Raw genomic sequence first — 72,089 nt, forward strand, 5'->3', positions numbered from 1 at the left:
AGATCTGCATAGGGTTCCCCGGGAGTCTCCAGCTGAATTCTGATCAGCGCATATGTGTGAAGAAATTACCCAAGCCAGGGAAAAGTACCACCAGAAAAGAATGGGTGGAACAACCCCAGAGTTCACAGAGGGATGGAAATAGTTCATTTTCTCGCCTACCAGAGGTGAGAAAAACCTCAAAATATACAGGGTATTGGGTAGATCTCTCAGCTCGTTATTACCTCAGTCATCAAGAAATTTTACCCTGGACTATAGACTGTTCTGGTTACATGTAATAATGCTAGAAAGCAAGCCTCAAAAGGATAAAACTGTTTCCAAGTAAATTAACTGCATCCCAGCACATAGCTCAAAATTGCTTAAAGGAATTATTACTATTATAAAAACCAGAACCCAACATGTAAAATTCACAATGTCTGGCATCTAATAAAAAACTATTAGGCAGGGGTGCCTGGGTGACTCAGTCGCTTAAGCATCCAACTCTTGATTTCTGCTCAGGTCATGATCTCATGATGAGCCCCCCTTCAGGCTCCACGCTCAGCAAGGAGTTTGCTTGAGATTCTCTCTCTCCCTCTCCCTCTGTCCCTCCCCATCTCTAAAATAAATAAATAAATAAATCTTAAAAAAAAACTATTAGGCATGCACAGAAACAAAAAATGCAACCAATAATGAGGATAAAAATCGATCAATAGAAACAGATCCAGAAATAACACAGGTGATATAGTAAACAGATGTGAACATTAAAATAGCATGTATTCTGTGTGTTGAAAAAAATAGAGGAAAGAGTGAGCATGTTAACAGGAGACATAAAGTTATTTTTTAAAGACTTTATTTATTTGAGAGAGAGAGCAGGAGTGGGGAGGACGGGGAGAAGCAGACTCCCCATCGAGCAGGGAGCCTGATGCGGGGATTGTTCCCAGGACCCTAGGGTCATGACCTGAGCTGAAGGCAGACATTTAACTGGCTGAGCCACCCAGGTGCCCCTAAAGTTATTTTTTAAAGAGACTCAAATTGAACTGCTAGAGATCAAAAATACATGGTCTGAGATGAAAATTACATTGTAGAGATTAACAGGTTAGACATCTCAGATTAGACATTTCAGAAGAAAAGATTAGTGAACTTGAAACCATAATGAGATTAAAAAAAAAAAAAACTTCCTATGAAGCACACATAAGAAAAAAAGAAGCTTTGTTAAAAATGAATGGAGCAATAACGAGCTGTAGGACAACATCTAGTTGCTTAATATACATATTATTGTAGTTGCCAAAGGGAGGTGGACAGAAAAAATATTTTTAGAAATAATAGCTGAAAATTTTCCAAATTTAATGAGAACCATAAATCCACACCCAAGAATCTCAATGAATCCCAAGCACAAGAAACATAAAGAAAACTACACTGAGTTACATTGTAATCAAAATGTTTAAAAGCTGTAAAAAAGAGAAAATCTTAAAAGATGACAGAGGGAAAAAAAGAGACTCATTATGTAACATGGAACAAAGATAAAATATAACAGCACATTTCTCTTCAGAAACAATGGGAACAAGAAAACAGTGGAGCAACATCATTAATGTAGTGAAAGAAAAGAATTGTCAAACTAAAATTGAAAACGGACAAAATAATTTTCAATAATGAAGACCTTTTTTTAGAGATAAAAATTCTCAAAGAATTCATCAGCAAATATGCAGGATTAAAAAAAAAAGGTTTTAGGGGCACCTGGGTGGCTTAGTCAGTTAAGTGTCTGACTCTTGATTTTGGCTCAGGTCATGATCTCAGGGTTGTAGATCAAGCCCCACGTCAGGCTCCACACCAAGCATGGGGCCTGCTTAAGATTCTCTCTCCCTCTCCCTCTGCTGCTCCCCCCACTCACCCTCTCTCTCCAAAAAAAAAAGGTTTTAAAAGTCCTTCAGAAACAGCATCAGAAATGATAAATATGTGTATAAATATAAACCACCTATTTTTAAATTTTAAAAATAACTTTAAAAATGGACAGTTTAAGGCAAAAATAATATTATACTGGGAGGGTTATAACATAAGTAAAAGCAAAATATATGCCAACAAATGCAAAAGAAAAGGCTGGAAGAAATAAAATGGAATTATACAGTTGTAAAATTCTTATACTCTATTCAAAGTGGTATATATTACTTGAGTATATGATGATAAATTGTAGGTATATACTATAAACCCTGAATTGACTACCAAAAAGTAAAAGTATAGAAAATAAGCCAAAAATCAACAAAGGAGATAAAATGGAATAAAAACTACTACATTAATCTAAAAGCATAAAAAGAAGATACTGGGAATGAAGAACAGATGGGACAAATAGAAAACAAATAATAATATGGAATATGTAAACCCAGACCAATAATCATATTAAATATAAAGGATCTAAATGACTCCATTAAAAGACAATGATTGTGAGGTTAAATAAAAGAGCAGGACTCAATTATATACTGCCTGAAAGAAACCCAATTTGATGTGAGGATACTAATAGGTTAAAAGTAAAACGACAGGCCACTCATGGGATTCCACTTCCAGAATGGCAACACAAGGAGCCCTGTGGACTAGTAAAAAATGTCATTTTATAATCAAAACATTTAATAGTCTCCAGAAATTGCCCTAGGGGGATACAACAAAGAAGGAAACATTTATTCAAGAAAATCTATTAAATCTCACAGTGAGAGTCTGTGGCACTTGAGCCATGACCCATTCCATCCTCCAGCCCCCAACTTAGCTAGATAGAAGGTCCACTTTGGGAGGATGTGGCCAAAAAAATGGAGCTCCCTCTCCATTCAGCTCCCAATCAAGGGATACAGTATCTCACTGGAGGGGGCATTTCTCATCCACTCTCACTCCCATTGCAGAGGCCAAATTCCTAGTGAAAGTGTCTGACATGTCTGGTGTTCCCTTCCTCCATCCAGCCCCCGCTCATAGGGTGGAAACCTTACCCCAGGCACAGCAGGCCAAAAATACTAGAGCCTCTAGAGCCTTTGCCCCAGCTCACTCATGAGAAGAGGTTTCAGTTGGGAAAAGCAGAAGTTACCACCCTCCCCCAGTGCCTGGAGCAGTGGCTCAGAGATTTTGCCCAAGGAGAGAGGCAGTTCATAAGGGAGAACTCCAAGTTGTCCTCAAAGGAACTGATTTTATTTGAAACAGAAATTGTAGAAGTTCAAACTTAAGTATACTCTCAAAAATAATGGCGATCCTCTGGTAAGCAATTAAGAGAAGGCTGGTATCTCTATGAGAGCAACAAGCTAAACTGACTAGAGGCTTTAGCCAGGACAGTCAGGGTGGGCCCTAAATCCAATGACAGGTGTCCTTATAAAAGAAAGGTGGAGGGAGATTTGAGACAAGGAGAGGGAGGCAATGTGAAGACAGAGGCAGAGATTGGAGTAATGCATCTATAAGCCATGGAATGCCAAGGATTGCTGGAAGCCACCGGAAGCCGGTGAAGAGAGGCATGGAACAGATTATTCTTCAGAGTCTCTACAAGGAACCAACCCTGCCTATTCCTTGATTTCAGACTTCTGCCCTCCAGAATGTGAAATAAATTTCTATTGTTTTAAGCTATCAAGTTTGTGGTAATTTATTATGGCAGCCTTAGGAAACTAATACAACCATATTGTGGGCCATAAAACAAATCTCCATAAACTTAAAAGATTGAAATCATACAAAGTATTTTCTCTCAACACAATGGAATTTAACTGGAGATAAATTTTTAAAAGGTATTTGGGAAATATGCAAATATTTTGAAGCAAAAAAACACTTCTAAATATTGTGTCAAGGAAGAAATAAAAAGGGGCAATAGAAAAAATTCTTCAGCTTTATTGAGGTATGACTGACAAATGGAATTGTGGGCAGATGGGTGGGGGGAATGGGTGAAATGGGTGGTGGGGATTAAGTGCAGACTTATTGTGATGAGCCCTAACTCATGTATAGAATGGTGGAATCATTATATTGTACACCCAAAACTATTATAACACTGTATGTTAATTATACTTGAATTAAAAAATAAACAAAATTTTAAAAAGAAAAAGAAAAGAAAAAAATAAAGTGTACAACATGATGATTTGATGTAAGTTTGCATTGTGAAGGTATTCCCACCATCATGTCCATTGCCTCACATATTAACCTGTGGTTTTTTTTGTGGGTTTTTTTGTTTTGTTTTGTTTTGTTTTGTTTTGTTTTGGTGAGAACACTTAAGTTTCACTCTCTTAGCAAATTTCAATTATATAACACAGTATTATCAACTATAGTAGTCACTTTGTTATATATTATATCCTCAGACCTTATTCATCTTATAACTGAAAGTTTTTACCCTTTTACCAGCCTCTCCCTATTTTCCCCCTGCCCCTCAGCCCCTGGCAACCACCAATCTACTTTCTATATCCATAACTTCAACTTTTTTGTATAGATTCCACATATAAGTGATATCATGCATAATGCCCTTCAAGGTCATCCATGCTATTGCAAATGGCAAGATTTCCTTCTTTTTTTTAAAGTAGTTTTCTTTTTTAAAAAAATATTTATTCATCCATTTTTAGAGAGGGGAAGAGGGGCAGAGGGAGAGAAAATCTCAAGCAGACTCCGTGTTGAGCACAGAGCCCAACGTGGGGCTCGATCCCACTGCCCCAGATCACGACCTGAGCAGAAACCAAGGGTGGGACACTCAACCGACTGCACCACCCAGGCGCCCCAAGATTTTTTTCTTTCTTTTTTTTTTTTTAAAGATTTTATTTATTTATTTGAGAGAGAGAATGAGATAGAGAGCATGAGAGGGGGGAGGGTCAGAGAGAGAAGCAGACTCCCTGCTGAGCAGGGAGCCTGACGTGGGACTCGATCCCGGGACTCCAGGATCATGACCCGAGCCGAAGGCAGTTGCTTAACCAACTGAGCCACCCAGGCGCCCTGATTTTTTTCTTTTTTAAGGCTGAATAATATTCTTTTGTGTGTGTGTATATATAAGTTATATAGGCATACATATGCACATATATATAACTTTCATGTATTTGTATGTGTATATATGTATATGTATAATATATATACATATATAACACACACACACAAACTACATTTCGTTTATCCATTCATCTGTTGATGGACACAGGTTGTTTCCATGCTTTGTCTATTGTGAATAATGCTGCAGTGAACATGGGAGTACAAATATCTTTTTGAGATAGTGGTTTCATTTCCTTTTGGTATATACCCAGAAGTGGGATTGCTGGGTCATATGGTATTTCTATTTTTCATTTCTTGAGAAACCTCCATACTGTTTTCCATAGTGGTTGCACCAGTTTACATTCCCACCAAGAGTGCACAAGGGTTCCTCTTTCTCCACATCCTCACCAACATGTGTCATCCCTTGTCTTTTTTAATAACAGACATCCTAAGATGTGTGAGATGATATCTTATTGTGATTTTGATTTGCATTTCCCTGATAATTAGTGATGTTGAGCATCTTCAAAAAACCTACAGCTAATATCATACTCTATGGAGGAAGACTGAATGCTTTCTCTTTAAGATCAGCAATAAGGCAAGAATGTCTGACCCCACTTCTATTCAACATTGTAGTGGAGGTTCTAGCCCTTGCAGTATGGTAAGAAAAAGAAATAAAAAGTATCCAGATTGTAAAGAAAGAAGTAAAGCTGTCCTTTTTTCATATTACCATACTGTCTATAGAAAATCCTAAAAAATCTACAAAACAAAAACAAAAAACCTCTACCAAATGAGTTTAGCAAGGTTGCAGGATAAAAGCTCAATGTTCAAAATAAACTACATGTCTATATACTAGCAAGTAACAATCGGAATTTGAAATAAAAATACCATTTATGATAGCATTACAATATATAAAATACTTAGAGATAAATTTGACAAAAAAATGTGCAAGGCCTATGCACCAAAAATTACAAAACATTACTAAGAGCAATTAAAGAAGTTCTAGATAAATGGAAAGATATCCTATGTTCACAGACTGGGAGACCCAATATTACTAAGAGGCATAAATTGACAAGCCAATTCTAAAATTCAAATGAAAATGGAAAGGATCTAGAATAGCCAAAAAAAATTCTTTAAGGAACAAAGTTAGAAGACTTACACTACCTGATTTCAAGCTACAGTAATCAAGACAATGTGGTATTGGTGTAAAGATCAGTGAAAAAGAAGTCAAGAAATAGGCCCATATATATATAGTTAATTAATTTTCCACAAAAGTATGTGATTCAATGAGGGTAAGAATAATATTTTCAATAAATGGTGCTGGAACAATTGGGCAGCCATATGCAAAAAAATGAACTTTGACAGTTATCTCACAACATATACAAAAATTAATGCAACATGGATCATATAACTTAATGTCAAACCAAAAACTACAAAAATTTATTAAAGAAAACATAGAAGGAAATCTTAGTCACCTTTGGTTTGGCAAATATTTCCTAACTAGGACTCAAAAAGCATGGGTATAAAATAAGCATTGATAACTTGGACTTCATCAAAACTAGAAATTTTTTCTTCAAAAAGAAATTAAGAAATTCAAAATAAAAAAAAAGAAAGAAAAGAAATTCAAAAGCAAGCACAGACTGGGAGAAAAATTTTTGCAAAGTATATATGTAATAAAGTACCTGTATCCAGAATATGTAAAGAACTCTGAAAACTCAATAATAAGAAATCAAACAACCTAATTTTTTAAATGGGCAAAAGATCTGAATAGACACTTCTCTAAAGAAAATATACAGATGACAAACATGCACGTGAAAAAAAATGTTCATCATCATTAGTCATGAGGGAAATGCAAATCAGCAAATCAAAGCCATGATTAAGTACTAATACACACTTATTAAAATGACTAAAATTTGAAAGCTGACGTTAGCAAGTTTTGGCAAGGAATGAAGGAACTGGAAGTCTCATACACTGCTGATGGGAATGAAATGCTACAACCACTTTGGAAAACAGTTTAACTGTTTCTCACAAAATGAAACACACATCTACTATACAATCCAGCCTACTCATTCTTATGTATTTACCCAGGAGAAATGAAAGCATATGTCCATACAAAGCTGTGTGCACAAATCTTCATAACAGCTTTATTTGTAATAGACAAAAACTGGAAACAACCAAAATGTCCATCAACATGCGAATGGCTAAAGAAATTGTGGTATATAAATACAATGAAATACTACTCAGCACGAAAAGGAATGAACTATTGACACATGCAACCTCAAGGATGAATCTCAAACTAATTATGCTGAGTGAAAGAAGGCAGGCAAAAAAGAAGAAAACATATTGTATGATTCCGTTTATATGGAATCTAGGAAATGAGAATGGATAGGTTAGTAGCCTTCAGGATGGATTGGATGTGGGGTGTGAAAGAGAGAGGAGTGAAGAAGAACTCTAAGAATGTGGCCTGAGCAACCAGAAGGATTGGGATTGCCAACAAGATAAGAAAGTCTGCGAGAGGAGCTGGTTTTAGGGGTAAGGTTAGGAGATCATTGTTGGTTGTGTTGAGTTTGAGAATGCCTATTAAACATTCAAGTGGAGTTGTTGAGTGGAAAGTTGGATATGAGAGTCTAGAGATCAAGAGAGAACTGGTCTGAACAAACTCTGGAAGCCTGACTCCAGGACTTTCACTCTTAACCACCAATATGTCTCCTAGCCTCCTGCTCTTCCGCCTCTAATCCATCATTCCTGCCACGGCTGGGGGTACCCTTCTAAACTGCAAAATAGTCCATATGATGCCCCTGCTTTAAAAATTAAGGGAAAAAATGGGGGCGCCTGGGTGGCTCAGTCGGTTAAGCGTCTGCCTTCAGCTCGGGTCCTGATCTCAGGGTCTTGGGATGTAGCCCCGCATGGGGATCCTTGCTCAGGTCGGAGTCTGCTTCTCCCTCTCCCTCTGCCCTTCCCCCCCTGCTCGTGCTCACTCTCTCTCTCTCAAATAAATAAATAAAATATTTTTAAAAATAAAAATAAATAAATATAAAGGAAAAAATGAACAAAGAGGAGAGAAAACAATCTTTCAATAGCGTTCCAATCCCCTAAGGGATAGAGTCTCATCTTTATCCTAGCACCCTAGGACTTTTGTGACACATCCTTTGCCTTACCAACCTACCCTGCAACCTCAGTTCTCCCCTCCACCTCTAAATGCAGCTCCCTCTGACTCAGCCTTCCCAAAATGCTACCAGTTCCCAGATCTTCACCATGCTCTCCCTCTGCCTGGAAGCTCCCTGTCTCTTTCTTTCTCTGTCTCTCTCCCTGTATCTTTTTATTTATTTATTTATTTAACATATAATGTATTATTTGTTTCAGGGGTACAGGTCTGATGTTCATCAGTCTTACACAATTCACAGCACTCACCATAGCACATACCCTTCCCAATGTCCATCACCAAGACATCCCATCCCTCCCACCCCCTCCATTCCAGCAACCCTCAGTTTGTTTCCTGAGATTAAGAGTCTCTTATTGTTTGTCTCCCTCTCTGGTTTCATCTTGTTTCATTTTTCCCTCCCTTGCCCTATGGTCCTCTGTCTTGTTTCTCAAATTCCTCATATCAGTGAGATCATATGATACTTGTCTTTCTCTGATTGACTTATTGTGCTTAGCGTAATACCTCTAATTCCATCCACGTCATTGCAAATGGCAAGACTTCGGGTTTTTTGATGGCTGCATAATATTCCATTGTATATATCTTCTTAGAGATATCCTATCTTCTCATCCTTCAAAACTTACCTCCAGGGGCGCCTGGGTGGCTCAGTTGGTTAAGCGACTGCCTTCGGCTCAGGTCATGATCCTGGAGTCCCTGGATCGAGTCCCGCATCGGGCTCCCTGCTCGGCAGGGAGTCTGCTTCTCCCTCTGACCCTCCCGACCCTCCCCCCTCTCATGTGCTCTCTCTCTCTCAGTCTCTCTCTCTCTCAAACAAATAAATAAAATCTTTAAAAAAAAAAAAAACTTACCTCCAACATCTCAAAGTCCATTTATCCATAACTCCACATATATAACCCTCATGGAGAGCTTGTTCTGCAACTCTGCCTCATTTGTCTGTCTCACCTATGGTGCTGTGATCTGCAGGTTATTTTTTCTTTCTTTTACAAGCCATGTATATACAACTCAAGTTCCCAGCAATGCCAGTGAAGCCGCTTTTTAAATTGTGGTATATTTATACAATGGGATGCTATTCAGCAATAAGAATTAACTATCTTCAGACAACAGAGTGGATAAATCTCACAAACATAATTAAGTAAAAGAAACACGTACTCAACAATGAATCATGGAACACTACATCAAAAACTAATGATGTAATGTATGGTGATTAACGTAACATAATAAAATAAAATTTTAAAAAAAGAAGCACATTATCTATTAGCTTTCCACTTATATAAAGAGCAAAAGTAAACCATGGTCTTAGAAGTCAGAGTAGTGGCTGGGAGGGGACACAGGTGGGGCTTCTAAGGTGCTGGTCATGATCTGTTTCTTGACTTGTGTATACTGGTTTTGTGAAAACTCATCAAGTTGTCAATAATTTTTGTGCACTTTTGTGTGTGTGTGTTATCCTTGAATAAAGGCAAAACTAAACTAAGGTGGTTGACCATAAAGAAAAGCAAAGAAATTATATGTCAGTTATAGTTCAGTAAAAAAAGAAAGAAAAAAGAAAAGCAAGGAAGTAAATACCATAACATTCAGGATGAGAGAGAGGGAGCCATGATTGACAAAAGTCACCCAGAGGACTTTTAGGGTGCTGACAATGTCTATTTCTTAACCTGTGTGGTGGTTATATATTTATTCTTTTAAAATGAATGTATGTTCACTCGTATGTGAAATATAAGAAACAGTGCAAGTAAGGGAGGGAAAACTGAATGGGAAGTCATCAGAGAGGGAGAAAAACCATGAGAGACTCTTAACCATGAGAAACAAACTGAGGGTTACTGGAGGGGAGGTGGGGGGGTGGGGTAATTGGGTGATGGGCATTAAGGAGGGCACGTGATGTGATGAACACTGGGTGTTATATGCAACTGATAAATTATTGAACACTACATCTGAAACTAAGTATGTACTATATGTTGGCTAATTGCATTTAAATAAAAATAAATAAATAAAATGAATGTATGTTTTATGTACTTTTCTGCATTATAGTTTACCACTAAAATGTTTTTGTAAGTATATACATTTTCAGGATTTATTTGTAAAGCAAATAGTGCAAAAAAAAGCAAAGTGCAAGACAGGATCTATAGTATGCTAAATTTTGTGTAAGAAGTAGAAATGAAAAACACATATTGTTTGTTTGTCAAAAAGAAACACAGTAAGGGTAAACCAGAAACTAGTGGGATTTATTACCCACAGGGGATGAGTGGGAATGGGTTGAAAAGGATTGGAGGATGGGAATGTTGTACAGAGGATGGGAATTATTCCCACTTCTTTGGTTATATTTTTTTGTATAGTTTTGACTTTTAAAATCATGTTAATGTTTTACACAATCAACCAATCAACAATGATGGGGGAAAAACAAAATGGAATACGAACAGAAACAAATGAGCCTAATTCAAATGAATAACATAACTACACTGAAGGGGAAAAACAGAAAGAACTGTAAACAAATATTAAGCCCTTGTTAGTAGCTTTATTTTTCACAGTGGTGTGGGTTGGCAGTTCTGAAAGTACTGAATGTGTATACGTTAGAATGTGTATACAATAGAACCGTACAAGTAAGTATATTGTGGATAATGAGAACCAGGTTTCTCACTGTTAGAGAAGGGAGTTAGAAATATAGAAAGGGAGAAGGCTAGAATGAACCTTGAGGTTTGAGATTGGAATTGGAGTACCAGGATGAACTCATGATTTTTAAGATGATAACAGAGATTGGATAGATAGATAGATAGATAGATAGATTTTTAATATATATATGAATATATATATAATTCATATATATATATGAATTCCTATACTAGCTCTGTCCACTGAAATGGTCTAGAAGCAATGAGTACACCTAATACCCATATCTTGGTATCTCTAACAAAAGGAACCAAGGCTGAATTCTTGGAGAAGTGGCTGATTCCAGAGCTAGTACAGGAGAAGTACAAGATGAGCCTGGAACATCTTGCTGTTCCAGAAAATAAGGAAGTGTTCAAGGAATGATGGGCATATCAAAAGGACACAAAAGCAAGCATGAAAAGACTCTCCTTGTCAAATTCTGGGACAATTTGGGCATCAAAATAAATAATGAATGTTGCCATTTATAACCCATTGAAAAAAATGAAAATCCACAAATCCATATGACAAAACTAAATAAATGAACAAAGAAATAAGTAAAGGAGAAGAGAAAGCTCTTCCTTATTGTAGAATGTGAACTAATAAATGTAGAAGGAATAATGGAATTAGAAAATCACCATTTGGGGGCACCTGGTGGCTTAGTCGGTTAAGCGTCTGCCTTCAGCTCAGGTCATGATCCTGGGGTCCTGGGATGGAGCCTCGCATGGCAGCGGGCTCCCTGCTTAGCGGTGAACATGCTTCTCCCTCTCCTCCCTGCTCATGCTCTCCCTAGCTATCTCTGTGTGTGTGTGTGTGTCTCTCAAATAAATAAATAAAATCAATTAAAAAAAAAGAAAAGAAAACCACCATTTGGGAACCACCATCGGAATTATTATTTCAGTCAAGTGTAGCGGGATTGGGTGAGAGTGAGGGCAAACAATGGCTTGTTATTCCATACACTTCTGTATTGTTCAAGCATCTCACAATGTGCATGTTCTCATGCATAACTTGTGGAATTAAAAATATGTTTATTCTTCTGACATGCTGAGGGACAAGTGTTTGTCACTGTCAGTGCTTACTGCAAGATAGTAAGAGATAAACAAGTCACACTGAGGGGCACCCAGGAGCACCGTGTCCTGTGAGACAGAGATAACAGCAGCAGCCTTAATGAACTGTAATACTGAAAAATACACTACAACATGGTGATAAGTGGGATTGCTCCTGCCTGAGTTGCTCAGCCCAGTGCTGGAAATATAATAACCACTCAATAGACGCTTGTAGAAGGTGAAAACAGTATATCCAGTCTGCTACCTTTGCGTAAGAACACAGGGAATGCAAAGTGTAAGTATTATATATATATATTCCAGATCTGGGGCAGGAAATGCCCAATATGAGTTCCAGACATCTTTTCATACTAGAAACCAAGAAAACTATCAAAAACTACTAGTGTCACATCAAAAAAGCACAGAAGCAAACTAGAAGGGGTTCCCACCAGCCAAATGAGGGATAATTTGAACATCAAACAGAATGATTACAAGGGATGGAAACACACTAAATATATATTTTTAAAAACGCATAAGTTCAGAGTGACACTAAAAACAAGAAGAAGCAAAAAACAAAGAAATAGTCCAAACAAAAACCTCATTTGAACCACTGGAACCATAAAGCATCAGTTACTCTAAAATTGGCATTTGTAATGACAGAATTACACCTTTATCTTGTCTTAACTGTATTCTGGGTAACACAATAGCCCAAGTTGATGAAGGAAAGTTTTTACTTACGTAAGAATGTAGAAAATTGATAGAATTTTAGAAAAGTTTTCAAAAAATTACTGATTCAGGCAACAATCATCAACAGCTGAGATCATTAGATAAATGGTTGATGGGGAAATTTTCCACGGAGGGATCAGGCTATTACCACCTTAACCCACTGATGAACCTTAACATCATTAAAAGTAGGACCACCAGATATTGTATGCCTCCTGGTGTGATGAAATAGGAATCTCACAGCATCACCTATGAAGTGTTCTTGCAAGAATAATAATGATAATATAAAACCTGAGTGCAATAGAGCCCTCAGGGCTAACTTCTATCTCCAGGAAAAATGGAGAGTAAAGAACATGGTCAATGACACCCCCAGGAAACAAACAGACAAAATCAGAAGATGAGTCCTTCTATAGCACAACTGCAACAAGTCAAGAGCATGACACAAAAAAAGCAGGAAGAGAGGACTGCTCTAGATTAAGGGACCCTCAAGAGACACATCAGACAGTGCAGTATATTCTGATTAGAACAAGCCCACTGTAAAAAGACATTTAATTATGAAGACAATTTGGTGACTGTGGACTTGCTTATTACTAGACATTAACAAGGAATTGTTGCTATGCTTAAGTGTAATAAAGGCATAGGGGTTTTAAAATTATGTCCCTCTTTAGAAATGCATACTGAAGTATATAGGAATGTGATGTGATGCCTGGGATTTGCTTTGAAATACTTCAAAAAAAAAAGAAAGAAAAAAATGGAAAAGATGGAACAAATATGACAGAATCTTATTGTCCAATCTTCCTGGTGTGTGTGTGTGTGTGTGTGTTCATGCTATTCTCTTCTTTGTATGTTTGAAATGTTCATAAAAAACTAAAGTTTGTTGAGAGAATGAATGAGAGCCCTGACTAAGAAAAATTGTAGAATAAATTGGAAAGAAGCATTTTTATTCAAGCCTGGGGTAAAAGCCTTGTTTAGATTCAGTAACTAGGACAGTTAAACATGGGTGAGAAATGTACCAAACCATTCCCAGCTGTTTAGAGACCAAGTAGAACATTCCTTATGATAGGAAGGTGTTTTATCTTCTTTAAAATAAAAGAATCATTAATGCTAGGGGCTTCTGGATACCATTACTATTCTATTTCTTGAACTGAGCCGTGGTTACATGGGTGTTCACTTTCTATTTGTTAATCTGCATGCATAAATGTTATGTACATTTCTATCTGTATATTACATCTCACACTTCAAACTGTTAAACTTTTTAAAGATTAACTGAGTGGTAAAACATGGCACTCTTTCTCCCAATTCAATACTGACTGGATCCATCAAGCAGAACACAGCAGCCCCACTAAGATGTTTTTGCCCACCTGGTGGTGGAGTACTGTCATTTCTGAGAAAGGAACAAGAGGGAAAAAAAGAACATTTAAAATCCTCTAAAAATGTGCTTCTGTCGCCACCTGCTCAGGGGGTAGACAGAGGGGCACAAGCAGAAGGAAAGCAAGGTTCTCCCATTCCTAGAATGTTGGAGTGGACTCAAGATGGGAGACTGTGGCTATAAGTGTATGACTCAGTTTCCCCTGTCTATTCCCACTGTGGCCCTGCCTGTTGGTTCCTATGTGCTTATCTCATAGAGACAGGCCTTTTTGGAGAACCCTTTCTTCCCCCTGCCAAGGGAAGAAGGCTGCTTCAGGGTGAAGGATAGGGTGGGGGGCTTGAATTCAGCTGGTCTCTCCTATGCTCCTTTGTAAGCCCTTCCTTCCTCATTGTTGTTCCTCACCATCTCCAGTGGCCTCACCAGAACAATCCTTTCTGTGAGGGCTTTAGAAGGACATGGGTCAGAGGCTAACCGAGGGAAAACCAAGATGGCAAGAGTCAAGGTCAGGATCTCTGTCTTCAAGAGAAAGTCTGAGATCCTCAGCCTGGCATTCAGGGCCTGGCCCATGCCAGAGTAACATCCCTCACCCAGGCCACAGCAAATTGCTTTCACCGTGCTCCAAGCACATCTTGCCTTCTGGGACCCCCAAACTTTTGCACAGGACGTTCCACTTACCTAGGCCACCCCTTTTTTTTATTTAATTAAGATGTGCATGGTACTAATTATATGTCTTGACGCTAGTATAACCACTTTACAAATATTACCTCATCTGTCCTCACAACCCTATACTGTAAGCACTATTATGACCCCATTTAACAGATAAGGAACTTGAGGTGCAAGGAGGGTGAGGGGCATGGATTCAAACCCAAGCAGCCTGGAGCCAGAGTAAATGCTCTTAGCCACTACACTATATTGCCTCTTAAACTTCTTCCAACTCACTTTCACTTCTTCCACACTCATCTTGGGTATCAACACCTCTCCCCACACTGCCCTGACATCCTTGAGCGCCCACAGCTCCCAGTTCCCACCTTTACCGCCCATTGGGATGAAACAATCTGCTTATTTTACTCCCTCATTTTAAAAAACTTTCTTGATTGAAGTATAACACACATAAAGAAAGGTACAAGGAGGCATAAATGCACAGCTCTCAATGAACTGTTACTAAGTAACCACCCATGTAATCAGCACGGAAGTCAAGAAACACAACGTTCCTAGCACTCCGGAAGTCTCCTTAGGCCTCCTACTCAGGCCTTAAAGGCAATCACGAATCTGACTTCTATCACCATAGATTAGTTTCACCTGTTTCAGAACTTTACGTGAAATCATACAGTGGGTGCTCTTCTGTGTGTGGTGTATTCCGCTCAGCTTAATGTTTGTAGAATTCATCCATATTATATGTATGTGTGGGGCATTTCTCCTCATCGATGTGTAGTATTTGTGTGAATATACCACAGTATATTTCTCATGTTTCTGTTGTTGGCATTTGAGTCGTTTCCAGTTTGGACTATTACAAATAGTGCTTTTATGAGCATTATTGCATATGTCTTTGGTAAACATATATAAGCATTTCTGTTGGGCATATACCTAGAAGGATTGCTGGGTTATGGGGTGTGCATATGGTCACCTTTAGTTGATATTGCTAAGGAGTTTCCGAAGTGATTATATCAATTTATACTCTCATCAACATTTTATGAGGATTTCGGTCAACTCCATATTCTCAGCAACATTCAGTACTGTCTTTTTCTTTTTAGTCATTTTAGTGTGTTGATTTATTTCATGTTTTCTTAACTAATGAAGTTGTATGTTCATATCTTCCTTTCTAATCCTTATGTCTTTTATTTATTTTTCTTGCTTTAGTGCACTAGCCAGGACTCCATACAATTTGAATAAAAGTAGTTATTGTGGACCTCTTTACAGAAAGCATTCAGCATCTCTCATCAGGTATGATATTTGCTATAGGCTTTTTTGTAGATAACATGTATTAGATTAAGGAATTTCCCTTACATTCTTAGTAAACTTTGTCATGATGCTTTTTTGCATATATTGAAGTGATCGTACAATTTTTCTTCAATTTCCTGGAAGAATTTGTACAAAATTAGAAAATTAGTGAGTTTCTTTAAGAATCTTGTAGAATTCACCATTGACAGTCTCTGAATCTGGAGGACTATGGAAAGCTTTTTAATTATAAATTCAATTATTGGGGCGCCTGTGTGGCTCAGTCGTTAAGTGTCTGCCCTCGGCTCAGGTCATGGTCCCAGGGTCCTGGGATCGAGCCCCGCATCAGACTCCCTGCTCCGCAGGAAGCCTGCTTCTCCCTTTCCCACTCACCCTACTTGTGTTCCCTCTCTCGCTGTGCCTCTTTCTGTCAAATAAATAAATAAAATCTTTTAAAAAATAAAATAAATTCAATTATTTAATAGTTAGGGATTATTTTTACTTAAATTGTTTTCTTGTGTGAGTTTTAGTGTATTGTATTTTTCCAGGAATTTTCCCACTTAGCAAAATATTCAAATTTGCTCATATAAAGTTCTTCATAATACTGTCTTATATTTTAATGTATCCATGACCCATATCGTACTTCCTCCTTTTGTTCCTGTTACTAGTTATATGCCTTCTATATACTTTTTTCTGGATCAGTTTTAGTGGTTTATCATTTTTCTAGTTTTTTAAAAGAACCAACTTTTAGGGGCGCCTGGGTGGCTCAGTCATTAAGCGTCTGCTTTCAGCTCGGGTCATGATCCCGGGGTCCTGGGATCGAGCTCCGTTAAGCATCTGCCTTCAGCTCAGGTCATGATCCCGGGGTCCTGGGATTAATCCCCACATCGGGCTCCCTGCTCAGTGGGGAGCCTGCTTCTCCCTCTCCCTGCCGCCCCCCCCCACTCATGCTCTCTCTCTGTCAAATAAATAAAATCTTAAAAAAAAAGGAACCAACTTTTAGCTTTGTTGATCCTCTCTGTAATAGTTCTTCTTCTATTTTGTTGATTTCTTTTTTTTTTTAAGATTTTATTTATTTGTCAGAGAGAGAGAGAGAGAGGACAAGCAGGGGGAGCAGCAGGCAGAGAGAGAAACAGGTCCCCCACTATGCCAGGATCCTGACCACGTGGGACTCCATCCCAGGACCCTGGGACCATGACCAGAGCCAAAGGCAGACATCTAACCAACTGAGCCGCCCAGGCTTCCCATGTCGATTTCTACTCTTATCTGTTATTTCTCTCCTTCTACTTTCTTTAAGTTTAATTTGCTTTTTCTAACTTTTTGAGATGGATTTGCCACCTTTTGAAAAATAATATATAATTTAAGGCTATACATTTCTAAGCATGGCCTTAGCAGCTCCCCACAGGATTTCAAATATAATATTGTCTTTATCAGTCAGTTCAAAATATTTGCTAATTTCCACTGTGAATTTATCTTTGACTCATGGTTTTTTCTCCCTCTCCAAAGCATGGTGTCCAAACTTCCGTAAGCATAAAAATAACCACCTGAGGGCCTTATCAAAATACAGGTTTTGGAGCCTCATCTCAAACCTCCTAGATTGGTATTTCTGGGAAGTAGGTCTGGGGATCCACATTTCACAAGCTCTGCAGGGGATTCGGATGCAGGTGGGCTGCAGGACCACGGATTGGTAGCACAGCAAGAGTTTCCTAAGGGCAGAAAGCAAGTCTGATTCACCAGTATCTCCAGTGCCCACCACTGGGCTTAGCAAGAAGCCATGTTTAAGAGTGAGCCAATGGGTGAGAGAAGGAAACAACAAAAAAAAGAAAATTGTTTCTATGGAGAGACTTGGAGTTTTCGAATGCTATGAATTAGCGAACCACTACGGCATCATTTGGTCCCAATTTAATACATTCAGGACAGAAATATGTTTTTCCCTTGTCTTCAAATCTCTGCCTACTAAGCTTTCTCCTCACCTGTCCCATTCCGCTGTCCTGGAACATGGCCTTAGGTATCAGTATGTGCCTGTCTACTGGCACAGAGAAAGTAGGGGTGGCCCGGGACGTGTCCTGAGAGGGGCTGTTCAGGGCTGAGCAGCGTTCCCTGCCCCTCTCCTGCCATCAGCCCGCAGGCCTTGGTGGGAAAATGCCCGCAGAACCCATTCTAAAAGAGGTTATCTATCCTACCTCGCGGAGCTCTAAGCATCCCTCCCATCCCAAAGCTTTTGAGAAACTTCCGCAGGACCTTTCCGCCCCGACCCGACCCCGGCCCCCTATCCTTGCCTCCTCCGCACTTGTAAGCCCAGGTGAGTTGCTCTCTCAGCAGCCCCTTGGCCACCTCTCCCCACCTCCCCGCGTGCCTCCCTCAAGCATCTCAGAAAGGCCGGAGTCTGACTTCCCCAGCCAGCTATTGTCCTGGCAGCACGGCCGCCACGCCAGCATCCCCACCCAGTCGACCAGCCCGCGAGCCCGCGGCTCCCCAGCCCCGCCAGCCCCCACCCCGCCCCGCCCCGCCCCGCCCCAGGGAGGACCCGGCTGGCGGCTGGGAGTCTCCCTGCCTGCTCAGCCTCCCTCCTTCCCTCCTTCTCCCTCCCTGCCTGCCTTCCTCCCCCGCCCGCCCCTGAGGCAGGGACCGTGCAAATCGAGGAGAGGGGGGGACAGACAGGCCGGGTGGGGTCCAGCTTAAAGCCCTGGGCTCCCCACTGATACCCCGTCCAGGCTGGGGATCCCCAACATCTTGGGACCTGGATTTGTGTGAGCTGGGGTGGTTCCCAGGCCAGGAGCGTGCCTCCGGCAGGCCCACTGTGCCCCCGTTTTGCATCAGGACCCCCCCCACCTCGGATGCTCTGAGCCACCCTCCTCAACCCGGATCTAAAACCCGGGACACAGCTATCAGGCCAGCCTCTCTCTCCACCCCACCCCCTCTTTCTGGCGTCCATCCCCTCCCCAACACCACCTCTGCTGCTGCCTCTGGCTGTGGACCTGCACCTCTTCCCCATCCCCGCCAGGCCTGGGGAGCGGGGTGAGCCTGGATGAGAGCCCCCCAACCTGGGGCTCTCCCAGGCCATGGCCAGAGTGCTCCCAGAGAGGAGCCCTGGCCCCTGAGCATCTGCTAGAGGCTTGGCAGAGGCCCCGCGGGGACCGTGTCTTCTGAGGACAAAAGGCGGCGGCCAGCAGGCAGACGGGGCGGGGGGAGGGGGGACCGGCAGCCAGGCGGGCAGACGGATAGTAGGGGCCAGAGCTGGCCCCCCTCCCAGCTTGGCGGTGGCATGAAGATGGGGGTGGGAGTGTGTAGTGGGGGAAGCACCTGCCTGGACCCTCAACTGCCAGCTAGCTGGGCACCCCAAGGCTGTGTGCTGCCCACTTGGTGTTCCCCAACGCCCCCAGCCCTGCCCGGTGCACCCCTCCGGTGCTTGCTTCCCCTGATGTCTGCGTTTTAGACCAGCCCGACTGCTGTATCCACGGCAACAGAAGCAGGAGTGTCACTGGCCGCCAGATCACTGAGGGTCCCACAATGTGGCCTGGGCTGTGATTTATCCTGGGTGAGACAGCTTGAGCCCCCTCCCGGGATTCCAAGACAGCCCTGCTAAGAGAGCCCAGGTAAGTAGTCAGCATCCCTCCACCCAGGATGGGGGGGCTGAGATTTCTCTTCTGTCTCCCCACACAAATTTCAGAGTCTCCATCACTGCCATGCTCTGTCTCTCTCTGACTCGGTTAGTGTGTCCCCAACCCCCCATCCCCACTCCATCACAAGGACTACTTGGGCACCCAAGCCTGGAGAGTCCTCTAGCCATCTCCATCTTCCTCAATCCCAAATGTCCCATGAGAAAGGGAACTACCACCTGTTTCCCCACTCCCCACACAGGGTCTGTTTTTATCATTATGGTCGCGTTGGGGCATGAGGCTGTGTTAATATTCCCTTGTGTGCTAGCAATGGAAGGCATGCCTGGGAGCCCGGCAGTGGCTCTCGCGCCTGCACCCTGGGCAGGCTCAGCCTCCTGCAGCTGGCTTCTCCCCCTCTCCCTCCTCCTCCACTCTCCTCCAGGTTCCTTGGCCTGCATGCAGGGTATGTGTGTCTCTGTCTGTGTGTGAGAGCAGGCAGGTGGGTAGACATGACGGAGAAGCGGATCCCAGCCCAGACCACCCCCCACTCTTTCTTTCCTTCTTCCCTCCCTCTCTGCTTCCCTTCCTTTCTACTTTCCCCTGTCTCTCCCCACAGGTAGCACAGACTTTTGCTCCCTCCCCACTGAGGATATTGCTGTGATTCCCCGGGGGGAGGAAGCCGCTGTAGGGAAAGTGGGGTGGAGGTGGCAAGCATTTCCAGGCCCTGGGCTGGAACCAGGACCTGGGGGCCAGGACCATGCCACACAACCTGCAGGGGCCACAGGGTGGGCCCCAGCCTCCATCCAAGGCTCTCTATCTGTTTCACATGCCCATGTTGTGACTGGGACCCTCAGATCTTATGGCCTTGTGCCCAGTGGCCAGTGAGCCCTATGTCTGGAAGGGCAGGAAAGCCCGATACATGGAGAACGTGGATTCTCCTGGGATGCTTCCCCCAACTACTAGCTCTGCAACTTGAGTGAGAGTGTGCCACTTATTGAACCTCAGTTTTCCCATCGGTCGAAGAGACCGAAGAGACCGGTAACCCTTCCATCATGGGCGTGTGTGGTGACTAAATGAGTTGGTGCGTGCAAGTAAAGGATGTGCATAGTAGTGGCCCTGAGACAGTATCAGCAAAGCTCATGGTCGATATTGCTGATTATTCATGATTAATATTGTTATTGATTATTTGGAGGAGGGACTGGCCCCTCTTCTCCAGGGTATGCAAATGGGGGTTGGGGAGTGGAGGGGAGGCAGGAACAGCTCAGTGTTGTCACTCTCCCTTTGTAGGGAGTGATAAGTGGTGGCTATGGGCAGAACCTCCCACCCCCACTCCACTCCAGTCTCCTTTCCTTGTACTTGCCCCTGTGCACACGCGCGTGTGTGTGCTCACTCACACACACACACACACACACACACAGGCTTGAGCTCCCTTGAGCTAGCAGAGGCCTGGCTTGCAGCCTGCAGCATTCCTGGCCCTGGTGATGTAGGCGTCTCCCTGTTGAGGGGAGACTTGGCAAGAGTTGGGCCTGTGGTCAGTGGTTGGCAGTGCCTGGAGACAAGGCTGAAGCTTCTGAGATCGCAGGGCTTCGGGTAGAGCTGGGGTGTGGCCCATGCAGCAGTCAGACCCATGGGGGGACGGGTCCCAGGGATTTGCTAACCTAGAGCCTGGACTGGGGGGGACAGTGGGGTCTGCTGGCTGGTTTCTGGGTGTGGAGATGTGGTGGAACATTGAGTGAGGGGTGGGTGGCTGGAGGAGGGTCCTTAAGGCCAGGGGAGGAGGAGGAGGAGGGGAGAGTCTGAGACCCAGAAGACCCCGTGGTGAGGGTTGGAAGGGGTAGGGCTTTGGGGTATAGAGTAGACTTTTCTGAAGAAGCATTTGGTGTGGAAGGGAGAGGACCCAGGCTGTGGTTTGGAGGCACCTGGACCTGAGAGTGGGTATATATGTGTAACTGTGAGCATGTGCAGTCTGTGAGCATATGTGTCTGTCCGTGGGAATTATGGATGTATATGAGTCTGTGTGTGAACCAGACCACACGATGGTGTGTGCAAGTGTGTGAGTGTCTGGATAGGCTTGTGTGTGTACAGGGGAGTGGGTATGACTTTGCATGTCTGTCTGGGTGAGCAAATGGGCATGTTTGATTCTGAGGCTGGGTCAGATTTTGTTTCTGTGAGCCAACAGGCCTGTTGAATGTCTAGTTGTATATGTGTGTGGTATCAGTTTGTCTCTGAGTGTCCATGTCTGGTTGTATGCATATGAGTATGAGGGTTTCAGAGTGCCTGGGTATGCATGCCCAATTAGATGAATGTCTAGCCTTATCTGTGTACATTTGTGTGTGTCTATATGTGCACATGAGTGTAGGTATATCTAAATGGTGTGTTTGTGAGTGTGAGGGCGTGTGTGTGTGTGTCCATGCATGTATGGGAGGGTCTGTGTGTGTCAGTATGCTTCTGTGTGGGCATGTCTGGCGTGTATGTGTCTGAGTAGGTCCGTGTGTTGATGTCCATGTGGATTCTCCAGCATTTTCAGTTGTGTGTATGTCTGTGTGTGTGTTTGAGTACATAGGTCTGTAGACAGACCTATGGGTTCACTCTGGTTAGGGAAGTGTTAGTGTAGATGATCACCCTCATATAAAGAGAACTAATTGTGTATGGGGGGGAGTGTGTGAATACATGTTTTGTGCATGAAAACATATTTTGTGTGCCATTGTGTGCACATTTGATTCTGTGTATGGTTATGGCTCTGGGGGGGGTCTATGCCTCTGTATACATGCACAAAAGGCTGTGTGCATAGGTGAAAGAATGCATTTGGGTACATGTCTGATTGTGTTTGTGGGTACACTCTTACGTGTGAGTGCAAGTCTGGTTGTATGCACGAATAACTAGATTTCGTAATACCTGGTGCACATACCTCAATATGTATTTTGTCTGAATTTCTGAGTACAAGTGTGAATGTGTGAGTGTGGATAAGCCTGTGAGTGATCATGACTGTACGTGTGTGTATATGCTAGTATGTGTGAACATCTGGCTGTGTGTGCATTTGAGTGAACATGTCTTTATATTTGCCCATGTGTTCATATACATCTAAGTGTGTGTGTGTGTGTGTGAGAATATGCCTGTGTGTGCCTGTCTGAATGGACAGGTGTGTGAATGTACCAGTCTGTGTAGTTCTAATTATTTGTATATGTGTGTTTGTATTTATTCTGGAACATACATCGTAGAACAGTGTAAGTGGCTGAATTTGCATGCCATACATATGTTTGTGTGTGTATGTCTTTGCATGTGTATGCGCTAAGTGTTATCACTTCTTGTGCAGATGTATAAGTATGTGACTGTTCTTCCATGTGTGCATGTGTGTGAACATAGCTTTGTGTCCAAATCTATCTGAGAATTTAAATATAAATGAATCTTCATTTGTTTGCATGGCTTCTCATATGGGTGTGTGAACATGTGTTGAACACACATGGTGTGCATTATGATTGTGTGAGTGTGTTTTGTAAGTACATTTGTGTCTCCATGTCTGGTTGTGTGCATATAGGAATGAATGATATACACAGCTGTGTGCATGTGAATGTGCTCATGGGTGTCCACTCCCAGTTGTATGTATATGTCTGTGTGTATTACAACGTCTGTATATGAATACATCATCTCGTTGACAAGCAGGTCAATGGGTGTTTATGTACATGAGTACACCCACACGTGAGTGTGTGTGCAAATGCTTATGTGGTCACATCTGGGTATGTGTGTGTATACATTTGGGAGCTCACCTCTGTATGTCCTGTTTGTTCGTTGTCTCATGGGGTGTGATGTTGAGTCTGCCTGTCCGTGGACATGTGGAAGTATGCCTGTGTGTACACCTGTGTTTGTGAGTGAATGTGGGTCGTTCGTAGGCGTTATGTCACGTGAATGTGTGCGATGCATGTACGTCTATGTTTGAGAGTAAATGGATGTGCAGGCGTGGGACCAAGTGCAGCGTGAGTGTGCACTGCTGTGAGTTTGCCTATGCGTACGGGTGAGTGTAGGTATTTGTGCATGTGCCGGTCTGATGGTCTGTATGTGAGAGGGAGAGACATTTGGCCTTGGGCCTATGCAGATAGGTCTAATCCCCGAGGGAGTGATAAAGGAGGGTACTTACGAGTCTGTGTGATGCTGTGTGCACAGCCCAGCATGTACTGATGTGCATGTCTAAGACTCAGTGGCACCCTGCTAGACCATAGCCGGCTCTGGGTAGATACCCTACAGGATGGCGAGCTCTAACACTTGAGCAATCCATGACCCTCTTCTGGGGCCTCCCTGGCCTCAACCATGTGCTGGGCTTTTGCGGGGCGGTGGGGGGAGGGTGTCTCAGGATAATTCTTGTCATCACTCACTCTCAAGAAGTAGGAACCAATCATGGCTGATGTCTTCCTAGGGAAGGGGGCCTGTGACCTTTTAGAAATGGATTTCTTGAAACCCAAAGACCTCGCTTCCCATCCCCCCACCCTTGAAGGCCCAGGACAAAATGGCATTATATGTGTCTAAGGTTGGCAAATGGTTTTCACGGAGAGCACCCAAACTATGCCATCCAGGCAGAAATCTAGATGTCAATGTATATGTATAAGTAAAGGTGTATCTGGGTAGAGTATGGTGTGTGTGTGTGTGTGTGTGTGTGGAGAAGGTGGTATATTTGGTAAGAGAATGAGGGTGGGGAGAGAGAGAGAGGGAAGGGATCTGAGTTGTATGCATGTAAGAGAGAGTCTGGGTAAGATATGTATGTGAGACATTTGGCTATATTTGGGAGGGGTGAGTGTGAGTGTGGGTGCATGTAAATGGTGCATTTGTGAGGTCCTGTGAGAACATCAGCCTATTTGAGTGGAGGATAGTATGAGAGTTTGGGTATGGCTGGGTGGGAATGTGTGAAACTATGTGTTTTTGAGGAATATGTGGGTATGGGTGTATCTGGATGGTGCAAGAGAGAGTGGGGGTCTGGATGATGTATGTGTTTTATAGTGTAGATGTATCTGTGTTGTGTTAGGAGAGAGCATGGGTGTTTCTGGGTAGAGCGTGTACATGAGGGAGTATGGGTGTGATGGGGTGGGAGCATTTAAGTATGGGTATATCTGGATGGTGTCTGGGTGGGTGAGCATATAAGTCTATTAGGCAGTGGAAATGTGTGATGGAATATATCTAGATGGGGTGTGTGTGTAAGAGAGAATCTGGGCACATCTGGGTGATGATGGGGATGTGTGTGAGTGTACATATAATTGGGGTATCTATGGATGGTGTGTGGGAGTGTATGTGGATGAGATGTGTGTGTAGTGTGTGTGAGAGAGTGTGGGTGTATCTGCATTAGGTGTGTGGAGCGTGGGTATTCTGGATGATGGTGTTTAAGAGAGGGGGATCTGGATTGTGTGTATGTATAAAAGAGAGTGCAGGTGTTTCTAAGTGTGGTGGGCATGTGACAGCATAGATGTTATCTGGTGGGAGGAATGTGTAGGTGTAGCTGGATGGTTGTAAGTGTTTGGATTTAACTGGGTTGGGGGATGTGAGCAGGTATATCTGGATGTCATGTGTGTGAGGTGTGGATATATCTGGATGGTGTGTGAGACAGAGTGTAGTGGTACATGTGGGCTGGGTGTGAGACAGTGTGTGGGTATAGTTTGGGTAGAGTGTGTTTGGATATGAGTGTATCTAAATGGTGGGTGGGTGAAAGCACAGGTGTATTTGGGTGGTGGAATGTGTAGTAAGGTATATCTGGGTGGTGTATTGTAAGAGCTTTGGTTGTGTATCTGGGTGTGTATGTACTTGGATATGTGTGTGAGGGTGTTTATAACCGGATGGGGTGTGTGAGAGAGTTTGGGGGACATATCTGGGTGGAAAGTGTGTGTTTGGAGTGTGAGTGCATCTGAGTGGTGTGGAGGGGATGAGAGCATGGATGTATCTGGGCAGTGGAGTGTTTGGGGAAGGATAAATTGATGGTATGTGTGAGACTTGGATATATCTGGGTGGGATGTGTTTGTGTGAATGCAGATGTATTTAGATGGTAGTAGAGTGTATCTAGTTGATGTGTGTGTGTATCTCAATGGTCCATTTGGGATGAATCTGGATGGTGTATATGTTTCAGAGGGTGGATGTATCTGGGTTGGGCTGTGTGAGTGGGACTGTGTTTGGGGTGTGTGTGTGAGAGAGAGAAAGAGAGAGAGAAAAATATGGGTGTATATGGATGGGATTTGTGTGTGAACAGGTGTCTCTGGATAATGTGTAGGTATCTGTGTGTGTGAACGTACTTGGTTGGGAATTTGTGAGTGTGAGTATCCGGGTTGGCTGTGTGTAAGTGTAGTGTCTTTGAATGGTGTGTGTGTCATTGCGGGTGTGTGTCTTGATACCATGTGTGAAAGAGACTGTAGGTGTGCCTGGGTCAAATATGAGGGCTCTAGGTTAGGGGTGTCTATGGGTTTGAGTATATCTGAATGTTGCATATGAGAGTGTGGGTGTACTGAGTTGGGAGTTCGCATAAGTGTGGCTGTAGCTGGGTGGAGTGGCTGTGAATGTAGGTGTATTTGAAGTGTGTGTGTGTGTGTGTGTATGAGGATGGGATGTGTGTGAGAGTGTGGCTGTATCAGTATTGGGTATGTGTGTGAAAGTGGGTGTGTCTGAATGGTGTGTGTAAGAAAGAGAATGTGCACCTATCTGGGTTGGGGTGTGAGTGTGGGTGTATCTAAGTAAGAACTGTGGGCATCTCTCTGGCTGGTGTGTGAGAGACAGATAGGGTATATCTGGGTGGTGTGTGAAAGAGAGTATATAGGTCCATCTGTGTGGGGTGTGTGAGTGTATCTGGGTGAGGGTGTGTGCATGTGAGCATATCTACATAGTGTGTATGAGAGTGTTTGGGTGTGGGAACGAATCTGAGATTGTGGGTGTATCTGCACGTGAGTGTGGATTTATCCAGACGGTTCGCAGGTGGTGTATCTGGGTGTTTTGTGTGTTTGATAGTGTGGGTGTGTCTGGGTGGGGTGTGTGATTGTGGGTGTGTGTAGGAATGTGTATATCTTTCCTAGGGCATATATGCCTCTGCTAGAGTGCCCGTAAATGTGAGCACATCCATGTTTGTGTATGTGCTGAGCAAATCCATGTTTGTGTAGCCACACATGGGTGTGGCTATCGGTACGTGGCTTGTGTGTGCATGTGTTTGTGCTAGAGTGGTGTGAATCTGTATGTGTGTGTGAGATGAGTGTGTTTCTCCATGTGAGTAAGTTCAGCGGGCAAGGTCTCCGGAGCCAGGCTCTGGCTTTGCATCCTAGTTCTGCCATTTATTAGCTGTGGGGCTTTGGGCAGGTCACCTAATCTCAGTTAAGCCCCCGTTTCTTCTTTGTAAAGTAAGGGTAATAAGACTATCTCATAGGGTGAAGATCAGATGAGTTAATATTTGGAAAGTGCTTAGGACAGTGCCTGGCACATAATAAGTCCTCTGTGCCATATCAGACGTTACCTAGTACAACAATTATTGACATGCCTGGTGTGTAAGTAACAGTATGTGTCCATCTGCAAATGCAACAGAGTCGTTTCTATGTGCATATTTGCCCCATTATCTGTATCCGTGTGTATGTGTAAGAAAGTGAGCTGATTCTGTGTGTATGTGAGTGTTTTTGTACATAAAACTAGCTTTATACTTATATGTGTCCCAGTGTGTATATAAAACCCTGAGTGTATGAGAAAGGAAGTATGTGTCTAGGAGGTCAATGGAGGGGTTTGGCCACGCGTGTGTATTTCCCAGTGTACATCTGGGTGTATGAATGCACACATCTGTATCTGTGGTGATGTGTGTCCCCGTGAGTGCAGATGTTACCTGTGTTGCTGGTACGCTGCATATATGAGCGTGTGTGCATGTGTGCACGCACACACACCAGTATGTTTTTATCAGAAGATGTAAACAGGTTTGTAGTAGTCAGGATGTAGATGTGTACACGTCAATCCCTGTTGAGTCTATACATGTAGGAAGGTTAATATCCAGGTTTATATATGATGATGATGTGTGTGTATAAAGGATTTGTGTCCATATGGCCTTGTACTAGGATCTTTGTATTTGTGTTGTAGAAATGAATGCATAGGTGTGAATGGGTATGTGCATCTGAGGGTTTGTGTCTGTGTTTATAAGCCTTGGTGGCCATATGGTTATGTATGCGTGAGTCTGCGTTGCTCTGTCTATGCGTGCCTGCCTCTGTGTGCATGGCAGTGAACCTGAGCGATAAGCCAGTATGTGTGAGCATGTCTGTACTGTGTGTATAATGTGTGTGTACCAAGGCAAGGTTCGTATAAGGTAGTGGATCTTATTTATTTTTTATTTAAATTCAATTAATTAACATATAATGTATTATTGGTTTCAGAGGTAGAGGTCAGTGGTTCATCATTCTTATATAATACCCAGTGCTCATTACATCCCGTGCCCTCCTTAATGTCCATCACCAGTTACCCCATCCCCTCAGCAACCCTCTAGCAACCCTCAGTTTGTTTCCTATGATTAAGAGTCTCTTATGGTTTGTCTCCCTCTCTGCTTTCGTCTTATTTTTTCCTCTCTTCCCCTATGATCCTCTGTTTTGTTTCTTAAATTCCACATATGAGTGAGATCATATGATAATTGTCTTTCTCTGACTGACTTATTTTACTTAGCATAATACCCTCTAGTTCCATCCATGTTGTCGCAAATGGCAAGATTTCATTTTTTTGATGACTGAGTAGTATTCCATAAAATAGTGGATTATAATCTCTTAATGTAAGAGCCTGGGGTCGGGGAGGATCTATAGGATGTGAATCGGACTTACCCTGTGTGTGAATGTCAGTTCTTATGTCTATGCATGCATGATTGTGTCTGAAAGCATGTAGGTCCATATGATTTTGTTATTTTTTTTTTAAGAGAGAGAGTGCAGTAGTGGGGGGAGGAGGGGCAGAGGGAGAGAGAGAGAATCTTAAGCAGGCTCCCCGCCCAGCTCAGAGCCCCAGTGGGGCTCAATCCCATGACCCTGAGATCATGACCTGAGCCAAAATCAAGAGCTGGTCGCTTAACTGACGGAGCCACCCAGGCACCCCAGGTCCATATGATTTGGTTTGTATGTGTATGTGTCTGCATGTGCCCATGTGTGTGGTGAGTTTTTCTCTGCCTAGGCCTGTATTTCTAATGAAGGGTGGTTATCTGTATGTGTGTATGTTTGTGTGTGTTTCATATATCTTTGCATGATTTGCCGGTAGGTGGGTATCTACACACATGCCTAACTTTCTGTGTAGAAGAGGTGTGTGTGTGTGTGTGTGTGTGTGTGTACCAGTGCACATACACCTGATTGTGCTTATCAGCTGGTGTAAGTCTGGATGTGAGTGCAAATTTGAATCTTGATGTACACGTGTTCCTGTGTGCACTTATCTTTCCATGTGTGCTAGAGTGTCTTTGCGATGTAACTGGATGTGAAGGTCTTAGGGCATTCCCAATCTGGCACATGGAAAAAGTGAAATATCTATATGGCACGTTGAAGTAAACTGAAGAGGATTTAGGGGTACTGGGGTTTGGCGAAAAGAAATTCCTTACATTTCTTTACATTATACAAATTGTGATGAGGAAAACAAAAAATGCAAAGTTTTAGGGGAGTTATTAAATATTGAATTTGTATACAACTTTTTTGTATACAACTTTCAAGTAAAACATTTTCGGGATTTTTTCATAGCACACTGAACTCACTTCTGGAAACATAACTTTTATTGACTCGTGCAAATTTGTAATGGTCAGCATTCATGCCCACTCCTGAGCCTTTGACTGTGACTGCCTTTATTTATTTTAGGGTAATTTGACTCCCTTATGGACATTTCCATCATGATTTGGTAAAGTAGTTTGTGCTGAGCATCAATGTTCTACATCAAGTTATTGTATTTCCTGGTAAAAACCCAAAGAAAACAAAAGAAACAAATAACCATTAGTACTTTTGACACAGATATAAACTTCTATTGTGACCTGCTACTTCTTGATCTTGAAAAGCCTGTTGATGAAGGTAAGACCGAGTCTGTGGAGGTTGTGCGGGCACCATTTGCCTTAATGTCCTCAGTAATTAGCTTGAACGTGTGACACATAGCTGCATGATTCTGCAGGTCAGCAAAGCTCACCTTAAAAGCATTAGCTTTGGGGTCATCAGGTACCATTTTGGTTTCTCTGACACTTTCACACCATACCAACCTTTCTTAAGAAATGCAACAACTAACTGCTTATTCATCCCTGTTTCACCTCCCTTTGATAACTCACTTGTTTTTGCCATGGCCAGGCAGAGACCCAGGTTTTATGCTCGAAATAAATAGCTAATGATCTCTTCTGTCTCTTGGTGGTCATCATCAACAGGAAACTGCTTGCATGACTAGGTGGCAGCAAATGGCCAAAGAGGTTTTTTTTGGTGGGGGGGAGAGGGTTACTGGTTAAAACTCCTTTCTTATCAATAATCAGAACTTGGATAATTCATAGTCTTTGAATTTTGTGCTTCAAAGATAGGATCCTTTTTATTTTATTTTATTTTTTTAAAGATTTTATTTATTTATTTGCGAGAGAGAGAATGAGAGACAGAGAGCATGAGAGGGAGGAGGGTCAGAGGGAGAAGCAGACTCCCCGCCGAGCAGGGAGCCCGATGCGGGACTCGATCCAGGGACTCCAGGATCATGACCTGAGCCGAAGGCAGTCGCTTAACCAACTGAGCCACCCAGGCGCCCGATAGGATCCTTTTTAAAATCTAACACTTCTTTTCTTTCAATCAAATGTGATGTTGAAATTTCTTGTAACAAATGCACATGCATTTTGAATCCAACCAAAAATTTTCATTCTGAGTATTTCAAAATAATTGATGAAACTTTTGCCCTAAGTAGACACAGACATTGCTCTACTCATCTTAATAAGTCTTTTTTAGTAGTCAACTTAATAACACCAACTAATTATCACCCAGGGAACCATACATGACCTCACTTCTAAGTTGAAGTTTGGCTTTGAATCCATAAACCTTGACAGTATACTTTCATATATTTTTGAGTGTCTTAAAAATTTTTTGATGTAATTTTTTTCATGTGCTCAAAGAGCCATTTGTTGAAATGAGTAAGCATCAAATCTGCAAATGAGAATCATTCACAAAAAAATGCTGAAAATTTTCTTTTAGCTCATAAATCTTTTACAGAATCCTTACACACTTAGGTTTAAAACAATAGAGAAAAGTGTACTGATCCCAAAGCTTCACAGAAATCCAACACACGGGTGGGTAGTACCTTGGATTTAATCAAATTCACCTAGCATCATTTACTGTGGAAATTAGACCTACAGGTAAACTTTTATAGGTGAGTGCTCCTTGGTGCATGAATCTCGGCATTTTCAGAACAAATTCCAGATGTAAACTTCATGCCATCTCAGTAGTCCACAGACTAATGCAGAGTATCCACGATATTAGAAAATATTCATGTATCACTTTGAATATTTCAACCTTAGTTTATTTTGGTGCTTCTTGCATTTCTCTTCGGGCTCTCTGACAAGTACTTTGAACTGAGCACAATTAATCAACATCTAGAGATGCATCAATATAAAATGAAAACCCTTTTGATTCAACAGTCTTCTGAGTTAGTGTCATTTCAGTGGTCCTTTGACCCATCATCACTGTGTCTGCTAATAGCAATAATTGAAAGTGACCTCTTTCCTGTTCTTTTTACTTCACTGGTCCCAAATATGATGTGGACAATTTCCTGGCAGACTGCTAGAACATTCCTGGCAGAACGCTGAGATACTACTGGGAGGGGCATCTTAGCTTTACTTGTTAATCATGCAATCCTGTCACTAGCTTGTTGAACTCCATCTAAGAATTTTCTAACCCAAATTAAAAAGAAAAAAGAATGTTCTAACCCATCTCATAAAAGAGCCAGGTTTCTTAATTTGCATTTTGAGATGCTTTTAAAAGTCCAAATATTTCTCTTCGTGAGAGTGTTTCATGGCCAGTTGACCAACATAGCCTACTGGGAAATGAAGTTTCTTTTTTTTAAATCTTTTTAATTTAAATTCAGTTAGCCAACATATAGTGCATCATTAGTTTCAGATGTAGTGTTTATCAGTTGCGTATAACACCCAGTATGAAGTTTCTTTTGATAACTTTTCCACACAAATCGGACATATAGGTTGAGGATGAGAGGGCTTACTTGGCAGCTGGATCCAAATTTGGGACAATCCTTATTAAACTGCTTAAATTAGGGAGATCCTGGAGTTTTTGGAGGGAGACTGTGTTTGCCTTGTGAGTCTCCTGATTTTCCAGCTTTAATCAAAAAGTCCATTTTGATGGGAAAAGAAATATCTTAAAAATTAAATCTACTTGAATATGAAGTATTGAAGGGGCCAGCAGATCTTAGTGACTTCTGAAAACTGACTTTTAAAAAAAGCAAATTTGAGGTCTTCTGCATTCTTAAGAGAACAGCACTCTGGAAACAAAGCCTTAAAGGCTTAACTTTCCCTTTAATGAATCAATTCAATTCAACCACAGTCAGGCTTTATTCTTTTATTGACAAATATTTTTACCTAAAAACAAAAGGTAATAATTTATTCTGAAATAAATTATGAAATCCCACGAAGAATCAGATTTGGCTAATTTTTAATATTAAAAGCCAGTTGCAAGTAAATCAGTAAATAAACCAAGAAATAATAAAAATTATATTGTAATGTTTTTAAAAGAGTCCTTTTAGAAACACTGTGAAATACTTATGGATGAATGGTGTAATAGCTATGCTTCAGAATACTCTGGAAGTGGGGGAAGTGGGTGAGGTTATAGGCAAAACAAGACCCTAAGGGTTGATCGTTGATGAATCTGGGCAATGGGTGCACTGACGTTCATTACAGGGCTTTTTTTACTTTTTTTACTTTTTTTATTTTTTGGAAGATTTTATTTATTTGTCAGAGAGAGTACAAGCAGGGGGAGCGGCAGGCAGTGGGAGAAGCAGGCTCCCCACTGAGCAAGGAGCCCAATGTGGTACTCGATCCCAGGAACCTGGAATCATGATCATGACCTGAGCCGAAGGCAGATGCTTAACCGACTGAGCCACCCAGGCGTCCCTCTTTCTACTTTTTTGTATCTGAAATGTTCTAGAAGGAAAAAAGGTTTTCTTTTTTTTAAAAAAGATTTTATTTATTTATTTGACAGAGAGAGACACAGCGAGAGAGGGAACACAAGCAGGGGGAGTGGGAGAGGGAGAAGCAGGCTTCCCGCAGAGCAGGGAGCCCGATGTGGGACTCGATCCCAGGACCCTGGGATCATGACCTGAGCCGAAGGCAGTCGCTCAACCGACTGAGCCACCCAGGCACCCGGAAAAAAGGTTTTCTATAAAGAAGGAACAATTAGGGCAATTAACAAAATAGTTATACTCTCTTTAGGAATGCCTGCTACCATATAATAATAATAATAATAATAATAATAATAATAATAATAATAATAATAGCAACAGTCATGCAACTATTTTTGTAGAAAAAAAGTTGTGGAAAAATTTAAATAAGGTCAAATTAAAAAGAAAAACAGGTGTTGTACATGTATGGGCAAAACCAAAAAAACCTCACTGATGGGCAGGAGTGGCAATCAAAGTAATAATCAGACTATCTGGGATGTTTCAACAGGAAGCAATCCAAACATTTACAACCTCTCTCTGACCCCCTAGAGCCTCTCTTGGTCTGGCTCCCTGCTGTGGCAGGTGCCCACCAGCCAAACAGCTCTGCTAATGTTTCCACCTGTGCCTGAAGGAGTCGGCTGGTATGTGCAGGTGTGCGGGTTTGTCTCTGGGTGTAGAGCTGTTGCGGTGAGTGTATATCAAGTAATGTGAGCAAGCTTGTGTGTGTACCCTTGTCTGTGTGTGCAGGAGTGTTCGTATGCATGGGCAGTTTTTCTCTTTGTGATTGGTTATGCTTGCACATTGCAGGGGAGGGTGTGTTGGAGCTGGTACACTTCTCTGCATAAGTGAGTACGTACATGAATGGGTATCTGTGTACCTGCGCCAGGATGTACATGTCTGTTTTGGTGAGTGTGCCTAATTTATGTGAAAGGGTTTGGATCAGTCAGCCTCGTGTGTTAGAGTATGTACATGTGTGTATATGTGAGCAGTTTGTGCTTGTCTGTTTTTTTCTCCATACAAATATATCTGTGGATATCTGAGGGGCGTTCTGTCTGTGTGTACATACGTGTGCGTGTATGCATGTGGCAGGTTTCAAGTGCATGTGAGTATGGTGGCATATGCAAGTGACTTTGAGTGTCATTATGTGTAACAGTATTTGTATGTGATGATATAGGTATGCCACCGTGTACATGCCTGTGTCACAGAAGTTTGTTTGATCATGTGGGAGGATTTGAATAATCAGGTAGATTGTATGTATGAGTCTCTGTATGAGTAGGTTTGCATATGTGTATCTATCTGTCAGGATTTGAGTGTTCATCTGTGTGTGTGCGTGTATGTGTGTGTGTGTTAGGGGAGTTTTAATTGTGGGTTTATGAGCCATTACACGTGCGTGTGTGTCTGAGTGTGTGTATATGATCAGTTGTCAGCCCTCTCATACCTAACACCCTCTTTTATGTAACATATTTTGTAACACCCCTTTACTAGACATGAAGTTCTTAGATAATATAATCTCTCTGCACATATAATTTCAAAAGAAAACCCATATAGTATTTCATACGACATGCATATTGTATTAACTCTAATACAAATTAATTAAAAGAAAGTGATTTATAAGGTAGTAATTTGTATTTTGATATGTGAATGTTTGGGCATGGCACTCCCCAGGAAATTCAAAAAGGTAGTTAGAGGTTTGTAACATCTTAGGAATAAATGTGGATTTGGAAGGGGAAAAATCAGAAACTGCCCCTTGCTCAAAGTGCAGGAAAATGACAGGCAAAGGCCTAGGGGTGAGATTTTCTGAAATAGTTGACAGCTCAAAGAAAGTGCTCCCCCAAACAAAGTGCAGTCTCCTCTGGACTTACTTGACAGCTATATTCCTGAGTAATTCAGGTTATATTAAACTAGAGGGAAATTTGTATTTATATGTGAAATAGAGTTATTAGGTTCAAGGTTCGGTTCATTACAAACCCAAAGTCCTAGGGCATTCGGGACACATGCTGACTGTGTGGGACTGCCCCACACATCACTGGATGGCCAGCATCCTTGCCCTGGACCCCTAAATGTTAGAAGGACGACCTACACCCCAGCGTTGTGGCAACCAAAAATGCTCCTGCGGTTTTCCAAAATGTCCCCTAGGGGGCAGTAACGTCTCTGTTGAAGACGATGCACCGGTTTAGACAGGGTGTATACACTGTGCCTGCGGAAGAAGGCCCCATAGACCCTATGCCGTGTGTGCGCATGCGTGCGAGTCCATGTCCCTGTGTGTGAGCCGGTTGCTGTCCCTAGGTCTCCATAGCAGGAGTCTATGTGTCTGTGTGAGCTTGTGTATAGCTGCGTATCTTTCTGAGGGCGTCTGGGCACGCGCAGGTGTGTATGTGTTCTGTGCGTGTGCTCACACTTTTAGCCTGGGACGGGCCCAAGCTGGGCCTGCCAGTCTGCTCAGAAGAACCCTCTCCTCACTTGTAGAGTCGCCCCAGCTTTACAGGCAACACCAGGGTTTTGTTCGTTTGCTGCTATTGTTTTGTGTTGTTTTGTTGCATTTTAGTGTGTGTTTTTTTGGTTTGGTTTGGTTTGCTTTCACTGAGACTCTGGGCTACAAATTATCTGCCTTCTGGATCTTAGTGTGTTTCCCTGTGTCTCCCTCTCCATCTTTATTTCTGCTTCTCTCTGTCTCTATCTCTGCCTCTCTCCCAGCCCGTCTCTTTATCTCTCTATTGTTCTCTCTTTCTTTCCTGGCATTATCCCTCTCCTATCTCTGTCTTTGTCTCTCTCTTTCTCCCTCCCTCCTTCCCTCTCTCCCTTTGTCTCTGTCACTTTTCTCTCTCTCTCCCTCCTTCTCTGTCTCTGTCTCTGGCTCTACTTTTCTGTCTCTATTTCTCTTTCTATTCTGTTTCTATGTGTGTCTCTCTTTTTTTCACTCTTCTCCTTTTGGTCTCTATTTCTGTCTCTTCCTGTTTGTGTGGAAGGCCTGCTCCCCTTTCTCTGTTTATTTCTCCCCCTTTCCCTCCTATGCCTGTCTCTCTCTCGCAAACCTCTCTCCTCTGTCACTCTCTGTGTGTCTCTCTGATTCTCTTTTATATTCAATCTCTCTCTGTCTCTAATGCTTTCCCCCTGCTTCCCCTCAAGGCTAAGGAGTATGTGTGTGCATGTGTGTACAAATTTACACACACCCAGCGGTCAGCTGGTCCACAGTTCTGTGGGAGCTATCAGGCCTTGAGGGGGCTGAAAGGGGGCCCACCAACCCCACGTCTCCCAAGCCCCTGCCCTAGCACCTTCTCATGGCCTATTGGCACTGTGTCTGAGACTTCGGGGTACCATCAAAAAAGCTTGGCCCCTGGTGGCTGTGGCAGGCCAGGTTGGAGCAAGCTGGGAAACAATACCGAGGGGTGACTTCCTGGGAGGGAGAGGGTAGAAAGGCTCCACTCAGCCCCATGTCCCTCAACCTCAAGCCCATCCCAGCCCCAACAGTAGTTCTGAGCTTCTCCAGCTTGCTTCCTTCCCTCTGGGACCTATCATGTTACGTTATCACACTCCTCCCCCGCTAGCCCCCAGCTCACACACACCAGGAACCCTCCTGTTCCCCTCCCCCCAAGCTTGGCCCATGCCCTCCCACTCCTGTACTGCCCAGGCTGCCTTTCAGCAAATCCCACCTGGATGCCTCCAGGCAGCCCTCCCTGAGCCACCAGCCCCTTTAGTCCCTCAGCCAATTGATATGACAGCCTTTGACTGAGGGCCTACTGTGCTATGCACTGCTCTTCTAGAGGAGAGTATCTGAGTCTCTACTCCCTGCCCTTGCGGAGCTTTCATTCTAATAGGGAGAGGCAGGCAATAAACTGAATTTTAAGTAAATTATATAGTGCATGAGAAGAGATAGTTCTACAAAGAAAAATAAAGCAGGGCAAGGGACACAGAGTGCTATTAGTTCTCACCTGAATTACTGCAGGAGCCTCCTGTGTAGTCTCCCTACTTCCACCTTTGCCCCACCTGGTCTGTGCTCCCCACAGCAGCGAGGGGGATCCTTTTCAACCCCAAGTCATATCACATCTCACCTCTGCTCCCATGGCTCCCCTCTCAGAGTAAAAGTCAGTCCTCACCATGGCCTACATGATCTGGCCTCACCGCCTTTCTGACCTTAAGTCCCACTGCTTTCTGATCACTCACTCCGTTCCCTGCACAGTAGCCCCCTTGCTCTTCCCAAATACACCACGTGTGATCCCACCTCAGGGCCTTTGCGCTAGCTGTTCCCTCTGCCTGGATTTCTCTTCCCTCCAATAACCACATGGCTCACTCTCACCTCCTTTAAGTCTTTGCTTAGATGACACCGCCTCCGTGAAGCCTTCCCTGTCCGTTTCATCTAAAAGTATACCTCCCCCACCCCTAGCACTTCCTATCCCCTTTCCCTCCTTTACTTTTCTTTTTAGGAACATATCATCATCTGACCTCCTATACTTCACCTATATATCTTCCTTATCATCTAGAATATCAGCTCCGTAAGGGCAGGGATCCTTTTCTATCTGGTTCACAGCTGTGTCCCCAGTGCCTGGCATACAGTAGATGCTCAATAAATCGCTTTTCAATGAATGAATGCACACAAGCACACTCATATCTTTATATTCACAATACTCCCTGCCCCACTTAAAATAAAAACCCAAGTCCTTATCATGGCCCACAGCCCTAAACAGTCTGGCTCCAGACACTTCTGTGACTTCACTTTCTACCACTGTCTGCCCTCCCCGCCCTTTTCCAACCACACTGGTCTTCCCACTCTTTCTTGAGCATGCTAAGCGCATTCCTGATCATGAATAAAAAAGCTCATTTAATGGGTGGCTACCAGCATTAACAAAAAATCGTGAAATAGAATAGAACTAACGGGGTACATTACACATAGGATCAGTACTGTTTTGTGAAACTTTTGGTTCAGTTATGTGGGCACGTATGTGTATGTGTACCAGGTTGTGATGTAAAATGTTTGGCTTACTATGGGTAGCAGTCAAAAAAGTTTGAAGAACATAACCTTAGGGCTTTGCAAAGGGGGAGAAGAGCCGCACCAACACCCCCGCCCCACAGACCCCCCCAAGGGAGGAAACAGGTAATGGAGGACATCCAGAGAGGTGAAGCAGCCCCCTCCCCCAGCAGGGAGGGGGTAGGAGGAGTAGTGGGCCAGGGGCAGGGCCTGACACCAGCCGGGGAGTAAGTGCGGAGACCGTGTAGACCCACTAACACTGCCCTTTCTGTTTCTTCCTCACCTTTCTTTCCATCTGTTTCTCGCTGTCTCTTTTTCTTGTGTTTCTCTCTCTCTCCCTCTCTTTCTCTCTCCATCTCTATCTCTGTCTTCCCTTTCCCTCTCTCCCTGTCTCTGGTTCTGTTTCTTCTTATCTCTTCTCATTCTCATTCCCCCATTTCCCTCTCAATTTGTATCCATTTATATCTTTGTCACCATTTTTGTTTTGTTCTCTCCTTTCTCACTCTGTCTCTGTGCCTCTGTCCACGTTTTTCTCTCTGGCTCTCTCCTGCCGGCATCTCTCTGTCTCTCTCTGTCTGCGTCTCCCCCATTATCCCCATTTGCAGGTGCAGCCCAACAGGACAACTGATGGAGTCCCCCAGGGCCCATCAAATACCGGACTGGCTGATCCCGTAGGGCTGGGAGCAGCCCCCGCCCTCAGTATGGCCAACACTACCGGAGAGCCCGAAGAGGTGAGCGGCGCACTGTCCCCACCATCGGCATCAGCTTACGTGAAGCTGGTGCTGCTGGGACTGATCATGTGCGTAAGCCTGGCGGGCAACGCCATCTTGTCCCTGCTGGTGCTCAAGGAGCGTGCCCTGCACAAGGCTCCTTATTACTTTCTGCTGGACCTGTGCCTGGCCGATGGCATACGCTCTGCCGTCTGCTTCCCCTTTGTGCTGGCTTCTGTGCGCCACGGCTCCTCATGGACCTTCAGTGCACTCAGCTGCAAGATTGTGGCCTTTATGGCCGTGCTCTTTTGCTTCCATGCGGCCTTCATGCTGTTCTGCATCAGCGTCACCCGCTACATGGCCATCGCCCACCACCGCTTCTATGCCAAGCGCATGACACTCTGGACATGCGCAGCTGTCATCTGCATGGCCTGGACCCTGTCTGTGGCCATGGCCTTCCCACCCGTCTTTGATGTGGGCACCTACAAGTTTATCCGCGAGGAGGACCAGTGCATCTTTGAGCATCGCTACTTCAAGGCCAATGACACGCTGGGCTTCATGCTTATGTTGGCTGTGCTCATGGCAGCTACACATGCTGTCTATGGCAAGCTGCTCCTCTTCGAGTATCGTCACCGCAAGATGAAGCCAGTGCAGATGGTGCCCGCCATCAGCCAGAACTGGACATTCCATGGCCCTGGGGCCACTGGCCAGGCTGCTGCCAACTGGATCGCTGGCTTTGGCCGTGGGCCCATGCCACCAACCCTGCTGGGTATCAGGCAGAATGGGCACGCAGCCAGCCGGCGGCTGCTGGGCATGGACGAGGTCAAGGGTGAAAAGCAGCTGGGCCGTATGTTCTACGCGATCACACTGCTCTTCTTGCTCCTCTGGTCACCCTACATCGTGGCCTGCTACTGGCGAGTGTTTGTGAAAGCCTGTGCCGTGCCCCACCGTTACCTGGCCACTGCTGTTTGGATGAGCTTCGCCCAGGCTGCTGTCAACCCGATCGTCTGCTTCCTGCTCAACAAGGACCTCAAGAAGTGCCTGAGGACTCACGCCCCCTGCTGGGGCACAGGAGGTGCCCCGGCTCCCAGAGAACCCTACTGTGTCATGTGAAGCAAGCTGGTAGGCAGACAGGCAGGGAGAAGGTCATGGCTACCGTGATGGGGCCAGCAGTAAGGGAATGGTGGGCCCCATACAGGAGCCTTTCTGAGCTCCAGCCCTAGCCCCTCGAACCACCCGGAATCGAGGCACCTTTGCCAACAGCTCCCCAGGGTTGGAGACTGGGGTGGGGGACTGGGAAAGAGGCGTTTCTAATGCTGTGGGGCCTGTCTCCGCTGCCTCCTCCACTTCTACAATCTCTCTCCTTTCCTCTCTCTCTCTCTCTCTTTTTCTTTCTCTCTCTTTCATCCTCTCTCTCTCAGAAGTGACAATTCAGAAAAAGAAACTAAGACTGAGAATGCAGGTTTTTCTACTAACAGCTGAGGAGACAGGCTTTCTTGCTTTAATGTCTCTCCTTCTGACATAGTCCAGAAGTGGGAAATTTGTTCTGTAAAATAGACTTCCAGAGCTCTTATTGCCCCCTCTGCTCCCATGCACCCTCCCCTTCCGAGTCCTTTAGCAAGGGCTGGATGTTTAAGGAGAAATTCATCTGCTGACAACCGGGACCAAAGGGGGTGCTGGGTCCCCAGGGAGCAGAGACGTTTAATTGCTATGTTGTGTGCAATGTTGTTTTAAGCTAACCCTGGTCCCAAGCCTGGTTTCCTGTCCCTCCCCACCATGTCCAGACCTCCCAAGTGTTTCTTGAGCATCTGTTCAAGAAGCCAGGAGGGGAGGGAGAAGGACCCCTGGGATGGGCCCAGGCTAGGTGAAGAACGGGATGTGAGCTGCACGCCTCGAGCTGAAGAGACCCGAACTTGGCTGCATTCTTTCGAGCTGCCTCCTGGATCCCCAGCCCCCAACTCTTCTTCCTGAGGATGGAAATCCACTCCAGCCCCACTAGGGCTGATGTGGGTGCCATACAGGCAGGAGCATTCCCCCAGGGAAGTGTAGGGAGAGAGCCAAACTCCCCAGAGTAACTGGATCCCAGCACCTGGGGTCAGAGCAGAACCAACCCCAGAATTGTCTCCTGGGTTCACACTATTCTCCTGAGGATGAAAAGTTGGGGGGTGGCCTTGGTATAACACACAGTGATATAAGCTCCAAGGCACTGTGGACTTGAGTCCATTCCTATCTGACCTCTTTTTGTCCCCTTCAAGCCTCGGGGGCCTCAAGCCCCTCTTGGTAGCCCTTGGCCTTCTGGGCCCTCAGCCCCCAACTTCCTTCCCCCGAACAGCCCTTCTCCCCCTTCCTCCCTCCACCCAAAGTGGAGCAGACTGCAGCCAGATTCTCCAGGTGGGAGAGCCCAAGCCTCCCTCCCAGGGCAGAGTCCACTCTGGGCTCACATCACTGCCAGTTCTTATGGACTGGTGAGCCAAGCTGGCATTCCTTTGCCTGGCCTTGCCCGGATTTTTTGTCCCCCTCTCGTTTCCTGGGGGAGGGGGAGATCTGTATTTATCTACCCCCTTTCCCTTCCTGATAGAAACCGTTGTCCTAAGCTCCCTCCCTACCCCCACGACAGCCCCAGAACTGGGGAAGCCTTGACCCTAGAGGAATGGGGAGGGCACTCTAGGCAGGAGAGACATGAATGAGCCTGGCTGTGGAGTGGCCCTGGAAAGGCAGGCCAGAGTGGCTGAGAGGCTGGGGTGGAGGGTACCTGTTCTCTCAGTGATAGTGATGGGGGTGCCTTTCCCAGGGAATGGGGTGGGGGGGAACCACAGGGGTGGGAGTAGGTAGGGTACATTCTGGAGGGTTTTCCTCCATTTCTTTTTTCTAACTGCCTGGATTCACCATTGGATTTTGTAAATGGAAAACTGAAAAGAACAATGCTATATTGGATGTTTTCTCTTTCTGACTCTGTGTGTGTGTGTGTGTGTGTGTGTGTGTGTGTCCTGTCTGCATGACCACATGTGGGGAGGTATGGTCAAGTGGGACTGTGTCTGTGTGACTTTGTGTGGGGAGGCACCACTGCCTGGTGCACACATGTGAGCAAATGCCTGTATGTGGAGACATATGGCGCACACACACACGTACATGTATGCACCTAATTGAAAGGAGACAAACTAGAGTTATGTGCCTGCAGTAGGAAGTAGAGTGGTTGGAGAAAAGAATTTTAAAACCATACGTATGTATGCAGCAAGAGGGTAGACTCCCATCCCATAAAATCTTCCTCCTTTGGCCCAGGCTCTGAACATGGGGGGACAGGATACTTGAGAACCCCATCTCTTCCCAAAGCCTGGAGCCCCCGGGTACCATTCCAACTCCTGTATTAGTCTCCTCTCCAAAATGCAAACAAGGTGTTCCTGAAAGTGGACCACTTTGGAGAATAGGCACTGGGAATTGGGGATCAAACCTGAATGGGGAACTAACAGGGTTCGAAAATGCCCCCTACAAAGTAATGGCTTCTGGAGGGACTGCTCAGTCGGGGATGGGAGCCCTTCTGAAGAGTCCACTGTATACCGCTGGGACCTTGGTAAGCTTTGACTAAATTCAGAGGAGGGATGTTACAGGGGGGATAAACCTAAGCCTGGGAGTCTACCCAGCTAGCCTGCTCCCTGGGCACTCAATTTACTATTTATTTACTTATTCTCTCAGGTGCACAGAATTGAGTTGACCATACTCCTCAGTTCTTGGCACACTACATCATCGTTGGCCCATGCGGGTCCCTTTTATTCTTTGTTTTGTTTTGTTTCTTCCCCTTCATCACCCATCCCTGATCCAATACCCCCTCCCACATAGGCACCCACTCTCGTGTATTTAATGTATGTCCTTCCAATTCACCGTTCATGTGTTTATTTACATATATGTGTATCTGTGAAAAATATATGGTATTGTTATGTGTTTTGATTTACATAAACAGTGTTGTACTATAAATCTTGTTCTGTTTCTTTTTTCACTCAACATTCTGTTCTTGAGAGATTCAGCCTTGTTGCTGTACGTAGATCTAATTCATTCTAGTGGTCCATCTTCTACATATACCACATTTTTCTTATCCATTCCCCTGGTGATGGGTCTCTAGGTTGCCTCCAATTTCCTGCCACCACAGAAAGGCTGCAATGGGCAGTTTCCTACGTGTCTTAAGGATGCCCAATTTAGAGGAGAGGAAACCGAAACTCAGAGAGAGGCAGTGATTTGGTTAGGGCTACAAAGTGAGGAGCACACCCGTGATGTGAATCCCAGACCAAAGCCAGAACCCCACCACCATGCGTCAGGAAAGACCATCAATCTGACCCCCCAAAATCTAAAATGCAATTAAAAATGGCATACACTGAGGAAAGGATTGGAAGGAGGGCAAGTATCGAGTGGACGAAGAGATAGAAAACCCTAGAAAAATCTGGCGGACGAAAGGAATCACAATCATTTTAATGACGCAGAGGAAGTTACTTTCGTGTGTGTGATTATTTCTAGAGCCATTTTGCAGAGATGCAGAACGCCACGTCAAACTCTGGCCCCAAATCAAAGGTCCTAGGTTTCTAAATTCCAGGCTCCTTTAGGGCAACCCTAGCCCCGGTGGCCACATCACGGTTCGCCACAGGGACAAACGCCGGGAAGAGGGGAAGGGGCAGATTTAAGAAGTGCGTAGTTGTTGAGGGGAGGGCAGAGAAGGGGGAAAACGACACCGAGGCTCTCCCAATTTTATTTGAACACATCCTGCTCGGAGCCTGCGTTTGATTTTTGTTTTGTTTTTTGGTCTTCAGAGCCACTGGTACTTTTCCCATTGGATAAAACGCTGGAAGGGTGAGGGAGAGGGGCTTCTTCCCCTCAGCTTTCCTTGCGGCCAATCGCCCTGCAGTGTCCCTCTCGTCGCTGGGGGAGTCAGCCCGATGATTGGCGGGCCCGAGAGGAGCCAATCGGAAAGCGATGAGGTGTGGTGTTGGCAAGCAGATTGCGTGAGAGCGGGCAGAGGTCGAGGGAGTGCGAGCGTCTCGGCGGAGGCTGGCAGCCAATGGAGAGGCAGAACGGGCCCTTTGCGTCAGGGAGGGGGCGGGTCCTGGACGCTTGGCGCGGAGGGAGTAGGGCAGGCGCTGTGGGAGGGAACGCCAGAGCGAGGCTGTGAGGAGAGCTGCTCGCGTGAGGTGCTGCGGCTGAGCTTCAGGTGTGAGAGGCAGCGGCGGCCTGGCTGAGAGCGAAGGGGCGAGTGCGAGCCCCTGACCTGTGAGCGCGGTCACCATGGACCGCCAGGATGAGGGGCCTCCGGCCAAGGCCCGCCGCCTGAGTAGCTCAGAGCCGTCTCAGCACGACCAGCTGCCGCCGCCGCCTCCGCCGCCGCTCCTGCGACTGCCCCTACCTCCACCCGAGCAGCGCCCGAGGCTCCGGGAGGAAACCGAGGCGGCACAGGTGCTGGCTGACATGAGGGGGGTGGGCCTGGGCCCCGCTCTGCCCCCACCGCCGCCCTATGTCATTCTGGAGGAGGGAGGGATCCGTGCGTACTTCACCCTGGGTGCTGGGAGTCCCGGCTGGGAGCCTGCGATGGAGTCAGGGTATGGGGGGGCGCCCCCTCCCACGGAGAGCCTAGAAACCTTCTCTCCTTCGGAGGCTTCTGGGGGAAGTCTGGAAATTGACTTTCAGGTTATAGAGCCCAGCAGTTTTGCCGGAGAGAAGGCCCTAGAAACCTGTAGCGCAGGGGAGTGGGGGTACCAGAGGTTAGCCGGTCCGAGGGGGAAGGAAGAGGCTATCATCATAGTGGAAGATGACGACGAGGATGAAAAGGAGAGTGTGAGGAAGAGGAGGAGGAGGAGGAAGAGGAAGCAGAGGAAGATGAAGAAGGAAAGCAAGGAGAGGAATGCCGAGAAGATAGAGTGCATCCTGCAGGCACTGGAAAACATTCAACTGGACCTGGAAGCGGTGAACATCAAGGCAGGCAAGGCCTTCCTCCGTCTGAAGCGCAAGTTCATCCAGATGCGAAGACCCTTCCTGGAGCGCAGAGACCTCATCATCCAGCATATCCCAGGCTTCTGGGTCAAAGCAGTATCCTTGTCATCTATATTCATGGGCTAGGAGCCCATGACAAAATGGGGGGGGGGGGGGGAGGGGGGGGGGGGGGACCCTTATTGGAAAAATGACTAGGTTTGGTGGAGGAGGAATGGAAGGAGAGGGGCAAAACATCAGAGAAGCTGGACTAGATAGAGATAGTGAAGGGGGATAGGGGCACACAGCATAAAACCTGGGCCACAGATGGGGAAGAGGGGAGAGGAGGAACATAATATAAAAAAAATGGATCACAGGCAGTGAAATGGGGAGGGTAACAGAAGGGCAAGCAGAAAAATTAGACCAGAGATGGTGAAAGGAGGAGGGGAGAGACACACAGAAGATGAACTGACTCAGATATGGTGAAGAGGGAGGGGAAGGTCACATAGCAGAGAAATTGCCCAGAAAGGGTGCCTAAGTCACACCTGGCTCTGCAAGGTTAGGTCTTAGGTACTAGGGAGACCCCAGTCCTGGCTGGAGAGATGGGGGGTAGAAAGGGGCTCCAGCCCCTAAAGGGTCAGGCAAAGGAGTACCTAGAAGTGGAGATCAAGGAGTTAAATGGAGGAAATAAGAGAGTAAGAAGAATCTCATTCACTATTGGTGAAAAGCTTATCTCTGGGGCACGTACATACATACATGCAACATGTTAGGAACACGGGCTTAACTTCCTGGGGGAATTACATGGATATAGACCATTGGCACTCTCCTACAAAGTATCACATGATCACAGGCTGTCAGCACTCAGGCACACACAGTATTTTGTGGCCACAGGTCCTCAGCCTGCAGACACACAGCATCACTTGGACACAAACCCTCAGACCCAGATACACAATATCATGTGGACCCAGACCTATAACACCCAAATAACATCATGTGACTCCAGGCCCTCAGCAACCAGATATAACATCACTAGGGCATGGGCCTTTAGCCCCCAGACACACAATGTCTTCTGAATACAAACTCTCAGCACCCAGGGACACAACATCACAGAGACGTAGACCCTTAGCACCCAGACACACAGCAAATATGAACCAAGGCAAGGCAACCTAATACAGAGGTTTGACATCACATAAACACAGGCTCACCACATAGTATCATGGGAAGAAAAGTCCACTTGCTCCACACACATCACATCAACACAGAGGGAATTCTGTTCCAGCCTCTCTTTTGCTCTGCCCTGCCTGGCCTTCCCTCCCTCCTTCTCTCATTGAACAGTCACTCCTTGACCTAAACTGCTCCCTCCATCAGTTCCTCAACCACCCCAAAATTTCAATCTTGATCAACCGACGTGATGAAGACATTTTCCGCTACTTGACCAATCTGCAGGTCAGGCCAAAGATACATTTTTACTAGGATTGGGCAAAGGATCTGGCCCTTGGAGGTGAGGGGGGTGGGGTGGGAGGGGCCTTGGTGTGGTGGGTATTCCAACGTTACCTATACCCTGAGCAGGTACAGGATCTCAGACATATCTCCATGGGCTACAAGATGAAGCTGTACTTCCAGACAAACCCCTACTTCACAAACATGGTGATTGTCAAGGAGTTCCAGCGCAACCGCTCTGGTAAGAGGCAGTCCTAGGGAAAATCCACACCCCCACCCCATCTGTCCTTGTCCACTGCCCTCTCCATAGCCTCCTTTCCCCCCAGGCCGGCTGGTGTCTCACTCCACTCCAATCCGCTGGCACCGGGGCCAGGAACCCCAGGCCCGCAGGCACAGGAACCAGGACACCAACCACAGCTTCTTCAGCTGGTTCTCAAACCATAGCCTCCCAGAGGCTGACAGGATTGCTGAGGTGGGGCCCCTGCTGGCATTGCCAGAGAAAGCCTTGCTAGGCTTGCCTCTGGATGCTTGGGGAATTGGGAGTAGGCTCTGGGGCTTGTACTCATAACTCTGTTCCCCTTCCCCCCACCCACCCTCTCTTTCAACAGATTATCAAAAACGACCTGTGGGTTAACCCTCTGCGCTACTACATGATGGGAGAAGGGGGCTACAGGGCAAACAAAAAGAAGCAAGAAAAGGAGGAAAGGTGATGGGGGTTTGGTGGCTGAGAGGTGGTTTGTTAGGGATGGGACAAAGATTAGGCTAATGTCACACAGGATTTATAGAGCCAAAGGGACCTTTGAGAGAATCCAGTCCAATATGGTTTTTTTTTTTAATTTTATTTTTTTATTTTTTTTAAAGATTTATTTTTTTTTATTTGAGAGAGAGAGAATGAGAGAGAGAGAACACCTGAGAGGGGATAGGGTCAGAGGACGAAGCAGACTCCCTGCCGAGCAGGAAGCCCGATGCGGGACTCGATCCAGGGACTCCAGGATCATGACCTGAGCTGAAGGCAGTCGCTTAACCAACTGAGCCACCCAGGCGCCCTGGTTTTTTTTTTTTTTAAAGAATTTTTTATTTATTCATTTGAGACAGATAGAGAGAGAGAGTAGGAGCAGTGGGGAGAGGCAGGGGGAGAGGGAGAAGCAGACTCCCCGCTGAGCAGGGAGCCTGATGCAGGGCTTGATCCCAGGACCTGGAGATCATGACCTGAGCTGAAGGCAGACGCTTAACGACTGAGCCACCCAGGCGCCCCCAGTCCAATATGTTTTACAAGTGGGGAATGATGCCCATAAATGGGGTGTGATTGGCCTGAGGTCATGTAGTCAGGAGCAGAAATGGGACTTTCCCCACCCTAACCTCATCCCTGGGATCCCTTGTAGCCTGCTGGCTCCCCAGTTACTACCTTTCAGTGTCTGCCTTGCCTTCCACCAACCCTACACTCAACCTCAGCCTTCTCCACAGTAAAAACAGGGACAAGTGTGAGGTGGTGATCCTGGAAGACTCTGATGACTATCATGTAATGGAAGACATTATCAGCGAGACCTCAGACAGCGATGGTATCACCGACAATGAGACCATTCATGACGTCAAGATCTCTGACTTCATGGAGACCACCGACTGCTTTGAGACCACTGACAATGAGATAACTGACATTAGTGAGAGCCTCTGTGACAGTGAGAGCCCTGACCACAATGAGAGCCCTGACAATGAGACCACCGACAACAATGAGAGCCCCGATGACAACGAGACCACTGATAATAATGAGAGCTCTGATGACAACGAGACCACCGACAACAATGAGAGTGCCGATGACAACAACGAAAATCCTGACGACAACAATGAGAACCCTGATGAAAACAGCGAGAACCCTGAGGACAACACTGATGACAATGAAGAGAACCCTGATGACAATGAAGAGAATACTGATGATGAGAACCCTGATGGCGACGAGAACCCTGATGGTGATGATGAGAACCCCAAAGGTGGCAACCATGGCAGCAATGGCAACAACCAGGACAGCAGCGACAGTGACAATGAAGGAGACAATGAGGGCAGTGATGATGAAGATAATGACGGCAATGAAGGCGACAACGAAGGCAGTGATGATGATGGCAATGAAGGTGACAATGAAGGCAGCGATGATGATGACAGAGACATCGAAGATTACAAGAATGACATTGATGACCCTGACAAGGATCAGGATAACAGCAACAACCAGGATGACTATGAGGATGAGGTAGAGAACATCTCTGAAGAAGAATCATCAGTGGAGGAGGAAGAAGAGGGCAGTGAGGAAGGTGAGCCTAGAGCCCCTTTTGTCTTCCCTCCTTTTCTCAGAAAAGCTGGCCAGGGTCAAGGCATCAAGGCATGAATACAGTCTGCTCTTGTGGAGAAAAGAAGCATTTTGTGCGACTTTTTAAACAAAGCAAGGCCAGGGAACCTTTAACTTACAAATGTAGCAGAACCAAAGAAATAGATTCCATTTCTAGGTGGTGGGTAGATAGGTTGTAACAGAGCAAAAGACACAGGAAGAGTGAAGAGATAGGAGAAGGTGGGTAGAAAACTGAGAAGGACAGGCTCACACACAGAAAGAGGGGGGAAGTGACAAACATAATTCAGCATACTCTGTACGCAGGCAAGGGTTTCAGGGAACTCTCAGGCTTGTTTGTCTTTTGGGAGGATCCTTCACTAGTCCTGAAAACTGCTTCTCACAAAAACGTCCAGTAGTCAGTTATGTTGGGGACATACTGCATACATTAATATTCTCAGGTAGAGTCACATGTACATGCACCTTAAAGGCTCTGAAAAGTCCTGCTGTAAGAAACCCATTTAAACATTGTGGAACCCAGCATTTCCCAAACTTCTTGACCACAGAAGCTATTGTTTACTCTTCACCAAAGCATGCATTTTAGAAAATGCTGAGGAAGGTTTGCATGTGGGGGTTTGAGGGAGAAGGCAGTATTTAAGATGACTTCCAGGTTTGGTCTGGCCTGGATGACTGGCAAACAGAGGTGCCATTTCTTAGGATGGGGAATGACATGGTGGCAGGATTGATGAGATGCAGGGAGGAACATCGGGTTGGAAAGGCTTGTCGGACATAAGATACAGGTAGCCCAGGCAGGTGATTGGTTATATGTCTGGGAAGTCAGAAGATGTAAGTAAAGGGGGTAACAAGCCAGAGCAGAATCCTAGCCCTGGATTCTGGGACCAGTTAGCATTAATGAAGTGTTTACTATGTGCCAGGCACTATTCTAAATGATTTACTTATTTTATTAATTCATTTGATCCTTACAGCAACTCTTAAGAGGTAGGTGCTATTATGGATGAGGAAACTGAGGCTCTTGAGAGGGTAGAATTAGGAAGAGAACTGAGTCATGGAACGTTCTCAGAAGGCGGGGATTGTCAGCAGTATCCAGTGCTGCTGAAAGGTCAGGTAAAATGAGGACTGGGATGTGTCCATTGGATTTAGGGCTATGACCTTGGCAAGAGTAGTTTCAATATATTAGTGGGGGCAGAGCCAGACCCACAGTGAAATAGGAGGGAATGAGCAAGGGGCAAGGCAGTAGAGTCAAACCTTAGCTAGGAAGGTATTGGTAGAGGGTGGGCAAGGGAGATGTTTGAGCCTGGCTGTGGGCAGGCAGACCTTGGAGAGGCGGGCCCCTGGGGGAGGTAGAAGGGGCTGGAAGACCAACCACTCCTGGGGGTTTTGGCCATGGGGTCTCTGGCAAATTTCCATTGAGGGCAGGGGCAAGGAAGAAGGCATTGAATGAGTGAGTAAATTCAATGTAGACATATATTCAGTTAGAGTAGGGAAACAAGGAGTTGCCACCGGATGGCATCTTCTTTCAGAGAAGGGGAGGAAGCGCTATCTGCCCAGCCCTAGGGTAGGAGTGGGGGTGGGGAATTGGGCTAAAGAAGACAGACTGGGCCTGTTTGGATCAGACTGTGGAGAAAGAGTGGGGGAGCTGCCTTGGAATGAACAGAACGTTTATTCAGCTGAGGTCAGAGCTCAGGAAGACACACACAGTAACACATTACACGGGGAGAAAAAGCGACTTTCAGAGATGTATCAATTTTGATAGGCCAGAGACAGGGAGCCCACCCTGCTTTCCTGCTTCCCTTCCACTCCTCCCTCACTCCAGGCTTGCTTGAGTGTACACACATACACACACACACGACAGACACACACACACACACACACCAAGCAGAGGTGCTTAGCAAGTGTTCCAGGCCCCCAAAACCCTGGCTATGGGCTCTGTTCCCTGTTAAGAGTGCTATCTATCCTCTAGCTTCCAGAACTGTGAGAAGATAAATTTCTGTTGTTTAAACAAACAACAAAAAAAGAATGACATCTACCTGTTCATCTAATCACCCTCCGGTTTTCCCCTCCTTGCCTCTCTCCCTCCTTGCAGACAGTGAACAAGAAGGGGAGGAGAGCGATAATGAGGATGGAAGCGATAATGAGGAAGGAAGCGACGAGGAAGGGATTGAAGAAGACTCAGAAGGAGGAGAAGACTCTGAAGATTCCGACATGGAGGAGGTGCTTCAGGTCCAAAATGCTTGGGCCAACCCGGGGAAGAGGGGCAAAACTGGATAAACATTTTACCCTTGCAGGGGATGCCTCTCTGTATCCCCCTCCCCCTGCCCCATTTGCCCTCCCCCTCAGCTAGGGCCGCGCGGCCCCACATTGCACTTCTGGGGGGTGACCGACTTCGTACACGGGTTAAAAGTTTATTTTTATGGTTTAGTAATTGCAGAGTTCTTATTTTGGGGGGAGGGAAAGGGGGATTCCCCCTTCCTTTTGGCCCTCCTCCCCTGCAGGCTTCTGTGTGCTGCTAAACGTATTTATTGTGATGCCTTGGTCAGGGCCCCTCTATCCCCCTCCTCGTGCTGTGTGGAGTGGACACCCTTGATCCCGAAGCGGGGAGGGCCGCTGTGGCCTTGGGGGGCTCTGCTGCCACCCTGTTCTCCCAAGCCTCTCTTTCCCTCCATCCCTCGCGCCCCGCCCCACGCTGTGCCCGCTAGCCCGCCTTGGTGTCTATGCAAGGCCGCTTGTCATTGCGGTGTTCCTACCCCCCCTCCCCCAGAAGCCCCTCCTTGTTCCTTGTGAACCTTGGTAATCCTAATAAAATTCTGAGCAAATTCAAAGTGCTGCTTCTAGTCTTTTGTCCCGCTTGGCGAGCCATCCCCAGGAGCCACTCTCTCTTCCACAGACCCTCAAATCGCTGTCTCCTCTATGCATTGGTCTGCAAGATGGTGGTGTGTGTGGGGGGTGGGGATGTTTGGCTTTCTCGGGGAGAGCTCTGCAGGCCGCAGAGGTGTTGCGTCAGACCAATGCGGACCATCCTGGCCAATGGCAGGGCGAGGCTGAGAAAGCCCCACCCCCTACCAGCGGCAGCAATGGACCCCGGCAGGTAGCAAACAGCTTCCCACGCCATCCCCTCTTGCGCAGGCGCACAGAAACGCCCTGCGCCCTAGAATATCCATTTGTTCAGTGATTCATCTTTTTATTTATCGTGCGTCAAACCTTTCCTAAGGCCTAGTGTGAGCTGGGCACGGGGAGCCATTGGAATCCATTTTTCTCATTTGCATGTAGTTTTTAAAAAATGATAATCTGTCAAGACATTACATCCTAATAATGCAGGAATGCTCTCCCGTTTTAGAGGGTGCAGGATTCCTGGAACTGGGCCTAGAAGAGAAGGCAAGAAAAGATGGCTCGAGCCAAAGAGTGCATAGAGAGAAGGGGAAAGCAGAGGGAAATTACTAGGTAGCTGTGTGATGGGGTGGGGGAGGGGTCGGGAGTTGGGTGTCTGAAAGGCAGAGCTTGGAAAGGCTTACTTGTTTTAGATTTTGGATAGATTAACTTTATTTCGGCGGACATCAGAAATACCTCCAGATTCTTTGTGGCTCATAATGATAACTTATACAAATATACAGGTTGGTCTTCTGCAATATACCTCCAGAATTTTCCATCCAACGCCCATGTTTTAATGGAAAGCGTCAGATACAGTCAGATTTCCGTTTCGGAGAATGCCCTCTGCTGGATGCCAGGAGAATGGATTGGAGGGAGGGAGAGCAGTGAGGCAATTGACGCTATCCTCAGGTGAGAATGGTGTAATGGGCGGATATGGGAGGTTTTTTAAGTACATTTTTTATTTTAAAAGTTTAAGATTTATAGAATTATTGCGAAGATAATACAGAGAGTACCCATATACCCCACAGCGAGTTTCCTCCATTGTTAACATCTTGCATTAGCATGGTACATTTGTCACAATTAATGAACCAATATCAATACTATTAACTAAAGTCCATACTTTATTCAGATTGCCTTACTTTTTAAGGTAATTTTTCTGTTACAGGATGCCATCCAGAATAGCATATTACATTTAGTTGTCATGTCCTCACAGGCTCCTCTTGGCTGTGACTGACTGTTTCTCAGACTTTCCTGGTTTTTGATAACCTAGAGTCATCAACATTTGAGCAATAATGGTCAGGTATTTTGTAGAATGTCCCTCAATTGGGATTTGTCTGATGTGCTTTCTCATGATTAGATTAGGGTTATGGGTTTGAGGAAGGAAGATCACAGAAGGAAAATGCCATCCTCATCATATCAAGGGTACATACTATCAATATGTCTTATCACTGTTGATGTTAACTCTGCTCACCTGGCTGAGGTAGTAGTGTATGTCAGGCTTCTCCACAGTAAAGTTATTCCGCCTCCCTGCCCCAGCCCCCTTTCCATACCATACTCTTTGGAAGGAAGCCACTAAGTGTAGCCCATGCTTAGGGAGTGGGGAGTTCAGCTCCATCTCCTTGAGGGGGAAGTATCTACATAAATTAATTGGAATTCTCCTGCACAAGAAACCTGTCTGTTCTGTGAGAGCTTTTTACATGCTGGAATCAATGGGCTTTAGATATGGGAAAAGAGGGGACTGAGAGGAGTCGAGGATGACTGCCAGGTTCTTGTGGGACCTTTGGCAAGGCCCCTTCCCTCCCTGGGCCAACTCTGAAATAGTTGGAACACCAGATCTTTGACCTACTCCATGATTCTGATAAATGTTTTCGGCGGGGGGAGCATGAAGGCTTTGATTCCTCTGGTTCTGACCTGGGACTGCACTGTCAGAGGTGGGTAGAGGAGACTCTAGCCTGGCCAGAGCTGAGAGTTCAGGATCCTGAGTCAAAGGCATCTTGTGGGGAGGGAAGAGATACCTACATGCACAATCAGGAGCTAGTCCCAATGACCAGCGGGTGAAGTAGAGGGGAAAACAGCAGGGGCAAAGGGCCTGGAGTGGGCCAGGGGAAGAGGTCAGCCTAGCGAAAGGATCCCAGCCAGTCTGAAAGAAAGACAGCTTGGGTATCCTTCCTTCAGTGTGCTCTGCCTCACAATGTGATTCCATCACCCTCGCTAGAGGGCCTGAGTTTTCCCATCTGCAAACTTAGGTTAATCTTCCTGGGGGATCAGCCCTGGAGAAGCAACCTGCCTAGGATCCCAAGATGGAGATGAGCCTTGAAGCAGACCTCTGAAGCCTGGCCCTCATCATGTCTTCCCTGATTCTTCTCTGCTCCCCTAATCAAATCCCCAGCCCCTCATCCTGGCATTTGAGGCTCCTTTTCACTCACCTTGTCAGAGAAGGCATCTGGCTTCAGGGACACTGTTAGGAGCCAATTTTGGGATTCTAATATATTTGGCTAGGGTGCTCATGTTTTGGATTGAGGCATGGGAGGAGAAGGTGTTCTTTGCCTAGAGTGACATCTTTTTCCTGTGTCTTCACTCCTCAGTGTGTGGTGTGGTTTCAGGTCCTGCCCAGTCTGGGCCTCCAAAACCGAGGGCTGTTCTTGAAGGTCTTTAAGGTCACAACCAAGTACAAAATATAGTCTTTGCTGAAGACCAAAGAAGACAGCCCCCCCCCTTTGCTGGGGCCCTAAACAGAAACCAGAAGGAGAACCAGGTGGAGGATGAGGAATCAAGGGCCTGCTGTGCCCCAGGGTCTGTTCCCATGCTGAAGCTACTTGTCTTTGCATCCTTCACAGCTTACCCCACTCCTCTGCAGCAGAGGGCCCTGCACATGGGGATGAGGTTCTCAGGGACCAGGTTCTCCTGGGACCAAACTTTCAAAGTTCCACACACTTCTGTGAACAAAAGCAGATTGTCAGGGACAAAACCAGATTCAGGAATATCCCTCCTTCTCAGGTGACCAAGAGTGCCAGCACTGGCTTCCTTGGTTGAGGAGGAATCCTATTCATTCAGGAAAATTTATTGAACACCAATGTGTGTCTTATACTAAACTGGGTGATAAGGATACAATAAAGAAACATGATAAACCAGGTCTGTCTTCCTTCCCAGAGTTTGACAATTTGTGCCATAAACCTGTTTGGTGATCTGGTGAAGCCTATGGACCCTTCCTCAGAAAACAATATTTTTTAAATATATAAAATAAAGTACCTAGAGTTACAAAAGAAACTGATTATATTGAAATATAGTTATTAAAATATGGAAAAAGCAGATATGTGCTATGGTAGTATATGTGTTCCTCACTAATCCCTTAAATCATAAGATCTAGTGGAGGGTCTAATGACTATCATATTAAAATAGAGATGAGATTACATGATATTTCAACAGATCTACAACATCTATAATGTGATACGAAAATCTCTGTGATTTCTATTGGTGACAGAACCACAGATACTACTACTCTGTTACATTCTTTACTGAAAAAATGCTAAATTTCAATTAAAGATGTATACTTTTTCCCATCCAAATGCAGGGGCCCCTCCAAACCCTGTCCCCAGACCAGACTGGAGGTCCATCGACCCAATTAAGAACCCCTGATAATAGAAATGTCCTTCCCGTCTCTCCTTCCTTCTTAAATAGCTTTCCTTTGGAGGACAGAACTTGGGTTTTATTCAGGGTCTTATTGCTGTGTGACCTCAAGCCAATCAGTTTGCTTCTCTGGGCCATAGTTTCCTCAGTCTGAAACAATGAGAAAGGCAAGAAATTAAAAGGGGAGACCTAGACTATATATGCTCCAGGCAATTAGTTTGTGTACTCTCAATCCTCACAAAGGCATTGTTAGGAAGGATTTTTAAAAATTATCTTCCCATTTCACAGATGGTTAAACTAAGGCTCCTAGCGAGGTTGTCACTTGACCAATGTCTTAGCGGCAGGGGCTGGTGGGTGACTGGCTACACTCCCATAACCACCTCATCCTCCATGGGTGAAATTAGGAACTACGCTCATTTTGAGCGAAAGAAACCTGGCTCAGAAATCCCTGCAGGTGGGAGGTAGAGTCATGTCTCTTAGAGCGTGGGCTTACGCAAGGTGGCTTACGGAGAGTAAGACGTCAAGAAAGCCGGGCATTTACGATTGTTCAGTGACTCCCGCCCAGCCTACTTTGGGCTTCGCGTCTGCGTGTTGCCAACTAATTACCGAAGGCCTGTCAAACGGCCTGGTAAATGTCAACGACAAGTCCTCCTCTCCTGGCCAATCTTATGGAAGGGTGGGCTTGGCTCATAAACCAATCAAAGACCCCCAGGGGGGCGGAGTTTTCTTCGGCCTGGATCCCGGCCTGGGGGGGGGTAAAACTAAAGTGTTTCCATCTCCAGCCAATCCCAGGAAAGGCAGGAGGGCACTCCTCCAATGGGAGCCCAAGAGCGGTCAGTAGCTGCGGAGGCCTGCTAACCCGCTAGCTCTCCAGCCGGCTGGAGGGACGCGTCCAGTGCGTTCACTACGTCCAGCCGCCGGCCCCCCTCGAATCTGCTCGCGCTCGGCAGCGGCGGCGCGGAGGGCAGGAGGTGTCTGGTGAGACGCTGTAAAGACGGGGGTGGGGGGTGTGAGGGAAAGAGGCCGGGCTGGAGCGCATGAGGGGTGGGGCCTGGGCGAGCTTTTACCTGGGCGGCCTCTTAACCCTAGGTCAGCGGGTTGCGGAGGATCGTGCGGGTAGCAAAGGGAGGGCGAGTGCCCCTGCAGCCGCAGGCAACAACCAGGTGAGTACCCTGCGGAGCCCATCACCCATGCCCACCCTTGTGTTTTGGGAAACGGTTCTGTGCAGGTCTGCAGCTCACGTGATCGTCTACGTGCCTGTAAATCTCCATCTCTCTGCCGCTCTTCTCCCTCTCCTTCTCCATCTTTCTGTGTGTCTCGATATTTCTGCCTGTCTCCTTCTCTGAGACATACTAGACAGCCCAGACCCAGAAGGCTGAACCCTGACGCTACCACTTAAAACTAGCCATGAGACCTTGAGCCATCTACATCACCTATGCCTCAGTTTCTTCATCTGTCAAATGGGAGTCTAATAATTTCCATCTGAGACAATACATGTACATCACTTTGCCCAGTGCCTGGCCCCTAGAAAATTTTCAATAAATGATGACTGTCGTGACTGAAAAAAAAATACATGATCTCTCTTGGTCTTTGGCTTTGTTTTCTCCCTGCCTGTCTCTGACCCTACCCCCATTGATTCTTCTTTCTGAATGCTTCTTTTTCTGTTACTTTTTTCATCTTTCTGTCTCTTTCCCATCTCTCTAAGCAGGTTAGACGTGCATTGTTTATAGCAATGAGTCTGGCCTGAGAGCATCTGTGAGCTTAGCGTGGGGCTCTGGACTGTTCTGTGGGTAAAAAACAAAAACAAACAAACAAACAAACAAAATGGAGCCTGGCTTTGGCTGAGGAAAGAACCCTATTTGTTCCCCACCCTACTGTGTTAAACAGGCAGAGACCTCCAGGGTGGGGGGCAACTTAGATGAAACAGTGAACCAGGCCCTTTATCCTTTATTATGCTGGTTACTGCAAGAAGACCAGGATTCTCCTAGTTACATCTCCACACAGCCCTCTTTTCTGTCCCCATCCTGAAATCCTTTAACCAGGCCTTCTGGAACTCACTGTCAGTCACCAGCAAAATCTCCATTCTCACCTTGGCTTTTGAATAGTTCCTTCGTTTTCTTGCCATGCCTTAGTGGTTCTCATACCTCTTGGACCCAACGCTCCATTTTATAATTTCTATTTTGAAACGTCCCTTTCACTATCCTGAAATGAAGTGTATAGATAATAGAATCTGTCCCCACACATAATTCCTCCCAAACCAATGTAATGTAATGTCCTAATTGTAATATAAGGGAGAAGTAAAGGAAGAGTAATTTCTAATAAAACAATATGTATTTCAATATGTAAAGGCTGGGATATAATTTCACTAGAAGACATAATGAATGGTCTTGCACGTAATGATCCTTGTATCTGGGAATGTGACACTTACATGTGTGTTGATTGCTGACTCAGAAACCACGGGTAGGGTGATGTGATTTTCCGAGTCATGAATAATTCTTCATAAAGTTTTAAACAAAACCAAGTGCAATCCTCCCTCAATTTATATGGTTAATTTGAATTTCTGGGAAGTCAGTACATACTAAAATCCATGATCTGGCCCTCTTAACCTCTCTGACCTTCTCTCCTACCATTCTCCCCACTTGTTCCCTCTATTCTACCCACACTGCCCTCCTTTACGCTACTTGAACATATTAGGCACACTCCCACCTCAGGGGTTTGTATTGGGCCATCCCCTGGACCTGGAAGGAGTTTCCCCCCAATATATACAAGGCTCATGTCCTCACTTCCTTCAGGCCTCTACCCAGATGTCACTTTCTCAGTGAGGCCTACCCTGACCATCCTGTTTAAAATCGCAGCTCTCCCCTAGCATATACCCCAATTTTTTCCATAGTGCTCCTCACCCTCTTCTATGGTATATAATCTACACCTTTATTGTGTTTGTTATTGTTTGACTCTCCTGCTGGATTGTAAGCTCCAGAAGGGCAGAGATTTTTGTCTTTTTTGTACCTTGATGTATCCCTATTACCTAAAACAGTGCTTAGGATAGAATAGGCTCTTTCAATAAATGTTTGTTGAATGAATGAATGAAGAAATGAGTGAATGAAACGAACGGGTTTTTCACTTACATTGTTGTCTGGTGGGATGTTCTAAAGTTGTATGGAATGCAGTACAATTCTTTGCTGTGTGGAGCTGTCTTGTGCACTGCAGGATGCTGATCACCTCTGGTCCATGGCCACTAAATGTCACTAGTGATCTCCAATTATTGTGATAATCAAAAATGCCCCAAAACATCCCTTGACTGTCTACCCCCCTGCTGAGAACCACTGCTTGAATAGAAATTGGCTTTCTCCTGAGCACGCTGCTCCCCAGGAGCCCCCTCAAACCCTTCTTGCCAGGAGGCCAAGACATGAAGGTAGGTGTCCTCACTCTAATTGACCTTCCCAGACACTTTCTCTCTCTCCTCCTCAAACCACCTTTTTTTTTTAGAATTAAAAAAAGTTTTATTTTAAAATAATTTCAGATTTAAAACCCTCTAGAAATAGTACAAAGAATTCTCATATATCCTTCACTCAGATTCCTTAAGTATTAATAAATTATGCAACTACAGTTCAATTATCAAAATTAGGGAGTTAACATTGGTAAAATACTATTAATGAAAGTACAGAACTTATTCAGATTTTATCAGTTTTTCCACTAATATAAATTTTCTCTTCTGGGATCTAATTCAGGATCCCATATTGTATTTAGTGGTCATATCTCCTTAGACTCTTCCAATCTGGGACAGTTCTTTAGTCTTTCATGACTTTGATACTTTTGAAGAGTCCTGGCCAGCTATTTTATAGAATTTGGGTTTGTCTGATGTTTCCTTGTGATTATAGTTACATTATGTAATTTTGGCAAGAAGACCACAGAAGAGATGTGTCTTCAGTGCTTTACATCAGAAGGCACATGATGTCAGTTGGTCCAATACTGGTTTTGTTCACTTTGACTATTTGTTTAAGGTGGTGTCTGCCAGGTTTCTCCAGTATAGTTACTCTTTTTTCCTTTGTAATTAGTAAGTGATTTGTGGGGAGATACTTTAAGATTATGTACATATCAACCACCTTGTTTTTGGGGGGTTTTTTTGTTTTGTTTTTTTTTAGAGAGGGAGTTGGGGAGGGGCAGAGAGAGGGAGAGAGAACTCTAAGCAGGCTCCATGCCCAGAGTGGAGCCCAACACAGGGCTCGATCTCACAACCCTGAGATCATGACCTGAGCTGAAATCAAGCGTCAGACGCTCAACCGACTGAGCCACCTAGGCGCCCCACAACCACCTTGCTTTAAATTTCAAACCATCAGACTAGACCATTACCCACCCATCTGTGTTATAGTCAGGTATAGACGTATACACATACCTGCCCCCGTCATACTTCTTTCCTAGAATTTAGCTACTAGCTCACTGTCACTCTTTAACACTACCCCAGTCCCACTTCTTGGTGATTTTAATATCCTCATAGATGATCTTTCCAATGTTCTTGTCTCTCAGTTCTGTGATCTGCTTTCCTATAATGCTCTTGCCTTACAACCCCACCTCAACCACCCTCTCCAACAGTCTTACCCTTCTTCTTATCAGTACCTATGACTGCACCACCTCCATACTCTGTTTCAGGCATCCTGCCATCCAGCCAGTGCTTCTTATCCTTCTAGTCTACTCCCTCTAGCTCCCCAACTCCCAACAATCCCTCAACACCACCAAGACTGAACGTTTTCACTACCCTTTACTTCCTCCGTGTTCCCATGTCCTTCCTTTAATCATCTTAGATTCCATGGTCCATCATGATAATCATTCCTTTGCATACATCCTCACTTCCTTGGCCCTCTACACTTGAGCATGTTTATAGGGCAAAACCCTAGCCCTGGTTAAATTCAACTCTGCCCACCCCACTGCACTTCCCTAGGCCATTCACTCTCCTACGTTCCTAGCTGAACTGTTTTGTATCTTCTCTCTCCTCAAATCTCCTGATACCACTCCTTCCATCCTATGCTCAAGCTGCCTACTTGACTGAAGGATCAAAACCATCAGAAGATGGGCGCCTGGGTGGCTCAGTTGGTTAAGCGACTGCCTTCGGCTCGGGTCGTGATCCTGGAGTCCTGGGATGGAGTGCCGCATCGGGCTCCCTGCTCGGCGGGGAGTCGGCTTCTCCCTCTGACTCTCCCCCTCTCATGCTCTCTCTCTCTCAAATAAATAAATAAATCTTTAAAAAAAAAAAAAAACCAGAAGAAGAAAACCTGCATAGATTCCCATCACCACACACCTAACCACCAAACAGCATCTGTATCCGCATACTCTGCCTTCTTCTCTGTTATTATGGATAAACTGGCCCTGCTGTCATCGAAATCCAGTCCCTCTACTTTGGAACTAGACCCCATCCTCTTTTGCCTACTTGAAGACATTGCTTCAGCAATTTCCCCCTCTCTACAAGATCATTCCCATTAGCACACAGACATTCTGTTATTGTTCCCATCTTTTTGTTACAGCTTTATTGAGGTATATTTAACATCATAAAATTCAGCCTTTTAAAGGGTACTATTCAGTGTTTTTTTGTATATTCACAGAGTTGTGCAACCATCACTGCAATCAATTTTAGAACATTTTTATCCCCACCAAGAAAAGAAGCTTCATACTCATTAGCAGTCCCTCCCCACACCTCCCCTCCCCTCAGTCATAGGTAACCACTATTCTACTTTCTGTCTCTATCTATTGATTTCTCTAGTCTAGACATTGTATATAAACAAGATCGTATAATACATTGGTCTTTATGACTGACTTCTTTCATTTAGCATAATGGTTTTGAGGTTCATCCATGTTGTTGATGTAGCGTTCCTTTTTACTGCCAAATAATATTCCATTATATGGTTATGCAGCATTTTGTGTATCCTATCCATTTGTCAGTTGATGGACATTTCAGTTGTTTTCACATTTGATATTATGAATAATACTGCTCTGAACATTTGTGCACAAGTTTTTGCGTGGATGTGTGTTTTCTTTTCCCATTGGTAGACACCTAGGAAGTGAGAATTGCTTGGCCCTGTGGAAAATCCATGTTTAACTTTTTGAGGAACTGTTCACAGAAGTGGCTGTACCATTTTAAATTCCCATCAGCAATGTATGAGGGTTTCAATTTCTCCATATCCTCCCCAACACTTTTTACTGCCTGTCTTTTTATTATAGACATCCTAGTGAGTATGAAGGGGTACCTCATTGTGGTTTTGATTTGCATTTCCCTAATAACTAATAATGTTGAGCATCTTTTCATTTGTGGCTATTTGTGTATCTTCTTTGGAGAAATGTCTATTCAAATCCTTAGCCCTTTTAAAATTAGATTGTCTTATTGTTGAGTTGTAAGTGTCCTTTATATGTTTGGGACACAAGTCTCTTGTCAGATATATGAGTTGCATATATTTTCTCCCATTCTGTGGGTTGTCTTTTTACTTTCTTGATGATGTCCTTTGATGCACCAAAGTTTTTAATTTGAGGAAAGTCCAATTTATCGATTTTTTTTTCTCACTCGAGCATTTTGCATCATAGCCAAGAAAACATTCCCCAACCCAAGGTCTCAAAGCTTTCTTCCTGCTTTTTCTTCTAGGAATTGTATGGATTTTAGCTCTTACCTTTAGGTCAGTGATCCATTGATCCATTTTGAGTTCATTTTTGGGTATGGTGTGAGGCAAGCATCCAAATTTCATTCTTCTGCCTGTGGATGGCTAGTTGTTCCAGTACCTTTTGTTGAAAAGAGTATTTTTACCCCTTTGAATTGTCTTGGCAACCCTTGTCAAAGGTCAACTGACCATAAATCCTAAATGTAGAGGTTAATTTTCTGGATTCTCAATTCTGCCTCATTGATCTGTAGGTCTGTCACTATGCCAGACCACACTGTCTTGATTACTATAGCTATGTCGTAAGTTTTGACATCAGGAAATGGGAGTTCTCCAACTTTGTTTTTCTTTTGCAAGACTGTTTGGACTATTCTAAGTCCCTTGCATTTCCATATGAATTTTAGGATCAGCTTGTCAATTTCTGCAGAAAAACAGCTGGGACTTTTATAGGGATTATATTGGATCTATATATCCATTTAGGAAGTATTGCCTTTAACAATATTAAGACTTCCAATCCATGAACATGAGATGTCTTTCCATTTAGATCTTCTTTAATTCTTTTTCTTTTAAAAGATTTCATTTATTTGATAGAGACAGATAGTGACAGAGATAGCAAGAGAGAGCACAAGCAGGGGGAGAGGCAAAGGGAGAGGGAGAAGCAGGCTCCCTGTGGAGCAGGGAACCCGACGTGAGGCTCGATCCCAGGACCCTGAGATCATGACCTGAGCCGAAGGCAGACGCTTAACGACTGAGCCACCCAGGCGCCCCTGATCTTCTTTAATTCTTTCAGAAGTGTTTTGTAGTTTTCAGTGTACGAGTCTTATACTTCTTTTGTTAAATTTATTCCTAGGTATTTTATTCTTTTTGCTACTATTATAAATGGAATTATTTTCCTAATTTCACTTCCAGAGTGTTCATTGCTAGTGCATAGAAATACGTTTTTATTTCTTGATCTTCTATCCTGTCACATTGCTGAGCTTACTAGCTCAAATAGGTTTTTAGTGGATTCCTTAGAGTTTTCTATATATAAGATTATGTTATCTGCAGATGTAGTTTTACTTTTCTTTTTCTAATCTGGATGCCTTTTCTTTCTTTTTCTTAACTAATTGCCCTGACTAGATCTTCTAGTACAGTGTTGCCTAGAAGTGATGAGAGCAGACATTCTTGTCTTGTTCCTGATCTTAAGGGGAAGGTATTGAGTCTTTCTCCATTAACTGTGATGTTAGCTGTTGGTTTTATATAGGTACCCTTTATCAAGTTGAGGAAGTTCTCTCTTACTCCTAGTTCTCTGAGTCTTTTTGCCATGAATGGATGTTGGATTTTGTCAAATGCTTTTCTGCACCTATTGAGATGATCATCTGGCATTTGTACTTTATTCTATTAATATAGTATATTACATTGATTAATTTTCAGATGATAAACCAACTTTGCATTCCTGAAATAAATCCTTCTTGGTCATGTTATATAATACTTTCTATACGTTGCTGGACTTGGTTTGCTAGTATTTTGTTGAGAATTTTTACATCTATATTCATAACAGTATATTGGTCTACAGTTTTCTTGTGATGTCTTTGTCTGGTTTTGGTATCAGGGTAGTACTGGCTGCATAGAATGAGCTGGGAAGTGTTTCCTCCTCTATTTTTGGAAGTGTTTGTGAAGGATTAATATATGCTTTTTGTATGTCATCTGTCTTTTCTGTTCCTTTGTTTTTCAGTTCCTCTCTTCTTTTGTGTTAAGTAGATATTTTCTACTTTAACTTTTTAATTTCCTTGTTAACTATATATATTTTTAGTTAGATTTTTAATGGTTGCCCTGGGAATTCCAATTAACATCTTCACTGGAAACAATCTACTTCAAATTAATTCTAATTTCAATAGTAACTTTGTTCCAGTATGCCTCTGTTCCCCTTTCCTTCTTTGTAGTGTTATTATTATACGAATTACTTCTTACATTATAAGCCCATGAACACAGTTTTATTATTATTGCTTTATACAGTTGTCTTTTAAAACAGATAGGAGAATAAGAGGTACAAATAAAAATACTTTTTTTCATAATACCTATTTCAAGTTACCACTTAGTGTCCTTTAATTTAAGCCTGAAAGTAGTGTTTCTTGTAGGATAAGTCTTCTGGCAACAAATTCTTTCCGTTTTTGTTTATCTTAACTTCTCTTTCATATTTGAAGAACCAGTTTAGCTAGATACAGAATTCTGAGTTGACAGTCTTTTTCTGTAAATATTTTGAAGATGCCATCACACTATCTTCCAGCCTCCATGGTTTCTGATGAGAAGTCAGCTGTTAACCTTATTGAAGGTCCCATATATGTGATAAGTCATTTTTCTCTTGCTGCAGTCAAGATTTTCTTTTTGTCTTTGCTTTCACCAGTTGCACTATGATGTGTCTAGGTGTGGATCTCTTTGAGCTTATTCTACTTGCATTTACTTCTTAAGTGTACAGATTAATATTTTTCATCACCTTTGCAATATTTTGGCCCCTTCTCTTCCTCTTGCCCTTTTGGTACTCCCATTACACATATGTTGGTACTTTTGGTGGTGTCCTATAGGTTTGTGAAGCTCCATTTCTTTTTCTTGGTTCTTTTTTCTTTCTGCTCTTCAGAATGTATAATTTCTATTGCCCTATCATCAACTTTACCCTTTCTCTCTTCTGCCAGCTCAAATCTGTTGTTGAGCCCCACTAAGTGAATTTATCATTTCAGTTATTATACTTTTTAACTCCAGATTTAATAATGCTTTTTATGATTTCTATGTCTTCATTGATATTCTTTATTTGGTGAGACATTGTTCTCAAACTTTTCCTTAATTCTATAGATATACTTTCTTTTATTTCTTTGAAAATATTTATAGTAATAATTTAGTCTTTGTTTATTAAGTTCCAAACATGGACTCCCTCAGGGACAAGGTTTTTTGGCTGCTTTTTTTTGTACATGTAACATACTTTGCTATTTCTTTGCATATCTCATAATTTTTTGTCAAAAACTGGGCATTATTTTAAAGTTTTTATTTGTTTATGTAATCTCTACACCCAACATGGGGCTTGAATTCATGACCCCAAGATCAAGAGTCGCATGCTCTTCTGACTGAGCCAGCCAGGCGCCCCCAAAAGTGGGCATTTTAGATACTCTGTTCTAACAACTCTGGTATCAACCTCTTCTATCCTCAAGGTTTGTTTTTCTGGGATATGTATGTGTATGTGTGGTATTTGTGTGTATGTGTGGTTGTTGTATGTGTGTGTATATGTAGTTGTTGTTGTTTTTCTCATTGCTGTTTATTTGTTTGGTGACTTTTCTCAACTAATTCTGTGGATTCTATATTCCTTGTACTATGTGGCCCCTGAGTTCTCTGCTAGCTTATTTTTAAAAAACTTCTTGTTTTTATTTTTAAACCTGGATTCCTAGGAGATCACACCTGTGTAGGTATATGTTGGTGGTCAGCCAGTGATTGGTTGGATTTCCTTAAATGCCTTGTCCATATGTCTTCCACCCTTTGCCAAGGGGATCGGTGTGAGAAGGCGTGTCTTCAAACTTTAGCCAGTTTACAAGGCAGGCTTAGCTTTCACATTCTGCTTACGGTCAGCCAGAAGTGAGTGACTTGGGGCCTCTCCTTTTCCACCTCTTTTTTGTGCATGTGCATAGCCTTGACTATGTGCGCAGCCCTTTAGATACCTGGGAATATATCAGGGCTTTTCAGAGTTTCCTATGGTTGTCTCATTCTCTAGGATTTCCTTTTAAATTCCTGGCCAAAGCAGTCAGGCCTCTCTGTTGTCTGCAATTTCGTCAGCCTTTGCCTACTATACTACTGAGCTAGAGAGGGAAAGAGGATGGGAGTTAGCTACAAGTTAAAATGTCACAGAACCCATTGTCTCACCGAGATTCAGTAGTTTCTCTTAGACAGATGATTTTCACTTCATTCTGTGTCTTTGGTTAATTGCAAGTTTTGAAATGGTTGATTGTAGTTGGTTTGCCCATATTTTCATTGTTTTAAAGGGAAAGCCAGTTCACCAAAGCCCTTATTCTGTCATCCCATTTATCTCCTATGGCTCCCATCTTTAAAGAACATTTAAAACCCGATTTATCACACATCCCCATGTAACTGTGACTTTCTTTATTCCCCTAACAGCAAAACTCTCCAAAAGAGCTGTCATTCCTCACTTTCTCCTACTCTTCTATTCTCTGTTTGTTCATACAAAATATATTAGATATGCAATAAAAAATTATATACATGAGTTATCAAGAATTAATGTAATGAAAACTGAAGAAGTCACAACTCCACCCAAGAGCAACATTAATGATAACATCTATCCCTATGTCCTTTTCTATCCTATTACCCGCCATCCCCCCTGCCAGAAATTACCATTCTCTTAAGTCTTATGTTTAACATTCTCTTGCTCTTTTTGATACATTTTTTGCATATTTGTGGAAATGTTTAACCAATACATTATTTATTTGGCTTGGTCTTGAGCTTTGTGAAAAATAGCCTCATACTGTATGTGGTCTTCTGTGACTTACTTTTTTTCACTCATTATTATGTTTCAAAGATTCACCTGGGTTCTTGCATGTAACTGTAGCTTGTTCATTCTCAGTGCTGTATAATAGTTCATTGCATGACCATAAAACACAGTATGCATCCATTTATCTGTTGATTGTTTCCAGCTTTTTGCTGTTAGGAACAGTGCTACTATGAATATTCTTGTGCGTTTCCCCTAGTACACATATACACTCATCTTTCTAAGGTATGTTCTGAGGAATAGAATTGCTAGTTAATAGGATGTGTAAACATTCAGCTTGACAGTATTATGCCAAAATGTAGGTTGCCAATTTACATACCTTTCAACAATTTATGAGATCCCATTGATCCACACCTTAATCAGTACTTGATATTGTCCCACTTTTTAATTTTTATCATTATAGTGAGTGTAAAATGGTATCTCATTGTGGACTTAATTAGCAATTTTCCAACCACTAATGTGGTTGAGCATTTTTTTCATGTTTATTGGCCATTCATGTTTCTTCTTCTGTGAAATGACTGTTAATATCTTTTGCCCATTTTTAAAATTGGGATTTTTCTCACTTTTATTGGTTTGTAGGAGTTATTTAATTATTTGGATACTCATCATTTGCCAATTATGTGGCTTCTTTTTTCCTTTATGGTGTCTTTGCGTGAGCAGGAATTCCTGATTTTCGGTGAGTCGAACCATTCAATCTTTTCTGTATAGCCAGCACAGTTTTTTGTGTTGTTTTTCCTAACCTACGATCATAAAGACATTCTTTATTTTCTTGGAATATAAGTTTAAAAGTTTTATTTTTCCTATTTAAGTCCTTAATCCAAATGGAATTGATTTTTGTGTGGCATAAAGGTATGAGGGAGGGAGCCAGTTTCATTATTTTCCACACGGATAGCCTCGGGATCTGAAGCACCACCTCTGTCATACACCAAAGTTCCATTTCTGTATTGGTCCATTGCTGGGATCTCTGCTATTGGCCGGTATTTTGTCCCTGAGCCAGTATCACATGGCTTTAATTACTTTACTACCTGACTACCTTAATTACTTTGGTTTCATAAAGAATCTTGACATTTGGTACAGCAACATCTTCCCATCTTACTCTTCTTCAGGAATATGATATATTCCTGGCCCTTTCTTATTTCAAACACATTTCAGAATCGTCTTGTCATGTCCTACAGGAATATTGGAATTGCAATGCATCTATAGATCAGTTTGAAGAGAATCGATATATTGATGATGCTGAGTCTTCCTAGCTACGAACATGATATACCCTTTCATTTTAAATAAATTCTTGAATGTCTCTTGGTACGGTTTACTAATTTCCTGCATAGGGTCTTGCATATCTTGTGTTAGACTTATTCCTTGGTATTTATGGTTTTCCTGCTATTATAAGGGAGATCTTGTCATTTAACATGTTTTATCTCATTTGCAGGTGTAGAGAAATGAAGTTGACTTTTGTGTCAATATTCCAGCCATTCACCTTGTTAAACTTTTATTTTTTTAAGCAAACTTTTTATTTTAGACTAATTTTACAGTTACGGAAAAGTAAGTAAAGAGATAGTACAGAGTGTTCCTGTGTACTCCTCACTGTGATATATTTGTTAAAACTAAGAAAGCCATATTGGTATATTATTATTAAGCAAACTTCAGATTTTATATGGATTTATCAGTTTTCCCACTAATGTCTTTTTTTCTGTTCTAGGATCCAGTTCAAAATACCACATTGCGTTTAGTTGTCATCTCTATTGCCCTCTGCTCTATGACAGTTTCTTAGTCTTTCCATGCTTTTCATGCCCTTAACAGTTTTGAGGCATACTGTAGACTGTCCCTCAGTTTGGATTTGTCTGAAGTTTGCCTCATAATTAGACTGGGGTTGTTTTTGGAAAGAATACCATAGAGTTGAAGTGCCCTTTTCATCACATTATATCAGAGGTATGTGATATCCCCATGACATCATTGATGTTGACCTTAATCACTGGTTAAGGTAGTGTTTGCCAAGTGTCTCCATGGTAAAGTTGTTATTTTTCCCTTTTTATTTTCTGTTCTTTAGAAGAATCCAGCCAACCCTCAAGGAGAGGGAGGGGATTTAAGCTCCACCTCTGGAAGGGGGTGTATTTGCATGTAGTATTTGGAATTCTTCTGTAAAAACTACTAATTTCTTCTTATTTGTTTATTTACCTGTCTCTTTACTTATTTATTCAGTTGCCTGTTTGTATCAGTATGCACTTGTGTGTATTTATTTAATAATTTTAATTATAAATCCAATACTTTGTCATTTGTCTTGTTGCTCAAATTGTTCCAGCTTTGGCCACTGGGAGCTCTTTCAAGTTGGCTCCTGTGTCCCTTTTCAAATGCCTCCATCTTTTGTTTTTTTAGCACTGCCTTATCTACTCATATTGTTATTTTCCTGCTCCATCCCTAGAATTGGCCATTTCTCAAGGAGCCCTTGTTCCTTCTAGGTTGTCTGTATATTCTTTTTTTTTTCTTTCTTTTTTTAATTTAAATTCAATTAGCCAAGGTATAGTACATCATTACTATCTGTATATTCTTTTGTGTTTTCTATGTTGACAACAATATCAGCTATAAATAATGACAACTTGGTTTTTCCCTTTCCAATCTTTATGCCTTTCATTTATTCTTCTTGTGTTACTGAGATGGACAGGCCCTCCCGGACAGTGTTCAAGAGAAAAGACAGTAGTGGGCATCCTTGTCTTGTTGGGTATTTATTTTAAAGGAAACACCACTAAGTTTTTTCCCTATTTAGAATGATATTTGCTGTAGATTCCTCCAGGTGTTACCAGATTAAAGCAAGTGCCAACCTGTCACTATGCTAAGAAGTTTTTATTATTGTTTTTAAATCACAAAAGGGTGTTGAATTTTTTTTTGTCAAATACCTTTTCTGTTTATTAGGATCATTATGGGTTGTTTTTTTTTCTCAGTAATGTGATAATGTGGTAAATGATGTGTATGGATTTTCCTCATGGTAGACTACCTTTGCATTTCTGGTATAAACACTACTTGGTCATGATCTTTTCCTTTTTATACGGTACTAGATTTAGTTTGTTAATATTTGTTTAGGATTTTTGTATCTGTGTCCATGAGTAAAATTGGTCTTTAATTTTCCTTTCTCATGCAATCATAATTTGCTTTTGGCCTCAAGTTCTGCTGGTATCCTAGAATGAGTTAGTGTTCCCTTTTTTAAAATATTCTGGAAGATGCTATATGACTTTGGAACGATCTGTTTGGTAGAATTCTCCTGTAAAACCATCTTGCCCTGGTGTTTTGCTTTTTTAACATTGAATTAATATTCAACTTCTAAGTAAATTCTTTTCAAAAATTTATTTGAGAAACTTGAAATCTGCTCCCATAACATGTTTATTTTATATCAGGTTTTATGCTTCAAGTGGCTACACACAAATCCTGATCGAGACTTTTTAATGATATGTTTCTTCAAATTCTTAACAGTCACTGCCACCAAAAATCTCTCTTTGTACAATGGAAGCGATAAAGTATTTAGAACCGATTTTTAACTTGTTCAGAAATGTTTAATGATTGAAATGATAGCAGCCTTTTTTGTTTTACTGACAAATATATTGTTAGAATTTCTTGAGACAGTGTGATTAGATTTCAAATCCGACTGAACTCTTTCATATTAATTATTTTGAAATAATGATGAAGCTCTTATTTGCAGAACATGCATCACTGTTAGAACCATCACCCTGCAGCTAGCTTGGACACCATTAAAAGGGCTCATCAGCTGCAAACGGATAGAAGTATCTGGTATTCGTGAAGACAGAGTTTTGGGGCTGCCACCTGGAGCTACGCCCTCCAGAAGCCCCTGCTTGGCCTCCCTGCACCCAACCCCACACCAAGCAGCCACAACTCGGGCTGTGTGTGGTGTTTCTTGGCAATTGGAACGCAGACTCCTCCAGCGGCTCCACAGCCCCCTTGTCCTCAGTGAGCAGAAGACCACAGAAGCTGGCTCCTGAAGAGGCTGTCCAAGCAATAGAGCTCCTCCTTGGCTCTGCTTAGCACACTTACCACACAAGAGTGCTGGATGTTCCTCATTCCTGCTCACTACCCACGGGGACTGTAGAGGGATTTGTCAGGCCCCATTTCACCAAGGGCCACCCTGTAAGGATCTCCACAGGAGGCCGCCCATAGAGAGAAGGGGCCTGCCTGGGTTCTCCACTGCCTTAAGGCCTACGTGGACACCCTCCAGGGCTGAGGGGATCAAAACCTTTTCACCTACCCGTGATCCACATTATCAGCTGCAAAGTTCTGCCTCCGAGTTTGTGTTCTTTTGTTTGTTTTTTTGTTTTGTTTTGTTTTGTTTTTGGTAGAAAGAGTTTTAACTGCTTCTTCCATTCCTGTAGTAACTAGAGGGCTACTCGGGATTTCTTTTTGCTTCTTGAGTCAATTTGGTAAGTTATCGATTTCTAGGAATCGGTCCATTTTATCTGCATTCTTGAATTTATTGGCATAAAGTTCCCTTTTTAAAAAAATCCTCTGCTGTATACAACCTGTAACTATGTCTCCTTTTTCATTGCTGATATTGGTTATTTGTGCCTTCTCACTTTTTTTCTTGATCAATCTCACCAGAGGTTTGTCTATTTTATTAGTCTTTTCCAAGAACCAACTTTTGGCTCTGTTGCTCCTCTCTATTGTGTCTTTGTTTTCTATTTCTTTAATTTCCGCTCTTATCTTTTTTGATCTCCTTCCGTCCACATTTTTTGGATTTATTCTGTTGTTCTTTTTCTGATTTCGTATGTTAGACATGGAGCTCATTAATTTTCAGCCTTTCTTGTTTTATAATGTGTGCATTTAAAGATATACATTTCCTTCCAAGTACTACTTTTCTACACATTCAAACATGTCATACTTCATTATTGTTCAGTTCCAAGTACTTCAACATTTCCATCATGGTTACTTCTTTGGTGAGTGATATAGAAGTGTGTTTATAAATTTCTAAATGTGCGGGGAATTTTTAATGTATCTCTTTGTTATTGAAATCTATCTTAATTGCATTATGGTCTGAGGATGTGGTCTGTAATAACAACTCTAAAATTAATTGAGACTTGTTTTATGGCTTAGTACATGATCAATATTTTTGAATGTTTCCTATGTGCTTTATAAGATGTATGTTCTCTAATTGTTGAACACAGAGTTCTACATATGTCTATTATCAAGTTTGTTAATTGTATTGTTCAAATTTTCTATATCTACACTGATATTTTGGTCATGCTATGCCAGTAATTTTAAGAGGTGTGTTCATTTTCAACTATGATGGTGGATTTGTCTGTTTCTCCTTACAGTTCTTTTTAAAAATTTTATATATTTTGAGGATATTTTATTAGGAATATTCAAATGAAGAATTGTTATACATTCCTGGTAAATATGTAATGACCCTCTCTATTCTCGATAATGCATTTTTTGAAGTCTGTCTTATCTTACCTTAACACAAGCTTTTCTTCTTGTTCGGATTTGTGTGGTATACAATTTTCCATCCTTTCATTGTTCAACATTTTCATGCCCTTATGCGTTAATTATATCTCTTGAGAATGGCATACAGCTGGACCCTTAAAAAAATCTAATCTGATGATCTCTTTTAATGGCGAGTTTAGTCTTTACATTTTCTATGATATATTTGGACTTGTTTCTACCATTGTACTTTTTTATTTCTATTTCCTACCACCACCTTTTCTATGCTTCGTTTTTCTCTTTTCTGGCCTGTTTTTTAGTTCTGAGATTTGTTTATTTGCTTTCTTATTCAGTTTTTTCCTCTGTACTGTTTGAAATTTACACATTCTTTTTTTTTATTATTCTTTCTGTGGTTATCCTTGAACTTTCACCATGCATGTGTAACTTATAAGGTCTAAAGTTAAATAGCATTTTAACCTCCCTCTTGAAGAATACAGGAACCTTTAACTCTGGTCATTCCTCTCTTTGCCACATGCTATTGTCTTGAGTATGTTAGTTAGTTTCTTTTTTTTCCTAACCTCACAAATTCTATATCATCATTAGTATTATTTTACATAGACAGTATTTGTTTGGATTTACATGCATACATTCTTGCATCTCAGACCATCATTCTGGGATCATTTTCTTTTATCATAAATACAATGTTTAGATGTTCTTTTAGTACAGGTCTCTTGGTGTTAAATTCTCCCAGTTTTTGTTGTTATATGCAAATGTCTTTATTTTATCCTCATTCTTAAAAGATAATTTGTTATAAGTATTTAGAAGTCTGCTGTCGGTCTAATTGCTATTTTGGGTAGGTATTTTTGTTTTCTTATACTTGAACTACTTTTAAGAAATTCTCTCTCTCTCTCTCTCTCTCAGAGGGAGATCTGCAGGGGGGTATGCAGTTTCATTCTAACATGTTTAGGCATGTATTTCTTTTTTATTCTTCCTTGGAAATGTGCTTCATGCTTTTTAATTCATGTTTTTCATACTTTCTAGAAAATTCTCAGCCATTATCTTTTCAAATATTGTCTTTCTTCCACCCTTTCCATATGTTCTTTCTCAGAATCCAGTTAGT

The 72,089-nt window shown here is 43.6% G+C and overlaps 2 protein-coding genes across 2 annotated transcripts; both read left to right on the plus strand.

The window, feature by feature from the left end:
• The first annotated feature begins 18,683 nt into the window (after positions 1–18,683).
• GPR173 (G protein-coupled receptor 173) lies at positions 18,684–42,156 on the plus strand. The gene is made up of 2 exons (XM_035030807.1): positions 18,684–19,392; positions 38,083–42,156. Exon 2 carries the CDS (start codon positions 38,179–38,181, stop codon positions 39,298–39,300), a length of 1,122 nt encoding a protein of 373 aa, XP_034886698.1. The 5' UTR covers positions 18,684–19,392; positions 38,083–38,178; the 3' UTR covers positions 39,301–42,156.
• A 1,140-nt stretch (positions 42,157–43,296) lies between these two features.
• On the plus strand, positions 43,297–50,721 carry TSPYL2 (TSPY like 2). The gene is made up of 7 exons (XM_034985749.1): positions 43,297–44,250; positions 45,499–45,576; positions 45,700–45,811; positions 45,897–46,042; positions 46,179–46,276; positions 47,035–47,870; positions 49,986–50,721. Exons 1-7 carry the CDS (start codon positions 43,453–43,455, stop codon positions 50,168–50,170), a joined length of 2,253 nt encoding a protein of 750 aa, XP_034841640.1. The 5' UTR covers positions 43,297–43,452; the 3' UTR covers positions 50,171–50,721.
• Positions 50,722–72,089: the final 21,368 nt, after the last annotated feature.

Source organism: Mirounga leonina, unplaced genomic scaffold, assembly GCF_011800145.1.
Source record: "Mirounga leonina isolate KUSES-001 unplaced genomic scaffold, KU_Mleo_1.0 Mir_101529, whole genome shotgun sequence".
Taxonomy (NCBI): domain Eukaryota; kingdom Metazoa; phylum Chordata; class Mammalia; order Carnivora; family Phocidae; genus Mirounga; species Mirounga leonina.

What these genes read in the sequence shown, in the direction of transcription:
- TSPYL2 (XM_034985749.1), top strand. Translation starts at nt 43,453, where the DNA reads ATGGACCGCCAGGATGAGGGGCCTCCGGCCAAGGCCCGCCGCCTGAGT. An exon ending in GCTACTTGACCAATCTGCAG is followed by an intron (nt 45,577 to 45,699) that starts GTCAGGCCAAAG and finishes TACCCTGAGCAG; the next exon opens with GTACAGGATCTCAGACATAT. An exon ending in AAGCAAGAAAAGGAGGAAAG is followed by an intron (nt 46,277 to 47,034) that starts GTGATGGGGGTT and finishes CCTTCTCCACAG; the next exon opens with TAAAAACAGGGACAAGTGTG.
- GPR173 (XM_035030807.1), top strand. Translation starts at nt 38,179, where the DNA reads ATGGCCAACACTACCGGAGAGCCCGAAGAGGTGAGCGGCGCACTGTCC.